Below are 71,575 nucleotides of genomic sequence, written 5' to 3'. Positions count from 1 at the left end.
CGGAAGACCACAGCCCTGCCCTGATCACTTGCTTCCCTCATCTAGTTAACAGTGGGGATAATTAAATTCTACACCCCAACATAAGCCTACTTTCCTGAGAGCATTTCAGTTCCACCCCTGCCTGGATATGAGATGATTCCTCTCCTCAAAGCCAGAGGCAAGGATGCGAAAACTGGTGATGGAAACTAATTGTCAGTTCTGATGACTCACCATTGAGTTAATAAAAAATAAAATAAAAACTATTCCCCCTCCAACGAATAAAAATAATTGACACTCTGTTATTTCTTCATTTCTGCTCTATTTAAAGGAACAAGGCTGGGTCCACAGAGCTGGGCAACCTCCTGACCACGGACAGCAGAAGAGGAGGGGGAAGGAGGTTACAAGTTCAGTGCCATCACCTTCCCTGCGCTGACCCCGCCCTCTAGTGAATTTGGCCCATCAGTGTCCCGCCTCTGAGCAATCAGATCCATGCGGCGACTTCCCTTGGGGAGTGTGCGGGGGTCTCAGAAGGACACCAGAAGTGGATCTGCCATGGGGTGAAAGTCACAAATTTTCTCCTAAACGATAATAATGAATCAGCCCATGAGAGTTGCTGTCGTAGTAGTTTAAACAAAGCACCCTGGAAACACAGAGGAGAGAATGTTCATTTCATTTAGGAATCAAAGGAAGTTTCATGGAAGCCCTACCTTTGACCTTGGCCTCAATCGGCAGCCAGGATTTCAATGGGCAGAGATGGGGCTCAGTATGGAGACAGGACAAGGAGGAGTCAAGTTGAGGGTATAGTACAGGGGGCAACTCGGGAATACTAAGGGGCCTGATGTGTCTGGGAGAAGGGTGCAATAGATTAAGGCAAATGGGACCCCAGAGGAACAGCAAGGGCTGGTGAGAGCAAAGACAGGGCATGTGAACAGGCCAGAAGGACAGAAATCAATGTTCCAGGCTCGTTATACAACCCAGACTAAAACCAGCACTCATGTCGGGGAGAGAAAGGGGTGAGGATGGGGTTCCAAATTATGTGAAGCACATAGCCTCAGATTACTAATAAGCTTGAGATAGTAGAATTAAAAAACGATAACTTCCTTTAAATTGAAGCACAATTAACAAATAACACTATATTAGCGTCAGGCGTATGAGACTGATGTGACATGTGGATATATTGTAAGATGATCACCGCAATAAGTCTAGTTAACTCCCATCGCTATACACAGCTATAGAATATTTTTTCTTGTGATGAGAACTTTTAAAATCTACTCTCAGCCACTTCCAAATACGCAATACAATATTATTAACTGTATCACCACGCTGTGCATTACTTACTTATTTTGTAATTGGAAGTTTGTACCTTTTGACTCCATTCATGCACTTCGCTCACCCCCCATCCCTCGCCTCTGGCAACCACATATCTATTGTCTGTATCTATGAGTTCATGTGTGTTTTGTTTTGACTTTTTTAGATTTAATATATCAGAGATCATACAGTATCTGTCCTTCTCTGTCTGACTTATTTCACGTAGCGTCATGCCTTCAAGGTCTATCCATGTTGTTACAAATGGCAAAATTTCCTTCCTTCGTAATGGCTGAATAATATTCCATTATGTTATCTGATTACATATATTATTCATTAATTGTATATAAAATTGTATTTTATATTATCTTTATAGTATAGATCATATATAATATATGATTGATTTAATTTTCTTTATCAGTTGATCCATCAAAGAACACAGGTTTTTTACATATTTTGGCTATTATAAATAATGCTATAATGAACATGGGGTGCATGTACCTTTTCAAGATAGTGTTTTCCTTTTATTTAGATAAAGACCCAGAAGTAGAATTGCTGGATCATAGTGTAGTTCTATTTTTTATTTTTTGAGGAACCGCCGTACTGTCTTTTCCATAGTGGCTGCACCAGTTTATAAACCAGCAGCAGTGCACATGGGCTCCCTTTTCCCCACATCCTCACCAACACTTGTGTTTTGTCTTTTTGATAGTAGACATTCTGACAGGTATGAGATGTTATCTCATTGGTTTGATTTGCATTTCCCTGGTGATTAGTGATGCTGAGCATCTTTTCATCTGTCTGTGGGCTATCTACGTATCCTTTTTGGAAAAATGTCTATTTAGATCCTCTGCCCATTTTTAAATTGAATCGTTTGTTCTTTTGCTATTGAATTGTATGGTTTTTTTCTATATTCGGGATATTAACCCCTTATCAGATATATGATTTGCAAATGTTTCCTCCCATTCCAAAAGTTGCCTTTTCATTTTGTTGATGGTTTCCTTCGCTACACAGAAGTTTTGTAATTTGATGTACTATCCCATGCTTTTATGGTCTTTGTTTTCATCACAAGTCATCACCAAGACTGATGCCAAGGGGCTTACCAATTATGCTTTCTTCTAGGAGTTTTATGGATTCTGGCCCTACATCCAAGGCTTTTTAACTGATTTTGAATTAAATTTTGTGTATGAGGTAAGACAGTGGTTGAGATTCACTCTTGTCCATGTGGCTGTCCAATCAAAACCATATCCTTTTCCACGGCTTTACTGAGGTATAACTGATATTATCAATTGCACGTGTGTATAGCACACAATTTGACATATGTCTACACTCTAGAAACTATCACTAAACTCAAGATAATATCCATTATCTCCAAAGTTTTTCTGTATCCATTCTTCCCATTCCCAGAATCCCCCGGTCCCTAGCAATCATTGATCTGCTTTCTGTCACTGTAGATCAGTTTTTATTGTTTTGAGTTTTATACAGTGTAATCACATAGCATGTCTTCTTTTCTTTTTTTTTTTTTTTTTTTTTGCATGTCTTCTTTTCATCTGCCTATTTTCACTTAGCATAAGTGACATTAATCCACGTTGTTGTGTGTAATAGTTTATTCCTTTTTATTGCTGAGCGTTGTCCAATTTTATAGATAGATAAACCACATTTTGTTTATCCATTCACCAAATATATGGATATTTGAAGTTTCTAGTTGCTTGAGCTATTTTTTTAAAAGTTGTTATGAATATTTGCATACATTATGTATGCATACTCTCTTGTCTCTGGGGTAACTACCTAGTACTAGAAGAGATGGATCTTACCATGGATATGTGTGTGTTTAACTTTTCATATACCCCCAAACTCCTCCAAAGTAATTGCCTTATTTCACATTCTTAACAGCAATGGATGAGAGTCCCAGTAGTTTCCCCTCTTCATCAGATCTTGATGTGGTCAGTCTTTTTAATTTTGGCCATTCTAATGGGTATGGAGTGGTAGCAAGTTGCATTTCCCTGAGGACTAATGATGTTGAACATCATTTCAATTATTTATTTGGCATCCATGTCTTGCTTAATGAAACATCCATTCCAAAAAAAAGAAAGAAAGACCCATTCAAATCTTTTGCCTATTTTCTTGAAGATTTTATTTATTTATTTGAGAGAGAAACAGAGGGAGGACACAAGGGACAGGAAGGGGCAGAAGGAGAAGGAGGAGCAGTCAATGTGGGGCTCCAGCCCAGGATGCCACGATCACAACCTGAGCGGAAGGCAGATGCTTAATTGACTGAGCCACCCGGGTGCCCCTCTTTTGCCCATTTTTTATTGAGTTATTTGTTCGCTCGTTGTGGAGTATTGAGAGTTCTTTCTACAGTCTATGTAAAAGTCCTTTATAATTTATATGCTTTGTGAGTATTTTCTTGCAAGTGTGGTTTGTATTTTCATGCACCTAACAGTGTGTTTCAAAGAAAAAAATATTGTAATTTTGATGTAATCAAATATACTAATTTTTTCCTTATGCTCCTGGTATCATATCTAAGAAATCTCTACCACATTCAAGGCCACAAAGATTGTTTTTCCATATCTTCTCTAAGAAAGTTTATAGTTTAAGTTTTGCATTTAGGACTGTGATACATGTTGAGTTAGTTTTTGCATAGAGTGAAAAGTATGGATCAGAGTTTGTTGTTGTTGTTGTATACTTGTTTGTTGCGTATGCATATCCATTTCTTCTAGCATGTTTGTCGAAAACTATCCTTTCTCCACTGAATTACTTTGCACTTTTGTTAAAAAAACATTTGCCCACATACATATGGATCTATTTCAGGAATTTCTATTTCTTCCATTGACCTATGCATCTCCTTTGATGCCAATACTACATTTTTTTAAATTGCTATAGTTTTAAAAGTAATGAAATAAGGTACAGTTGGCCCTTCAACTTTGATTCTTTTTTTCAAAGTTGTGTTTGATATTTTAGCTCTTTGTATTTCTACTTGAATCTTAGAATCAGTTTATCAGTTTTGACTAAAAGTCCTCCTGGAATGTTGGTTGAGATGGCATCGAATCTACGGATATCCTGGGGACAATAGACATCTTAACAATACTGAGTCTTCTAAACCATGATGGCATTCACTTAGGTCTTGATCTTTAACTTCTGTCAGCAATGTTTTGTAGTTGTTAGAGTATAAGACTTGCACATGTTTTGTCAGATTTATCTCAACAATTCCTTAACTTTGGCACAATTGCAAATGGTATTTTCTTTTAAGTTCCAATCATTCATCTTTAGTATATAAAAATAAAATTGATTTTTATATATTGTATTTTTGTATATTGATCTTATAGCCTTGCCAAACTCATTTATTTCTGTTGCTTTTGTTTGTTCATTTGCTAGATTCCACTTGATTTTCTACTTAAACATTCATGCCATTTGAGGATAAAGAAAGCTTTACATCTTCTTTTCCAATATGGATGCCTTCTAGACTTTTGTTAATTTTCTATACCTGTTGCACTGTCTAGAACCTCCAGTATAATGGTGAATAGAAACAATGAGATCCAACATTTTTTTCTTTTTCCTGATATTAAATGGAAAGAATTCTGTTTTTTATCAATATGTTTCATGCTAGGTTTAGGCTTTTTCATAAATGTTCTTTATTAGATTGAGGATGTGCTCATTATTCCAACTTTGGTAGAGTTTTTAATGAAGGATGGATGTTGGGTTTTATCAAATTTTTTCTAACTATATGATTTTTTTCCTTTTTTATTAATATAGTAAATAGCATTCCTTTATTGTCAAATGTTAAAACAATCTTGCATTCCTGGGATAAACCCTACTTGGTCATGATATATTTTCTCCTTTTATATTAGATTTATAATTATATATGGATTCAACTGTTAAGATTTTGTTTAGAATTCTTGCATTTATGTTCATGAGGGATAGTGACATGTAGTTTTGTTTTGTTTTATTTTTTCTCATAACGTCATGCCTGGTTTTGGTATCGAGATAACACTGGCTTCATAGAATGAATTGGAAAGCATTTCCCCTCTTCAATTCTCTGAAAGATTTTGTGTAGAATTGGTATTATTTCATTGTTAAACACTGTGTAGAATTCTCCAGTGAGGGCATTTGGCCCTGGAAATTTCTTTGTTGGAAGATGTTTAACTATTAATTCAATTCTTTAATTGATAAAAGGCTATTAAGGTTTGTTTTCTTGAGTCCATTTTGGTATACGTATCTATTAAATTGTCTTTTTCATCTAAGTTTAGTTTATTGACATAAAGTTGCTCATGATATTCCTTTAAGATCAATCTAATGCTTATAGAATCTATAGTGATATCACCTCTCTCACTCTCGACACTGGCCATTTATTTCTTTCTTTTTCTCATGTTTGGTTGGGCTAGATGCTTATCAATTTAATTTATTTTTTCCAAATATGAGCCTTTGGTTTCATTGAATTTCTCTCTCTATTCTATTTTACTGATTTTCTTTTTTCTTTTTTTTTTTTTAATTTTTATTTATTTATGATAGTCACAGAGAGAGAGAGAGAGAGAGGCAGAGACACAGGCAGAGGGAGAAGCAGAGGGAGAAGCAGGCTCCATGCACTGGGAGCCCGATGTGGGATTCGATCCCGGGTCTCCAGGATCGCGCCCTGGGCCAAAGGCAGGCGCCAAACCGCTGCGCCACCTAGGGATCCCTCTTTTTTCTTTTATTCTTGCTTTAGGTTTGAATTTTCTCCTCTCCCTAGGTATGTTTCTTTTCTTTTTTTTTTTTTTTTTTTTGATAGAGAGAGAATGCGTGTGTGTAGGGGGAGGGGCAGAGGGAATGGGAGAGAATGAGAGAGAATCCTCAAGCAGACTCCCCACCGAGCACAGAGCCCAACATGGAGCCCGATCTTAGGACCCTGGGACCTGAGCCAAAATCAAGAGCCAGCAGCCAAACCAAATGAGCCACGCAGATACCCCTCCTTTTCCTAGTATTCTTTAAGGTGAAAACTAAAGTCATTCATTTGTGACCTATCTCATTAAATTTCACTGTGGATAGAATATGCACAGTGCATGGCTTGAATGCATTCAAATTTTTCAGACTTGTCTTATGGCCCAGGATATGTGTTAGTATATAAATGTTCCACATATACATAAAAAGAATGTGTATTCTGCTGTTTTGGAGTGGAGTATTTTATAACCATCATTTATGTAAAGTTGAATGGTGCTGTTCACAGCTTTAGTAGCCTTACTATTAATCTACGTTTTCCATCAGTTATCAAGAGAGGGTATTAAATATCTGACTGGTTGATCACCTATTTCTCTTTGAAGCTTTATCAGTTTTATGCTTTGTGTATTTTTAAGATTTTTTGTTAGGTGTTTAAACATGTAGGATTATTATGTCCACTGGAAGAACTGAACCCTTTTTCATTATGAAAGACCTTTCTTTATCTTTGGTGATACTCCTTGCTCTGAAATTTACATTGTCTAATATTAACATAAACCCTTTTGTTTCCTTTTAGTTACTTTGCATGATACATTTTCCATCTTTTTAAACCTACCTATGTCTTTACATTTTTTTTTAAGATTTGTTTATTTATTTGAGAGAGAGACAGATCATGTGAGTGGGGATAGAGCCTGGAGCAGACTCCCCACTGAGCACAGAGTCCCATGCAGGGCTCAGTCACATGACCCTGAGATCATGACCTGAGCCAAAATCACAAATTGGATGCTTAACCAACCAAGCCACCCAGGTGCCACCCATGTTTTACATTTAAAGTATGTTTGTTGTAGGAAACATGTAATCATTATAAGGTTTTTAAAAATCCATTCTGACAATCTTTGCATTTTATTTGGTGGGGAACAGACCACTTATATTTAATATAATCACTACTATGGTGATGTGTAAGTCAGCCACTTTTCCACTTATTTTCTATGTATCCCATCTCATCTCTGTTCCCTATTCCTCTTTTCCTGCCTTTTTTTGAATAGTTTTCATTATCCCATTTTATCTCCTCTGTGGGCTTATTATCTATAGATAACTTTTCATGTTATTCTTGACTGCCTTGGGTTTTCAATGGTATGCCTTTATCCTCAAGATATATCTTCAGAGGTGCCTGAGTGGCTCAGTTGGTTGAGTGTCTGCCTTCAGCTCAGGTCATGATTCCAGGGTCCTGGGATCAAGCCCTACATCGGGCTCCCTGCTCCAGGGCCAGCCTGTTTCTCCCTCTCTACTGCTTGTACTCTCTCGCATTTGCTCTCTCTCTCTCTCTCTTTCTCTCTCTCTCTCTCTCACACACACACAAATAAATAAATAAAATATTCTTTAAAAAAAGATACATCTTCAAGTGAAATGATCCCATTTCACATATAAGAACTTTACAACAGTACCCTTCCAATTCTCCCCTCCCAACCCTGATCCTGTTGTTATATGCTTTACTAATTCACAGGTTATAAATCCATGTACATTGTGATTATATAAATATATTGCTAAAATTACATAAGCAATAGATTTTCTTTTGAAAATATTTCAATAATAAGAAAAAATAAGCTATATTTACCAATGTGGTTACTGTGTTTTGTGCTCTTTATTTGGGGTGGATACATATTTTCGTATGGTCTCATTTTCCTTCCTCCTGAAGGACTTTATATATCATTTTTTGTATTGTGATGTGATTAATTCTGTCAGCTTTTGTATGTCCGAAAACATTTTATTTCTCCTTCATTTTTTAGGAAAACATTTTTGCTAGGTAAGGAAACCTATGCTGATAGGTTTTTTTTTTTTCTTTCACTATGTTAAAGATGTTGCTCCACTGTGCTCAAATCCACATGGTCTATGCAGAATAGAAATCAGCTGTCACCACAAATCTTTTTTCTTCCTCTGTCTGTATTATGTCTTCATTCTCGGGCTGCTTGTGTGATACCCTCATTATCACTGGATTTAAGCAACTGGGTTATGCTGTATCTTGGTGTGGTGTCCTTCACATTTTTTGCAGCTGGATCTGTGGATTTGTAATTTTCAGAAAATTTGAGGAAGAAAAAAAGGTTTAACTGCTGTTGCTTCAAACAATTTTTCTGTCTCCTTTTCTCTCCTTTGGGAACTCCAATTGTATGAATAGTAGGTCTTTTGAAGTTGCCCCCATATCATTAACAGCCTTCATTCTTTTTCCATTCTTTTTTCTCTGTGTATTTCATTTTGGATAGTTTCTATCCCTATGTTTTCATATTCAGGAATTTTTTTCTCTTCTGCAACAGCTAGCCTGCTGTTAATTTTATCTGGTGTTTTTGACACTGAGACATTGTGCTTTTCATCACTAGAATTCAATTTGGGACATTTATAATGTATTCTGTGCCTCCGTGTAACTTTTTGAACATCTGGAGGACAGTTTAATTAATATTTTAATGTCATTGTCTTCCAGTTCGAATATTGATGTCAGTACTAGATCAGTCTCAATTGATTGATTATCCTCCTCATTATGCGTGGTGTCTTCCTGCCTCATTTTATGCCTGATAAACTTTGGGTGCCAGACATTGTGAGTTCTACACTGATGCCTATTGGGTGTTTTTGAATCCTATAAATATTCTCAAGCTTTGCTCTGGTACATATAGTTACATTACTTGGAAACAATTTGATCCTTCTGGGTGTCGCTTTTCACTTGTGGTAAGTTGATAGTGTAACCCCCAAAATTCACTTCCACCAGCAAACTCAGAATGTAACCCTATTTGGAAATAGGGCATCTATAGATGTAATTAAGATGAGATCATGCCAGATTAAGGTGAGTCCTAAATCTAATGACTGGTGTCCTTCTAATGCTATATGAAGACACCCGGAGGAGAATGTCATGTGAGGAGGGAGGCAGAGATGGGAATACCACATCTACAGGCTAAGGAACGTCAGGGACTGCCAAGCAGCCGCCAGAGGCCAGGAGAAAGGCATGGGAGACATTCTCCCTCTCAGCCTCCAGTAGAAACCAGCCCTGTTGACACCTTGACTTTGGATTTTTGCCTTCCTGAACTATAAGAGAATAGATGGTTTTAAGCTACCTTGGTTGGGGTCATTTGTTATGGTAGCCCTGGGAAACAAGTGCACATGTGTGAGACAGAACCAGGACACTAGTGAGTCCAGGACTAATTAGTGCCTACAGCGGAGGCAAGACCCTTCTGAGTACTCCACCCGGTGCCCCGTGAATTCTGATGCTCCTCAGTCTCGGTGGTGGGTACAAGCATTGTTCCTGGCCCTGTGCTTGGGCTGCCGCTGATCACCCCAGTACCCTCAAACGACTCTTTCCTTGGAGTGCTCTCACACACCTGCACTGATGGGTAACTCAGCCCATACTCAGAGGGGCCCTCTGTGCAGCTCTGACTTCCCTCTCTGAGTCCAGCTCCCTACTCCCTGGTGCTCTGTCCTCCTCTCCTCAGCCCAGCTTCCCCACCCTCCCCACCCCCGGGGCTCCCCATCCCTGTCTGACTGAAAATGCTCCTGAGCCAGTCAGCTGGAGCTGCTACAGGCCTCACCTCTTCTGCTCCCTTTCTCCTCAAGGCCTGCCATTCTTCACTGCCTGACATTCAGTGTCTTAAAAACCACTGTTCCACACGTTTCTTCTTTCTCTTGGTGGTTCGAGTGGGAGGATAAATTCATTCCCTGTCAGCCCATCTTGGACATGAGCCACGAGTCACAAAACCATAATATCTTAAAGCCTTAAAATCTAAAGGGGTCTTTTAATCTTGGGATAATTGCATCAGAATCTCAGAGTCTTGGGGTTTTTATACTACAGCAATTTGGAATCTGGGCATGCTCCAGGGAGGGGATACCTCTGGATCATGATTATCTCCATCATTTATCAAGCACAAAGTGTGCCAGGCCCTGCACTCGGTGCTCTGCACACATTATGTCCTTTTGTCTCTGTGACAACAACCCTGGGGAGTGGGAACTATCGTTTTGCCTGATTTTCCAGATGTAGAAACCGAGGGTCAGGTGAGTGTGAGTTATTGCTGAAGGTGGGACGCCTTGTCATCCGCATGGCTGGGACATGGTCAGGACTCAGCCTAGAGCTCTCCACCTCCGAAGTCCACGTTCTCAGCCTCTCTGCCAGCTTACCTCCTGTGAGGTCCCTCTGCTGTGCCCTTTCCATCAAGGTTAAATTCCTGTTTTTCACTAATATCTCTTTCAGAATACCCAGTCCCCAGGTTCCAATGTGGGGTGCAAAGTCCTCATCAGATGGAAAGTCTCTGTTAGCCTCCTTTACCTGTTAAAAATAAGTTTTTGAGGACTATATTAGAGCTTCACGGTATCAGGACATATTAAGGTCTGTGGATCTGGAAATTCCAAGGTTATTTCTCCTGAGGAAAAATGTATGTGGCTTCTAATTTAGAAAGTAGCCCTCTTCCCCGGAGATGTACAGGTACAATGTCACATAAAAGAAAGGCATGGTTTTCAGAGAAGGAGCCAAGGGTAGCAGTTTATGGGCTCTGATAAAGGAACTCCTTGAACTTGATGGACACTGTCACCACCAAAACATTTCTAGGGCTCCAAGGAAGGTCTTGATGTATCACAGCTGGTTTGAAAGTAGAACGAGCCACTCTGGTGTCTACTAGCCAGCGCAAATTTCTCCATTTATTCCAAGTTTTATTCCATCTTGATGATGTATAGGGATTACTGGCAGTAGCATACCAGTTTATCAGAGTTCCATCAGTGCTGATAATTGTCTTGAGGGACCTGATGGTTGAGTGTTCCCTCTTGTTGGAGAGTTAGGTTGTTTGAGGGGACGGTCCCTTTTCCAATGACTCTTGTGTTTATAATATTGACAAGTAGCCTCATCAATGGGGCAAAATTAGTTCTAAAGTTTGGTCAAGGCCCCAGTTGCCATAATCATAGAACCATGAGTTCATCTGTTTGATGGCTCCTTTTTCTGTTCTAAACTCCTTTGAAATTCTCAGCGAGATGTCGGAGTTCAGAAAGGGGACTGATCTCCCACTGTAATGTATGCTTCTTTAATAAATCACAAGCTCAGGGCAAAGCCCATTAATAAAATGAGCAGACAAGGCAATATTAGATTCAGAGTCCCTGAGACCAGAATGCTGTCTAAATATTTCTTTTAAGTGAATTTGAAAGTCTGCAACTGATTCATCTCTTTTTTGTTTACAGGATTGTATTATGGCCCAATTAATTCTCATAGGAAAAACCCTGGGTAGAGCTTCAAGGAGTGATTGACCTACTTTTCTTGCTCTTTTTATTCCATCCTTTGATGCATGCTTGGTGGGGTCCTCCAAGTCTTAGAAGAGTCTATTCCATCTGCTGTATGAAGCCACCTTTGGGTGTCTCCTAGAATTATCCCCATGTGAACAAATTGGTATAAATCAGGGAGCCCAGAGTCATAAGCTTGAAGAAGGATCGTAAATTCTTCTATAATTTTAGTTTGATCCTTTTTGGGTCTGGAAAATCATCCTTTATAATGGCTTGGCATTCAGCTCTAGACCAGAGTTTAAATTCTGCTGCAGCTGGGACCCCTGGTTCATGGGAAAATCTTAGTTTCAAGGGCACCAGGAATTTAGGCAGTTTGGAGGAGAAGGGTGAAAGAGCAAATGAATTGTTAGAATCAGACTAGGCGGGTGCAGAGAATAATAAGGACTGAAGGGTTAGGTGGAGGGTCTGTCAAGCCCTTAGTCTTATATGGTTTTTGTCCTTTTTTGAGAGAGGAAGAGAGAGTGCAGATGAGCAGGGGGTGGGGAGCAGAGGGAGAGAGAGACAGAGAATCTCAAGTAAACTCCAGACTCAGTGCAGAGCCCAACACAGAGCTCCATCTCATGACCCTGAGATCATGACCTGAGCCGAAACCAAGAGTCAGACACCTGACTGACTGAGCCACCCAGGTGCCCTATGCTATGGGGTTGTGTCTTAAGCTTGTCATGGGCTCATAGTAATTAATCTTTAAAAAGGCTATGTCAGTCATTCCGTCTTCCAGAGGCCTCTGTAAACCAATCAAAGAATGCATTCCATTTTTTCCAAGAGATTTGGGATGATCTTGTTTCAAGGACACCCCTCAGACGGATTATCTTTTCTAAATTACAGCTTCCCCAAAGTGGCCACTATAATTCCAAACAATCCTTTGTAAAGTTCACCCATTTTTCCAGAAAGGTAGAAGATCCTCATCCACCTTTACACATATGAGTTTACACATACGAGGCAGGAGTCTGAGTGAGGAGGAGGAGGTTTAGAACAAGTGGAGCCTTTAGATTCCCTGAAACAAAGAATCTCTGGGGATCCCAGTAGCCCTACCCCATCCATTACCCAGGGGAATCATGGCTTTCTCTCTTTACAGACGGAAGGGTGATGTACCAAGAAGCTTTAACACGCAAAGGGAAGCCAGTTACATGGTGAAGCTGAGGAGCTCGGAGCAAAGAGGGCAGAGCTCAGGCCCCAGAGAGATCAGCAATGACTCTGCAGCTCCAGGAGAAAGCAGCGAGCACAGCAGTGAGTGCAGCATCCCGCGGGGACCGGCACCTGCTGTGCCCACCAGCCTCCAGGTTGCAGAGATGTCATTTAGGGATCGCACTCCTGACACATTTAACGGTCCAAAGTTTATAAAACAGAAGCAAAACTGACAAACCACTGAAGTACTAATTAGTACATGCTCATGGCACATGCACCAAAAAGCCAGTTTGCAGACAGTGCGTTCAAACCGAGACATGAACCGAGGCCCAGGGAGTATGGTCAGAAAGCAGCTTACAGAGTGTGTGGGCAGCGAGTTTCTACTCTTTGCAGTGACTGATGACCATATTAGAGTTTTCTTAAACAAGAGGAAATTAGTTAGTGGTTACCTCTGATCAAAATTTGAGGAAGAATTTAAGTTTTCCAGAGGCATATGCAAGAAGCAAGAGGTGACCCAGGTCAAGATAACCTCACTTGTCTTGCAAACAAGCTAAATTAAGCTTTGCCTATGACGATTAAAACGGGGGATTTTCAGATCTGGTCTCGGTTTATGTTTGATTTTAACAGTACTGTCCCTTTAATTTCCTCGCTCTTCTCCCTGAAAACTTATTCTGCAAAATGTGCCTGTGCCATCCATCCTCCCAGATGGCTTTTTAAGTGAAGCTGTTTGTTAAGTGGGGAAGAAAAGGGAGGGGCGGGGAGGAGCCCGTGGAGCCTCTGCAGGCCCCAGGAGGAGGCCAAGTGGGAACCAGGAGTGGGGATGGGAAGGAGGGGCAGGGAGGGCCCCTGCGGTCTGGGAAAGGCGCAGGGCACGGCCTCCCAGTGCGGGAGCTCGGGCACAGCCCAGTGACCAGAGCCCCAGTGACAGTGGCCGACAGTGCCTGGCCCCACTGTGTGCCCACAGTCCAGTTTGGACTCATTGTCTGATCGTCCTCACACAATCTGTGCGGCAGGTCCCATGAACACGCTCATTCCACCGAGGAGGAGCTCAGAGAGGTGCAGGCACTTGCCCAGGGTCACAAGCTGATGAGAGGCAGACTCGGGATTTAGGGCTCGGACTGTGGGAGTCCTGAACCCCGGCTCCTAACCAGGATGTCACACAGCCCCTCCCAGACTCTTAGCTGGAAGGACCCTGGAGAGCAGACCCACTGTCCCACCCAGGCCCCTGGGTCCTCCATCTGTACAGTGAGACAGTGGTTGGTATAGCTCTGTGGTTCTCAAGCCTGAGTCCAAATCAGAATCTTCTAGGGCTTTTCAGCAATGCTGAGGTCTGGGCCCCACCTCAGAACCTAGATGGCTTTAAAGCCCCACCCTAGCCCAGGACATCTTCTCAATACCCCTGCACAGGGTCACACTACAGTGAGAGGGTCCAGAACCTGCATCCACTCCCCAGTGAATGTTCAGGGTCTGCGGTACTGCTCACTGGAAAGGGCCAGAATTGGCTGGTACCCCCATCAGTGGCAGCAGCCCCGTGACGGATTTAGTTTCCACCTGGGCATTTCCAGGCATCTTTGCCTCCTCCTCCTTCCTCAGTATCACCCACCTCCCTCTAAGCCCAGCCTGCAGAGACCTTGAGGACACCTCTGTCCCTGCCACACCTGGCTGCCCTGTGCCAGCTGCCCCAGCCTGGTGTGGCCACGGCTCTGGGAATGATGAGGAATGGAAAGAAGCAGGAAGGGCCTGGAAGGGTGCTCCGAGATGGGAATGCTGCAGCAGAAATGCACACTGGCTGCCTCTCGTGTCTCTTTGACAGGCCTGGCACCACGTTTTCCCAACTATCAAATGAAACGCATGCGTGCGCGCACACCCACCCACCCACCCACACACACACGTGCCTTTGTTGACTTTTTCCCTAAGGACAACGTGGATTTGTAAGGTTCCTTAGCCATCCCCAAATAAAGGAGAGAAGGCAGGACTGGCTTGAAAAGTGCATCATAGAGGTGCATCAGCTCACACTAAGAGCCAGGGCTTTGCTTCTGCGCAGCAAGGGGTGCCGGCCCATCCCCCAGAGGGGAAGCGCAAGGCAAGGGATGAGGCCACAGCCAGAGGCTCTCAGGGTGGAGGGAGAAGGGGAGGCTGCCCTGCCTATCTGGCCCAGGGATCCCAGAGTCACTTCTGAGCCCAAGCCCACTCCTCTCTGGGGTTTCCTGACCCAGAAAGGCCCTGAGAAGCCCTGAGAAGCCCCCTGCTTCATCACAACCCCCCTCAAAGTCGCATTAAGTCATTCCTGCCCTCAATTATCACTAAAGGTACCAAGTACCTGCTGTGTGACTGTCCTATACCAGGGACACAGCTGTGACCAAGGCAGCCACGACCCTGCCCTGTCACTGTGGAGCTCACTCTCTAACAGGGGAGACAGGAACAGGTACTACGCACACAGGTAAGGACACGCAGCGTCCGAAGGCTGCATGGCCCCTGGGGGCAGGGACAGGATGCAAAGGCCCAAGGTGGGGAAAACTGGGCAGAGTTGGAGGGGGTTGTGCACAGAGGGAGGCCACAGCCTCCCGCCCCTGACTTGCTAAGTCTCTGGGGACAGAGATGTCCCACTGCTTCCCAGTGAGCCTGGGTCCTCCCAGGTGGACGCTTACCTGTCTAGAGGCTGTGACCCCATTTCCAGTCCCTCAAACAGTTCCTTTCGCTGGCCCCGCCCACATGCTGGGATGGCCCCGCCCACAACTGGTGGCAGCCCCGCCCCACGTGGTGCTGGCCTCACCCACAGCCCCAGGGCTTGGGGCAGCCAGTGTGCTTCCTCCCAGACCGCTGCCCACTGACCTCTCCGTCCTCCCCTGCGGCCTGAGATCCCCTCAGGGCCCCCCACACTCCTTTGGGTCCCTGGGGACAGGCTTGTTTCCCACACTGTGTCCGAGAGTCCACTGGCTCTTCCCAGGCCCCTTGGGAGCAGTGTCCTGGTCTGGAAGAGCCTCCTGTGACAGGGCTGCCAGAGACTGGGGGGTGGGAAGCCCCGGACACTGCCTCCTGCCAAGCAGGCCCGGGAATGGAAGGAGCTTCACCCGTGAACCCACACGGTGGGTTCTGGACCCAGATTCTGAGGAGCAAATGTCCTGTCCTGAGCCTCCCAGTCCTCAGGTGAATGGCCCCTGCCCACCGTTCCTCTGGTCCCCATGGGGGACCTGGACAGGGACTGTGTAACTGGACTGTGGCCAGAGCACAGAAGCATGTTCTAGAAGCCCTGGTGGCCTGCAAATCACTGGGGGGGGCTGGGGACAGACACACCCAGGGAGTGTGGACCTCAGTCAAATGCATTCCCTCCCCCATCGTAGTCCTGATTCTGCCTCTGGTCCTGAGGGTGGACAGGCCAGCGGCCCTGAGGAAGCTTCGGAGGATGGGGGAATCTGATGCTGCTGCTGCAGACGTGCCCAGCACGGCAGTGACAATCAGTGTGCCAGGCCCTGTGCGTGCACCCCCACATTCTTGTCTCCTGGCACCCACACAACAGCCTCCGAGGCAGGGCTTCCACTTCAGATGAGGAAATCGAGACTCAGACAGGAGCTGTCTCTCGCCCGTCCCCAGTGTGGGTCCCTCTTGGCTCTGACGTTGCCTGAAACCTCCCAACTTCCCAGTTGGCACCACTTTATCTGTAAGATGTAAACTCTGCCCAAGCTCTGAGGGGGGGCATGGAAATGGCAACTGTCCCTTTTAGAGAAAGTGTGGGGAAGCAGGTGTCAGAGACGATGGAGTGCCGAGTCCTCCAAGGCCAACCTTGTCCGAGGTGCCCATTAGTGAACAGATGAGGCCCAGCTCACACGGGCTCAGGATACACTGAAAAAATTGCTACAGGGACAAGGGACTGAAGGGAGAATCCATCAGCCTGGAGCCGGGCAGGGCTGCCCACGATCTAGCAGCCGGGTTGGAGGGGCAAGGGGGCAGTGGGGAGAAGGGGGCGGGGGTGGAGGCGACAAGGCCTCCCGGCGCTCTTCCTAAGACAACACCTGCTGGGTTCAGAAGGTTTCCTGACTCGAGTTTGTCCCGAGGGATCCAATTCCAGGAATTCTTTCAAACTGCTGGCAATAAAAAATATCTCTCTTGTGAACTCGAAATGGTAAGAAGGTCAGTCTGGAGCTGTGGGGGCCTCCAGGCAGAGAGGAACTGCCCTAGGTTCAGGCCTAAGTGGATCTAAGGCACCTCAAATCCACTTTGGTATGATAATAATCATAGTAATAAATAGTAACAGCAAGCACTTACATAGTGGGCATATGTACGTGCCTGGAGCTGTTAAGTACTCTACACACCCGTTCACTTCTTTATTCATCGGCACAACCCGATGAAGCAGTCATCATTGCTCCAATTTCACAGAATGAGAAATTGAGGCACAGAGAGGTTGAGTAAGAGGCCACTGGTCACACACCTACTGAGTCCCAGAACCACATCCAGGCTTCAAAGCCTGGGTCCTTGACCACCTGAAACACAATGTACCTGCATGAAACAGTGAAGAGGACAAAGTGAGTGAATATAAATGACAGAGGGCTCGAGCAAAAGACGTAAGCAAGAGAATTATACAGCTAACTGGTCTTTTTATTTTTTTAAAGATTTTATTTATTTATTCATGAGAGACACAGAGAGAGGCAGAGACACAGGCAGAGGGAGAAGCAGGCTTCCTATGGGAAGCCCGATGTGGGACTCGATCCCAGGACCCCAGGATCACACTCTGAGCCGAAAGTGGACACTCAACCACTGAGCCACCCAGGCATCCCTAACTTGTCTTTTTAAAAAGCATTTCATAGTTCAGACATCAACAAATATTCGCTGAACATCCGCACAGTGTCAGGCCCTTTGCTGGGCACTGGATGCGCTGGAGGGACAGGGGACCAGATGGGAAGCTACCGCAACAAGCAAGCAAAGGGAGACCCAAGAAGGAGAACGGACGCACCAAGGCACACGGCAGGTGAGGGTAGGTGGGACAGTGCCACCTCCGCTCATTCCCTGCACAGAGCTGCCCGCTCCAGGCTGCTGGTCTCTGGCCAATCCAAACCAGTAAAAAACAAGCAAACAAAAATCCAGGAATACTCAATGCTGGTGAATGTGTGGTGAGACAGGCAGGTCATTTCATGTCTCTGAGCTTTGACTTGCTCGTCCATGAACTAGACATGACCACGTGGCCCTTCGTGTCTATTGGAGATGGAAATGAGGTGACAAAGGCGAAGCCCATGTACACAGCAGAGTCTCATCAATGGTGGTGATCACATTGCTATTGAAGTGCCAATGGTTATGATCCATCCATCTCCTCGGGTGCAGCAAGGCCCTAAGGGCAGGGACCAAGCTGGATTCAACATTGTATCCCCAGGGCACCATGGGACCTCGAGAAAGATCCTCATCATGCCGCCAGTGTATTCCACTAAATATGTGTCAACAGGCACGGTTCTAGATGTTGGAAATGCAGTGATAAACCAGACAGGCACAAATCCTTGCCCTTGAGGATCGAGACTGCTCTGGGCCTGGAACCTGGAGTTGAGTGGAAAATCTGAAAAGACGTGAGGATCCAGAATGTTGGAGCAGCGGGAGTTTGGAAGATGGAGCAGCGCTCTTCAGGTCCCATCCCGGAGGCCCGGGAGCCCTGCCTGAGTTCACTGGCAGCCAGCCATCGTGGACAGTTCCAGAGAACCCTCCCACTCCCCGCTGCAACAATGGTATTTCTCTTGGCTGCTGCAGCTTTCTCTGACCCACGGGAGCCTGCTGAGCCCGGGTACAGGGCCAGCCGGAGGGGAGGAATGTTTCATGCTTGCAGAGATGACCCTCAACCAATAAGGGGCAGATGAGGGCAGAGGCACGCCCCACACGGTTCCTCGGAGGGTCCCAGGAGTGGGGAGCACCATCGCCCACAGCAGCATCCGTGCCCCATGCACCTTTATCTGACCTTCCTCTCTCCCTGGCCCTGGGTTTCTCACCCTCACTAATGTGTCCTGAGGTCAACTCCCAAATAAACAACGAGCAACTCAAAATCTTGCTTCCAGGACTGTTTTGGAGGAGCCCAACTAAGACAGAGGCCATCTAAGTCCAACCCCGTCTTCGTGCTGCTGAGCAAGCAGGTCCAGAGAGGGCCAATGACCCGCCCACTTCACACCACCCACCCTGTGGACACCTGCTGTGGCCACCACCAGCACAGAGTCTGCAAAGCCAAACTGGACTCTGCCTTCCTGTCCCTGGACCACAAGAGAGGCATTTAAAAATTCTTCGGTTTCACAGTTAAAAGCTGCAGAGAACAGGTAGTGTGATGACTTTTACATAAGCGCGCTCAGCCACAAGCTCTCCAGCCCCATCACCCCCGCCGCCATGTGCCCTTAAACACAGCCTGCATTTGCTTCCAAATAGGGCGGCTCCTCGGCATATCAGCGTGGGCCGCTATGCTGCTCTGGAGAGCTGGAGAAAGACCATCGCTGCCTCCTCATCCTGCCCTCCTTTTCAGGGAATCTGGGGCATTTCACACATGCCTGGGCTTGGAGGGAACTCCAGGCTTTGTCAGGCCCCACGCCTGGGTCTAGGAGCAGAGGTATGACTTCCTGTGTCCTACAGGGTGCATGGGTGGTCAGGAGGTACAGTGATTCACCGAAGGTGCACAGTGAGGCCAGAGCAGAGGAAGGAGTTGAGTCACAGTCTCCTCCAGCTTCTGGCTTCACTGCTCGTACTGCTCCACCACACATTCAGAAGCCAGCACAAACACAAGTGCATGCCCACCTCAGGACCTTTGCACTTGCTGTTCTTTCTGTTCTTTTCGGCTAAAAACTTTTCTCTTTTTTTTAATGATGCAATCCTGGGATGCCTGGGTGACTCAGCCACTGAGCGTCTGCCTTCGGCTCAGAGTGTGATCCTGGGGTCCCGGGATCGAGTCCCACATTGGGCTCCCTGCATGGAGCCTGCTTTTCCCTCTGCCCATGTCTCTGCCTCTCTCTCTGTGTCTCTCATAAATAAACAAAATATTTTTAAAAATAAAATAATAAAATAAATGATGTGATCCTTTTCTCAGGTCCTGCCCAAAGGTCTTCTCATTAGGATAATGGAGGGTCAAGCAGGGCTGCCCTGAGAAGATGGCCCTGGGGTGGATCAAAAGCCTGGGAGTCACCTGTTGGAACACAGTGGGGGCAGCATGAGTGCTGATCAATGGTCTGGCCAAGATAATAATTAAATCCTAAAATCCTGTGATTCCGACTTGAAATCTTGTGATTTTAAGATTATATGAAGTGACAATCCTAAGCTTGAGGGGTCTGAGACTCCAGGATGTTAGGGCTGTTGAGTTGCTGAGGTGCTGGGATCCTCACACGTGAGCCTTTGCTGCTGGAGAAAGGGCTGTCCTCTCCGGCTGAGAGTGGGTTCCCCGCTTCCTGCCCACCTCCACCGGTGCTGTGTGCGCGGCCCTTTGTGGCGTGGAGAATGCCAACTTATTCTGCAGTTCCAGAGTCAGGCGCTTGCCTCATCTACATGTTCCAGTTTCCAGAATAAATATTAGAAGACAAGTCTGTGGAGATTTTCTGTGTGTACATGAGTTAATTCCTCCAGCCAGAGGCTGATCCAGACAAGGATTTTAACACGGGGATGCCAATCCCTCGCTCACCGCAAGGCAGGCTGGTGATGGGGCTGCCGCGAGCCCAGCAGAGGCAGAAGGGATGTGAGGGGCCTTTGTGTGCAGAGGCTTCGGGCAGGGGAGGCAGGGGGCGGGAGGGAGAGCATCCCCCAGCGGGTCTCGGCCACGTGGGCGCAGGTGGGGCCGCCCTCGCCGAGCACCTGGGCTCGCCCCTGGCCCCCTGGTCTGGGCTCTCGGGCCGGCGCAGTGGGAGCCTCCCCAGGGGGCTGGGAGGGGCAGGGCCGCGCCCCGGGTCGGACACTGCGCTGGGCACGAGGTGGGCTCCTGAGACGGACAGGGCTCCGGGGGCAGCTGTGTGACCTCCTGGCATTCAGTCTGCCCGCTGGGACCCAGGGTCCTGGCCACCTGCCGCCTGGTGGTGCCCGGGGCTGGAGGAAGCCCCCGGGCGGGGGGCACGGAAGGAGCATGGGTCCCAGCAAACACCCTCGTACCGCCCGCTGGGCACTTCACACAGGTGCGTCCTCGCCCCAACCCGGGAGGGGAACTGGCAAGACCCCTTCACAGATGAGGAGACTGAGGCACGGAGAGGCTGAGTATCTTGCCCAACAGCAGGTAGTCGCTCTAAAAGCCTGCAATCCGGTTTGAAAACCTTTACATCTTCCCCACAAGCCTCCTCGCCGGTGCCAGGAATGGGCCACACGCCGCACTGGCACCCTAGGATCCGGCCCTCGCTCCTCTGTCCGGACCGATGCTCGGGCTACAGGCAGGAAGCGGGACATGCAGGTGATGCCTCCAGCCGCGGCTCACCTGCGCTCTCCCTGGGACACCCTGCCCCTGCCGGTCGGTCCCGGGAACCCTACTCACACCTCAAGGCCCAGGCTCCGTGTTCGCTGTGCACAGCCCCACTCCACCCACCCCTGCACCCCCTGCTCCCCCTCTCGCTGTGCATGGGGGCTGCGGTGCAGGATCCGACCTCGGGACCTGCCGCCTCTCTGTGTGCTCCTCCCTCCTTCCAGCAACATCCACCGAGTTTGGCGCCTGCCAAGTGAGTCTTAACTTGGGAACTTGGGACGTTGGGACCTTGGTATTATTACCCCGTCTTAGGAAAACTCACAAAGGTCTTGTAATCTCCCAAGACCACAGGCCCTGCTAGCAGGTAGCGGTCTGGGGCCTCTGACCCCAGCAATCTGGAACCTCTGACCCCGCTCTGGGTCACCGGGCTCACCTGGCAGGTTAACAGAGCCGCTGGTCCATTCGGAGGCTGTAAGGTGCCCCCCACCCCCACCCGTGTCAGTCCCTGCTTCCCACAGCCCTGAGGGCGGGAGTCACACCTGTTCAGTCGCCCCCCGCCACTACCAGTTAGGGGTTCACTAACTCCCAGCAGATCCTAAGAGCGTTACTTGGGATTCACAAGAGATGCTCAGGCACCAGGTAATTAACTCAAAACAATAGGCGATAAACACGGACCCACTTTAATGTACTCCCCTGGCATCGTTCCAGTTCTCAAATCCTTCACGTTGAGACTCACCTGTGCTGGCGCCCAATTCGTATGGATTAGCAAACTGTTAAAAATTGGTAACAAGTTGAAAGTAATTGGCCACAGTGAGGGGTGAGTTTGACCCAGGCCAAGGCTCTGTGGCCCGAGCTTCATGAGCCCTGAATGGGGAGGACTCTGTAAAGGAAGCACCAGCCGCACAGACGCCTGGGTCACTGTCCTTCGAACGCTCTGACAGGGTCTGTTCAGGCCCCGTCCTGGTGCACCTGCATCGTGGCCACAGCCTCCCATCTTGCTGGCTCCAACCCGCCGGAAACCTGCCAGGGCTCCGACTCCCAAGACGGCCTCAGCCTGGCACCCACCCTCGTATCAGGCCGTACTGGCTGGGCCAGCCAGAGCAAACACCTGGCCTATTTGCAGAGCTGTCAGGTCCTGGAACTATGCCCCAGGCCCAGGGAGAGGCGCCTGGGGCACCTGGACCCTCCATATTAGCTATAGTCTCACTGCTCATAAGTTGGGGTCCCCTTCTCTCTTCATGCCCCTGGTGCCCTTTCCTTTGCCCCAAGGGGGGTAGAGTCTGGATGGTGCCTCTCTCCTGGTGCCAAGGGTGTCCCAATTTCAGTGCCAGGCATATCTGGGCTCATGGAGATAGAGGCTGTCTGTACAGCCACCAGAGACTTGCATCAGTCCGGGGAGCCAGTGTGGACCACTTGGGCCTGAAAATCACTCCTTTCCCTTCCCTGTCCCTCGATGTGACCCTCATTCCCCACATCAACATGGTCCGTGTATCATTTGCAAACCCCAAGATGCTAGGTGAGGGCAGGTCTGGACCGCACAGGCAGAGGCAGCAGAAAGGATGCTGGCCCGGGAGTCAAGGGCTGGGGAGCTAGTCCTGCTCTACCACAGGCCTCGGCAAGCCCTATCCTGGGCCTGGGCCTCGGCTCTTTCACAGGTGAGTGCGGGGCATGTAACCAGATGCCATCTTGGAACCTTACAATCTGGAGCATCTCCGAGGCAGGTGGGAGATGGTAATGAGCTCACTGGCACTACCGGTACCTCGGGGCCACTGCCGAGCGCTGGTGGAACTCACGGCTTACTGGCTCTGCGCTGGGCGCCTGTCATAGGGCCTGTGCAGAAGTATTCTTGGTCCCATGTTCCAGAGGCACAGAGAGGTCAAGTGTCCTGCAAGTTTGCACAGCCCCAACCATGAGGACAGCACAGCCCGTGCCTGTCCCACTCGGGGATTGTTCTGACACATTACGGGACACCAGCCCCTGAGCCCACTTCCCCTAAACTACTTAACTACTTTCCCCTTGTAGTTGAGCAGAGAAAAAAGGCTCACTGCTGATTTTCCCTGAAACTACAATTTGGCTGCTGGTTGCTCAGGACCCATCTTTATCTCAGTCTCAAATGCCTTTCATGTCATGTTGTTCTCCTTAGCAAGATCCGTCATGTGAACTTACACAAGGGAATACCCGAAACTAAATGGTCTGATTAAAATCAGGGCAGAGGGCCTGAGTAGACAATTTTCCAAAGAAGAAATCCAGACGGCCCACACACACATGCAGAGGTCCTCAACATCCCTCATCATCGGGGAAATGCAAATCAAAACCACAATGAGCTATCACCTCACCCCGTCAGAAACTCTAGAAACAACAAGTGTCCGCAAGGATGTGGTGAAAAAGGAATCTCGTACACTGTTGGTGGAGATGCAAACTGGTGCAGCCGCTGTGGGAAACCATATGGGGGGGGTCCCTCCAAAAATTAAAAATAGGACTACCCTACAATCCAGTAATTCCACTACTGAGAATTTATGCAAAGACTACAAAAACGCGAATTTGAAAAGACATATGCACCCCTCTGTTCATTGGGACATTATTTACAATTGCCAACACAGGAAAGCAACCCAAGTGTCCACCAACAGATGAATGGATAAAGAAGATGTGGTAAAAAAAAAAAAAAAAAAAAAGGAAGATGTGGTATATATCTACACTGGACTCTCACTCGGTCATGAAAAAGGATGAGATCTTGCCATTTGCAATGACATGGATGCATCTAGAGGGTGTTATGCTAAGTGAAATAAGTCAGGCAGAGAGAGACGAATACCATATGACTTCACTTGGTTGTAGAGTTTAAGAAACAAAACAATGAACAAACAAAAAAAGACACAGAGAAACAGACTCTCAGACACAGAGAATAAGTGGTGGTTCCCAGAAGGGAGACGGATGGGTGAAACAGGTAAAGGGATTAAGAGCTCACTTATTATAATGAGGGCTGAGAAATGTATATAATTACTGAATTATTATGTTGTACACCTGACGCTGATGTAATCCTCTATGTCAGTTATGCTTCAATTAAATAAAAGGTTTGAGAAGCGGCGAAGAATAAAGCAAAGTTTTTTTCCTTGAAAAAATAAAAGATTCACACTGTTAAGCATCCAGACTGTGGGGCCAGACAGGTAGCTCCCTGGGCTGAAGGCAGGCGCTCCACCACTGAGCCACCCAGGTGTCCCATAAATATACACATTTTTAAGAGGAATAAGAATGAGTGAATCCGGGATCCCTGGGTGGCGCAGCGGTTTAGCGCCTGCCTTTGGCCCAGGGCGCGATCCTGGAGACCCGGGATCGAATCCCACGTCGAGCTCCCGGTGCATGGAGCCTGCTTCTCCCTCTGCCTGTGTCTCTGCCTCTCTCTCTCTCACTGTGTGCCTATCATAAATAAATAAATAAAAAAGAATGAGTGAATCCTTCTATTAAAATGAAGTTAAGGGATGTCTGGGTGGCTCCACGGTTGAGCGTCTGCCTTTGGCTCAGGTCGTGATCCTGGGGTCCCAGGATCGAGTCCCACATCGGGCTCCCTGCTTGGAGCCTGCTTCTCCCTCTGACTGTGTCTCTGCTTCTCTCCCTCTGTGTGTCTCATGAATAAATAAATAAAATCTTTATAAAAAAAAAACAACAACAACGAAGTGAACAGTAATAGGAAAGAAAAGAATCCTTTCAAAGACAAGCTCCCGTCCTCTAAATGGACAACTCCAGAGTCCCTGCCTGCTGCAGCATTTCCCTGAGCGGACACAAAGACACCTTCAACTGCAATGTTGCTAAACAAAACTCTTCGTTTTCTCCCTTTTACTGGCTCCTCTTCCAGCTTCCCCAGCCCAGGACTCGGCCCCACCCCGCCCCCACGGACCCCAGCCCCTGGCAGGGCGACCCCTTGGCTACTCTCATCCTTTGCTCCCACATCCAGCCCATCAGCCAATGCGGAGCTTCTCCCTCCAAAATGCATGCCACTCTGACCTCGTCTCTGCCTCCTGCCCTCTGCCCTGCTCCAGCCCTGTCACCTGCTCTAGCCCCCCGGCCACCTGGCCCCCTGCCACCACCCCTGCCATTCCTCCCTCAGCCACTCCTCCCACGAATGGACAGGTAGGACCACACCACTCCTCTGCCTAAAACTCACCCACTGCCTCCCCCTAAACTTAAAACGACCCTCCAGCTCCTCAGTGCAGGGCCTGCACACCTGGCCCCCACGGGTCTCTCCATCCCCTCACCCCTGCTGTTCCTCCACCAGGGACTCCCTTCCCCTGCCTGGTCCCTTCTTATTCCCAGATGCCAACTTCAATGTCCCCTCCTCCAAGTCCTCTTGTCCCCCCAGGCCTGCACGGTGGGTCCCTTGTGTCCCCTTCCAGATCCTCGGTCCACGCCTGTCCCCTGGCTATGTGCTCTCGAGGGGCTGGCCAGAGGGACTGCATCAAGGGGGCCCTGCTCATCTCTGACTTGCAGGCATGTTTGGTCGACCGAGAGCCCCAGGAGATCAGCCGGGGTGTATACTTCCCGGTCCCCCCTCCCTCCATGCCTCCACTGCTGGCTCTGCCCCACACTGGAAGTTTCCGCTGCTGTCACAGGGCCCAGCTCCTCCAGCCAGCTCTGTCTCGGGTTCCAGTCACCACTCTTCCGCTGGCCCCATCAAGCCTAAGAGGACAGATGTGGCCTCTCTTCTGGGTTTTCTTCCTGTCTACACCCCCTTTATAAACAGGCTCCTTGGAACACTCTCCTCAAATAGCTGATTGTCTCCCGCTGGGCCCCTGGATGGTACACCACCATCCTCACCACCCTGTCCTATCTCCCCGCAGAACGTCTCACTGTCTGAAGGTATCACCTGTTCATTACCTGTGTCCCCTCACCAGAACAGAAGCCCCGTCGGACGCAGGGGCCTGTATCACGTCATGTGTCAGAGGAGTAGGGCAGGCAAGCTCGCACCTTCTAACACTGGGCTCAGACTCTCAGGAAAACCCAGCCAGTTCTGTGGCAGTTCCTTGTTAAATCACGCTGACTTTTAAGTGTCTTCACACGGCATTTCCCAAGCTGGGATCAGGTGACACTCACTTGGGAGGTGTTAGCAGTTGGCAACCTTACACCACGTGCCTGATTTTTCTCATTTCACCATGAGCCTGGGACCATCTCATCCCAGGATGTCCTGCCATCACATTCAAGCCTGTCCATGGGTCCCAGTCAGGACTGGGGAAACCCTCCTTCGCTGTCCCTTCCAGAGCCCGAGGGACCCCAGCGTGAGGCATTTACTCCATGGGCCTAATTTCACCCCCCTTCCCGCAAGCCCTCACCTCTGCCCCAAACTCCCCCTCCGTCATCTGCTCCAGGCTTGGGATTGCGGCCCAGCCAGCCCCAGGCATGGGATCCATGAGGCTCAGGCAGACAGAGCATCAGCCCTGGGTCAGGAGTTCAAATCCTGACCTCTGTTTGGTCACCCACTCACCACGTGACCTTGACCAGGCAGTCTTCCCACTCTGTGCCTCAGTTTCCCCAACTGCTCCTGTGGTTCCTTCTACGTGGGATTCCCTTCCCCATGAGCAGGTTGGACCGTCTGCCCTCCCGGCATGCTCCCCACCCGCTCTGGCCACGAGGTCCTGCCCGGGGTGGCACGGGTCCCTTTGGTGGTCAGCTCCCTCTGGGAGGTGAGAGGAGAGAGACACGTCAGCCCGGCCATGAGACATAATTACTCTGATCAGAAAGCAAAAGTCAGAGCGCCATGCTGGCCACCGCTGGCCTGACTGACTGCGGGATATTTTAGATCCCACAAGGACTTAACTGCCATAATGGGCAAGACGGAGCCCAGAGACCATATAGGCTTCGCCCCTCCTCCAAGATGCGGGTCTTAGGGCTAACTAAGCGCATGAGAAGGAGTGAAACCCTTCCTTGATGGTATCTTTAGGGATGTGACGTGATGACAGGAGAGAGGGTGCGGGAACGGGTATCGAGCATCACCGCCACCAGCATCATCATCGTCATGGCAATCGACACCCACAGCAGCTTGCCTCTGTCCTGAGGCCTGACCGGGGAACGATGCGCTTGACCTCCTAACAGCCTGTGAGGAAGGCGAGGTTATCACCACCTCCGCTTTCGGGGTGAGAACAAAGCTTCAGGAGGTTACATTACTCACCGAAAGCCACCAAGCTTATGAGTGACTCTAAAAAGACTATGACAGGACTGACCCCCCGCCTGAGCTTGTCCTGCTTGTTCTGGTGACGTGCTGACCCCAGCACAGCCTTCATTGTCTTCTTTAGATCACACAACCAAGGACAAGGGGCCAGCGGCCAATAGAGTCAGGGTCGAGGTGGGGGTCGTTGGCGTCACACCTGTCGCGTCTGGCACATCCGGGCAGCTGACCCAGATCAGGAGGGACAGTGCTTGAGGACTAGAGGTGGGGTCAGGGGAGGTCAGAGGTGAGCTACTGTCCCTTGCCCTGTACCCAGTCACAGAGGCAGGCCTGGACTCTGGATGATGTAACAAAGACCAAAAAGGTGGGCAGTGGGGCAGCCCGGGCGGCCCAGCGGTTTAGCGCTGCCTTCAGCCCAGGGTGTGATCCTGGAGACCCAAGATCGAGTCCCGTGTCGGGCTCCCTGCATGGAGCCTGCTTCTCCCTCTGCCTGTGTCTCTGTCTGTCTGTCTCTCTCTCTCTCTCGTTCATAAGTAAATAAAATCTTAAAAAAAAAAAAAAAAAAAAGGTGGGCAGTGGATGACTGGCTGGTCCTAGAACTGAAGAAAGGACCCAAGGAGGAGCAGCCAGGGCAGCTCCCGGGGGTAGGAGGAACGCGTGCCCAGTGTTCGGGCCATCCGGGCTGGGACGAGCCGCTCCCCACCACTGCCTGCCCTCCCATCCCTCCAGGGCAAGGGGAGCCTCTGGGCAAGATTCCGGGCCAGTCCCTGGCCGGGGGACAGGTGGGGCCACCTCCCTCATCACCCCCTTCAAGAGCTCCTGCCATGAGTCAGTCAGTTCGGCCAATGGAAAACCAGGACACCAGCTAGAAAAGAACATGGAACAGATGCCGAGTGGACAGAAGCACCTTCCACCGCCACCTTCCCTGGCTGGGCTGCAGCCGGCTCGGGGCAAGTGCTGTGCTGTCTAGGTGAGCGGGTTGGTCTGCCCCGGGATTAAGGGGCCACCTCCGTGGAGGACACCAGGCTCGGCAAATGGGGAAGGATCTGTGAGGGAGCTCCCAGGGACGAGCCTGGTGACAGTCCCTCCCCCGATCCCACCTCTAGTCCCCAAGCACTGGCCCTCCCGATGTGGGCCCTGCTGCCAGGAAGTGCCAGGTGACAGGTGTGATGCCAACAACCCCCACCTCAACCCCGATGCCTTTGGCAGCTGGGTCCTTGTCCTTGGTTGTTTGATCTAAAGGGGTCAGTGAGGGCTGAAGCTGGCCACACAGGTGGCCACAGGCAAAAACAATAATAATAATAATAATTAACCCATCGTCTTAACCACTGAGCACCAAATTCTGATGATGAAGAAAGAGGAGGGAGAGCGAGAGGTCTGTGTACGGGTTAAAGAAGGTAAAACGTGCCAAGTGCTCACACCAACCCCCCCCCCGGAGGCGCAGCATTCAGTGAGGGATCCATCAGCGTGGCACGGCCATGCCACTCGCACTGGTGCACGTCTAGATCACTTCCAGTCTGGAGTTTCTGCAAACAGAGCTGCTCTGAGCAGTCACGTTGGAGTCTGTGTAGCCATCCGCTTTCATTTGTCTTGAGGAAACTCCTAGGATGGGATCTGCTGCACCAGACAATAGGTGTGTTTTTAAGAAGCTGCCCAACAGTTTTCACAAGTGGTGGTACCACCGCACACTCTCCCCGGTAACAGCGGGAGCTCCATTTCCTCGGCGTCATTGCTGCCAGGGGGTGTGTTCAGTCTTTGGGGTCTTAGCCACTCTCATAGGTGTGCAATGGTATCTCCTTGTGGTTTTAATTTATATTTCTCTAATGACTAAGAAGATTGAGCATCTTTTATTTGCCATCTGTCGCAGCCAGCGAGTCCTAATCTCGCTCTCTGTGTTATCACCGGGGAAAACACGGTGCCCGGTACATGCAGGAGCCGGGTAAACATCTGGGAACAATAAAATAAATGGACCCAGGAAGCTCTCCCTCCTGATCCCCGCAGCTTTCTCCCCCTCCCCGGGAGCCCCTGAGCTAACTGGACCCGTGGGTGGAAGACCTACCCAGGAAACCTGCCATGTCCCCACAGCAGCACCAGTGTCTCTGCTCCTTTGACCTTTGGAGGAGGATGGCTGGGCTCAAGGAAGTGGCCTGCACTTCTGTGTGGCAGAAATAATAATAAGAATAAGAATAAGAATAGAAGCTGAGATTTTTACTAGTCCTGTGCTGGAGACATGCCCCCCATGAGAATGCTTACAGGGATGTGACCTCCCCCAGGGGGCGTCGAGCTAGGAAGAGCAAGATCTGGGTCCAGGACATGCTGACTCCCTGTTCAGCACTCCACACACTGTGTCTTAGACTCTCGGAAGGAGGGTGACAAGGGACTGCCAGGCATCTCCCAGCAAAGGAGGGATGCAGGGTCTCCCATGTTCAGCCAGGGAGCAGCTGCCTGAACCTAAGTCACTCAGGGGGGCTCCAGGGTGCCCAGAAGGGCTGGAGGCTCTGCAGAGCACACTGAGGGCGGGTCCCAGCAGGGTTGCTGGGTGCAGTGGTCGGATGTCATCCCCCACATTCCCCTTAAACACTGTGCATTCACAATTATGTTTAAATCCATTTATTCATCCATTGACCCAGGGAAGGTAGCAAAGATCAGACTCAAGTCCCCACTGCAAGAGCCTCGTCCTCCCGTGAAGGAGACCCACCTGGAAACAAAGGTGGAACCGCAGGGCTGTGGTCTTTGTAACCACTGCCCTGTTTTACACGGAGAAGAGGGGATCCCCGAGAAGTCTAGGGGTTTGCCCAAGGTCACCCAGCTTGGGGTGACAGACCAGGCCCAAACCCCAGGCTCCTCCCCCCACCCACCCTGCCCCATAGAGCACGGGAGGGGAGTTAGGGGAGGAAGAGGCCAGCGTGGGCTGGAGGCATCAGGGAGGGCTTCCTGGAGGAGGACAGACTCGAGGAGGAAAGCAAGCAGGGAGGACGGAGCAGCCCCTAGGCCTCTGCGTCTGGAACCCTCCGTGAGGAGGCTCAGGGTGTCTCTGGAGCAGGGGCCCCGGGACCCTCTCGAGCCGCTGGAGCTGTGTCTTGCGGGGGTGGGGGGCGGCTCCCAGGCAGGGGGAGGCGGGCAGGGCGGAGCGGGGGCTCCCGGGGACTCCTGGTCTCGGGGTCCTGTCCCAGGCGCCCCTGAATGGGCGAGGATGGCCGTGTCCGCGCCCGTCTGCGGCGAGGGGAGGCGGTCCCCCGGGTCAGCCCCGCGGGGGCGGCCCCCCGCCCCGGAGTGTGTGCTCACCGGGGACCCCCCTGCCCCGGCCCGCGGTTCCCCTGCAGATGCCCCAGGTGATGCCTGGGGTGGCGCATCCCCTGCGGTGAGCCCCCCTTCTGTCCAGGGTCGGGGTGTCAGTCCGTGTCCCTCCCTGCTCTGGGGACGCCCCTTCCCAGGGAGGAGTCTGCAGGGGTGGAGCAGCGCCCCCCACTCTGATAGGAGCAGGAAAACTCCTATCAGCGAGGCTGGGGGGAGGAGGGGGGAGGCTGGAGCTCTGGGGGGGGTGCATCTCCGGTGTGGGGGAGGATGAGGCTCCAGGAAGGGGCAGCTCTGAGGGTGCAGCAGGTGCGGCTAGAGGGGGGTGCGGCTGGGAGGGGTGGTCTCGTGGGCTGAGCGAGAGAAGCCGGGACTATTTTGGGAGCAGAGGCCAGTGTGTGTGGGAGCCGCACCCCCTCGCTGCACAGGCCCTGCGCAGGCTGAGCCTGCAATTCTTTCAATCTCAACTCCTCTCGGGTCCTGCCCACCCTTCCTCTTTCCTTCAAAAGAAGTTTATTGATGCCAGTTAGGTGCAGACCCTGGGGTGCATGCGCCAAGCAGCAGGGATGTCTGAGACCAGCATCCCTGCCTTGGGAGAGAAGTTCACTAACAGAGGGAGACCCTGCAGTGACAACATTCTTTTATTTCTTCAGTACATTTGTTGAGCACCTGCTATATGACAGCCACTGTGTCAGGGGAATTAAAAACTGCCACAGTCCCTGCCCCATTGAGCTCACGGTCTAGAGGGGGACACAAGATTAATCGATCACACAAAGGGTAAAGTCAGAAGTATACTCTGGGTTGCACGGTGCTAGGTCAGCATGCCACAGAGTTCCCCGCAGACCAGAATGGCAGAGCCCAGATATGAAGAGTAAGAGTCATGGTGTGAGTTTGGGGATGAGAGATAGCATTTGGGCAAGGGAGCAGCATGTGCAAAGGCCCTGTGGGTGGGCAGCTGTTGGCAACCATGGAGAACTCCAAGGCCTGTTTGACTGGAGGACAGAGGGTGGGTGAAATGAGTCTGAGGTGGGGAAGGCAAGGGCCAGACTGTGTGAAGCCTCAAATGCCACATAAGGGATTTGGGATTCTGTCCCAAAAATAGCAGGATTCCCCAGAAGTGCAGTAAGTGGAGTCCAGAGGTCAGGGAGAGGAATTGGCAGGACAGTAGTTGTGTTTCCAGAACAATCCCGAGGCCACGTGAGGTGAACTGTGATAGAGGCAGGTGTGGAGACAGGGAAACCTAAGCAGACAGGGAAAAGAATGGCTTCAGAGGGGCAGGAGATAAGAATAAGCATCCACAAGGGCCTGACATCCATGTGGTCATTCAACCCAGATTTACTGAGCACCTACTATGCTCCGGGCCTTGCACTCGGCGCGTGACACCTAAGAACCACTGGGTCTTGTGGAGAACTACATCCTGGTGGGCCAGGAGGAGCAGACACTTCTCTGATGCCTCAGGGAGGTCTGGCCCTATAGGGAACCCCAGGAAGGTGTGAGAATCAGCAGTCTCTCTTATCTGGTGAAAAAGAAAAGACGGACCTCACATCTCAGCCAGGAGGGATCCATGCAAGCTAAAACCCTTCACACAGCCACACGTCTGAGGGGTTTGGTGAAAGGGCATAAGCAGCAGTTGTGGGATCAACGGAGGCAGAACCAGGCCTGATGGGCCCCTGAGAGTCATCGAGCTCTTTCTCCCCCCACACATACTCCCTGAGGGTCCCATGGTCTTTGTTGGAACGGGATCCATCTTAGCCCAAATGGTATCCCGCTAGCTGGGCTGCACCCACCCCATCATGTGGATCCCCTGCCTGCCTCGTGGTCTCAGCTGCGGAAGGAGGCTCCCTGCAACTAGGCAAGGGGGACATCTTCACCCCCATCCTGAAGCTCAGAGAGGTAAAGGGACCTGCCTGAGATCACGCAGCTCCCAAGTGGCAGCACCGCAGTACCCAAGCTGGCGACAGCATGAGGAGGAGTCATTGTGAGCAGAGGGCACAGCCCACCCTTATCTCCACTCTGATGGCAAAGACAAGTACCCCCGAGGGCCAGGCAGCCCCATAGTGGTTCCTATAGTGAACGGCCACTGAGGGTTTCCTGTGTCCATGGTAAAGATATCAAGCACTTTATACCTACTAGTTTATTTCCTCTTTACAAAAACCCCACGAAGACCTATCGGCCGATATAATGCCGTGTAACAAATAGCTACCAAAAAATGGTAGCTAAAATGGTCTCTTTAAAACAATAGGGATTCGGGGATCCCTGGGTGGCGCAGCAGTTTAGTGCCTGCCTTCGGCCCAGGGCGTGGTCCTGGAGTCCCAGGATCAAGTCCCACGTCGGGCTCCCTGCGTGGAGCCTGCTTCTCCCTCTGCCCGTGTCTCTGCCTTTCTCTCTCTGTGTGTGTCTCTCATGAATAAATAAATAAAATCTTTAAAAACCAAAAACAAAACAACAACAATAACAAAAAAATAGGGATCCACTTATCTGTCAAGCCTGGGGGTCCACTGAGCAGTCTGATTCTGAGTTTGGCTGGCTTGGCCCACGCACCTGCAGTCAGCCTGGGAGTCGGCTGTAGGTAGGCTTTGCTGATCTTGGTGGAAACCAATGGGATCTTGTCCTCTGGCTCATTGGCCCAAGCCGGTCCTCCTGGAGGCCACAGAGACCCAAGACGGCCAACAGAAGCTCAAGCCTTTGGAGGCCTGGGCTCTCGTGCCACTTGCACCATAGTCCATTGGCCAGAATAAGCCACAGTCCAGTCCAGATCCTAGGGATGGGCAAGAGACCCCATCTCTTGATAGAAAGAGCTGAAATCAACATGGCGAGGGACATGGACACAAGGAGTAGAGACCCAGGGTCCTTTAGCAACCAGCTTTGCAAGGCACTATTACCATTATGCCCCACTGAGGCTCAGAGATACAGTGACTTGCTCGAGGTCACATCCCTATGAAGGACAGAGGTGAGGTTTGAGCCAGGTCTGTGTCCTTTCCCGGGACTCTGCTGCCCCTCGGAAGCTGTGAGCAAACCCACGGGCAGAGAAACCCAGGCCGTTGGGCTTTCAGTATGGAGAGCCCGGGACAGCCCCAGGATACAGAGAGGCTCCTGTGTATCTGTGTCACGTGGCCCGAAGCCTGGCAGTGGGAAGGTAAGGGACTTTCTCCCCCACGAAGGCAGAGAGGCTGTTGGGACAGAGGAGTGGGCTCACCAGGCTCTTACAGAACCTGGAGGCACCAGACCCAGCTCTGCGCCCAAACAGAGGGTCTGGATTCGACTCATTCATTCATTTACTCAATATATTGGACCTTGGAGGTAAATCTCCTGAACATGACAAAAGTCCCCTGGCATTTGTTAAGACTCAGCTCAGATGTCTTATTCTCCAGGAAGACCTTCCTGATTCTCAGAGCTGGTTGCCCTTCCATTTTACTTCCATATGCCACAGGGAGTGTCCTTGGGTTGTCAGTACCGATTCCTGGGCTGCCCCCCACCCCCTGCCCCGGGCTCTCAGGAGGGAGCCAGGCCCTGGAGGACATGCAGAGTCACCTCTCATTCTCCTTCTGTCATCTTCCCCGAAGACAGGAAGCTCTCGGTGCTTCCCTGAACCCAGAACGTTCTGGAGCTCACAGCAGCAGCTCGGGAATACTGGCTGGGAGGAAGGGGAGGAGAACTAAGGGGCCCGGCTTCAGAGTCACCCATAGAACCGGGCGCAGAGAAGCTGGTCAAGTCAGCAGGTGTCAGAGTCAGGTCATCAGAAACCATTCGGTGTTAAAAATGATCACACGGTGACCTATGGCATTTGCTTAACCAGGAACGAATTAGTCCACGTCCTGGGAAGATCTGAGACTCTCTGGTGCCCAACATTTCTTAAAGTTCTTAACCTTTCATGCCGGGCTGGGCACGTCCCAGATTCCGGGAGCCAGAGAGGAGTCCTGGCATCGGGGCCGCAGGTGCATCGGGACGCCCAGGCAGAGTGAGTGCCCGGGTCCTGCCTGCCCTGGGGGCTGGGGTGATGAGTGTGGAGACCTCAGAGTGCCTGCAAAGCCACCTCCAGAGAAGGACTCACAGAGGCAACATCGGGCTCTGGGAGTTAGAAGGGAGGTACTTGGTGGAAGGGCCTAGAAGACTAGAAAATGATGAGCCTTCGAGAGGACGGCCACATGGGCGCCCTGGGAGACCTTTGCTCGGGTAGGTGCTGGGAGAGGACTGTCACTTCCTGCCAAGGGATGGCAGCGCAGAAGCCCTGGCCTTGGGGTCAGAACCACGGAGCTGAGGCTGACTCACTGTGGGCTCCCTGGGGGCCACCCTGACCCCTCTGATCTCCCCCCCTCTACAAATTGCAGCATGAGCTTTGAAGATGTGAGAACCCCCAGGACCCAAGTCTGGCAGAGAAGAAGCTCCCAATTCCATCCACCTCTCATCTCTCCCTCCAAGTGTCTTGGAGAAAGCCAGAGCTCCTCCCCTAAGCTGTCCTGTGGCCAGTGGGTCACCCCACCATCCACCCAGCACCCCCATCCCATCACGCCCCTTGTTGTCTTCATAGCGTTCATCACAATCTGAACTTGCCTTGATTGTTTTCCGTAATAGTTTCATGTTCGCTCTCTCATGAGAGCGGGGACGGAGTCTATCCTATCCACTGCTGTGTTCACACAGAATACACACACCCGAGCGCAGTGCATAGTGGGTGCTTAATGAACGGGTATTGAGTGGAGCAAAGAATCCTCCCTAGTGACCAGCTTGTCACATGTCACAGATGCAACCTCCCCCTTCCTTGCACATGGCAGACGGGCACGGGCCCTGAGCGCCGCGGCTGCATTTTACCCACACCTGGGTCCCCAGGGCCCAGAACGGGACCCCCGCGCATAATGAGCGCTCCACAAACCTCTGTGGCCTGAGTGCATTGTCAGTGCACTTCTTGTCTCTGAGCCCTGTCTCCAGAGCTGACTTTTCTGTGGGTGGTAACAGTCACATTGGGAAAATGCCCGTGGGGACTCAAAAACAGGCTGCCCCCTCTCCTGGGAGGCAGAAGAGTGAGCACATTACAAGCGGGACAGTGGAGTCAGACGTATGCTGTGTGAGCCCCGGCCAGGCGCTTCCCTCTCTGAACCCCAGATTTCTCATCTGTACAAGCGAATACCATGTGTGCCCGTCGGGGGCTGCTGTGAGGACTCGGAGAAGTAACCCATGTCCGGTTCCGAACAGAGAGCCTGGCACATGGCAACTGCTGGGTATTTGGGAGCTTTTAACATCCACAAAAACAGTGTTGCTCCCTCATACCAGTGCAGCCTTGGAAGGCACCGCCCCCTCTTTTGGTGGATATGGTGTCCACATATCCTGCTCGCAGCCAAATGCGTGCTAACATCAGGGGTCCCGGCTCCTCCGTGGCCACCTCTGGGGTGAAGGAGCTAGGCGGTGCACAGTCCAACCAGCCTCCCTCCCAGCCACACAGGGCAGCTCCACTGGGTGAGGATCTGAGCCAGCTGGCTTCCTGGCTACTCAGGCCCCCTGGACATCAGGGCGTCCCCTCTCGTCTCAGATTGCTGTGAAGATGACCCACCCACCGCGGTGGGTGGAGGGGAGCCCGGTGCTTGCAGCTGCCCAGCCTGAATCAAGATCTGGCTTTGCCCTTCTAGCCAGTTCTGTGACCCTGGGAAAGGCCCTGCCTCACCCATTTTCTGTACCCTGAGCCTTTTTGATCTTCTCCTGGCTCCAGGCCTTCGCAGTGCGGTTCCCTCCACCTGGGACACTCTTCCCACCTCTCTTCACCTGGCTGACAGCTCCGCACTCCCTTTGGAACCTCCCCGGAAGCCTCTAGCCTGGGCTTGGTACAGACACCAATGTTTCCCTCTTGTCATCACCAGCTCCCCGTTTTGGCTTCTAAGTGTGGGGACTGACCACTTCTGGGTCACCGTCACACCCCCCAGGCCAGTACAGTGTCCAGGATGCAGCGAGGCGTAGCAGATGGTGGGCAGATCCAGGGATGAGCGAGTGAGTGGGCCCTCTACACCCCATCTCCTCCCGGGCAGGGTGGCTGGGGCGATGCCAGAGATATTCCAGGAAAGGGCCCAACCGCAGGAGGCTCTCAGCAGGTGCTAGCAGCCTCCCTGCACCCAGCTGCAGACTCAGAAAGGTGGTGCGAGCTGGTTTGTGCGGAATCATTGTGACCTGGAGTGGACAAGGGTCCGGGCCTGTCCTGCAGCCTGCAGGTGGAGAGAGAAGCCCCCTCCCTCCGCTCGGAGCCGCCCCTGGGCGAGCATGAAAATGCTCTCACTGGGCGGCTTCTGCCAGGCATTGGCAGCAGCAGCAGGTGCATCTTTAACATTTGGCCTCTCAGGTTCCCGATAGTTATTTCAATAAATGTAAGTCTGGGCCCTTCTCCCTCCCATTTCCTCTGCTGTAAGCTGCTCAGGGAGTAGCGCCGGAGAGGGAGAGGATTGACACACAGGGAAAATGCGTGTTTAGAGGATGTGAGCAGGTTCCCAGGCCGCACACTGTGGAGGGGACTCAGGCGGAGGGTGAGGGAAGCAGGGCAGGTGGACTTCGTGGGGGCAGGATGCTGAGGGGCAGCTCTGGAGGAGAAGCAGCCTGCATGGGCTTGTTCGTGTCTGCCAGCATAGGGCACGCATTGGCTCCAAGCTTTCCTAATTTACAAAGCCAAACAACCTGTCACAGAAATATTGGTGTCGCCTCCAATTCCTTTTTTTTTTTTTTTAAGATTTTTATTTATTCATGAGAGATACAGGGAGAGAGAGACACACACACACACACAGGCAGAGGGAGAAGCAGGCTCCATGCAGGGAGCCCGATGCAGAACTCAATCCCAGGACCCCAGGATCAAGGCCTGAGCCCAAGGCAGATGCTCAACCCCTGAGCCACCCAGGCGCCCCACCTCCAGTTCCTTTGACATTATTTTAAATGAACTTAGTACCCAAGTGTTTAGAAAAAAAAATAATGATGATATGGCTATTGGCCCCTGTACCTGCAGGATTATGCTCGGTGTGCCCAGCATGTGCTGTAAATGTTTATGTCATAACCAGCAGGGTCTCTGCTATGTGAGGGAGTTGGGATCACGTCCCCGTGGGATAGCTAGACAAACCCTGAGCAGGCCAGGGCCAGGGATCCAGGGAGGCCCAGGGTGTGGTCTGGCAGGAGCATACATCCCAGGGTTAGGGTCACAAACTCTCCATTCGGCCCTTAGGGATCTGAAGCAGCTGATATGGGCCAGAGTCCCGAGGTCCGCAGAGACAGTGAGTGGGAAGCCACACTGCAGGCTAACAAATTACTGGCCAGCATTTGCTGCGCCCTTATAACAAGCTGGGCACTATTCTAAGATTTTGATATTTATTCATTTAATTCTAAGGCATAGATTCTATTACTGTCCACAATTAGCAGAAGAGAAAAAGGGGATGAGTAGCTTTTAGGTGACATGTTCAACGCCGTATAGTGCGGGACAGAGCCGGGATTTGAATCCTAGGCATCTGGGGTGTGAGAAAGTGCTAGATGTATGAGAGGAGGATTTTGCTGAATTTACGATTTTTCCTAACACACTATAGTAAGATTCTTCTAAAACTCAAGAGGAGTTTCTAAATATTGAAATTACATTTTTATATTTTCCTGGGTAATATGGAGAGATTCGTCTTTAAAAGTACAATAAAATCTCATTAATTCAAATTAGTCAGAATTCTGGGCACCTTTGCATTACTTAGGAAAAGTGTTTTTGCTAAACCTCTTAAGAATGTAAACAAGACACGAAGTATGAATATCTACCTGACTTGAGCAAGCAAATAGTTTCCAAGCCTTTTATTCAAAAATTCGCTGGTCTGGAAGGACCTCTGCCATCATCCACCTGGTCTCCACCCTCTGCTCTTGCCCCTGTTACCTGTACCCAGGTGAGCTCTCAGAAATGTAATAAAACCCTTTTTTCAGCACCTACTGTGTGCTAGGAATTAGGCTAAGCACCGAACATGGATCACCGCGTTAGCCATGACTACAAGACTGTGACTCTACTATCAGCCTCATTTTATAGATTAGCAGCCCAAGGCACAGAGAGATCAAGTAACTTGCCCCTAATCACAGGGTCAGCAGCTAAGCTGGGATTCAGTTCCACAATGTTGGGCCCCATGGCACATTCTTTTAGTCTCTGGTGCCACCCCCCATTACAGAGCTAATCAGTTCATTCTCTGGTGTAAAAATCTTTGAAAACCCACCTCTTTGGGGCGCCTGGGTGGCTTAGTGGGTTAACTATCTGCCTTCAGCTCAGGTCATGATCCCAGAGTCCTGGGATGGAGCCCCACATCAGGCTCCCTGCTCAGGAGGGTGTCTGCTTCTCCCTCTCCCTCTTCCTCTTCCCCTTCCCCTGCTGTGCTCTCTTTCTCAAATAAATAATTAAAATATTTAAAAAAACAAAAAACAAAAAAGCTCCTTCGGGGGTACCTGTGTGGCTAGTCAATTGAGCATCAACTGAGGAAAAGATTCCTGCCTCAAGATCATACACTGAACTGGAGACAGACCCAGAACAAGAGCCCAGCTCTCTTGCCTCCTTCACAGCCATCCCTGAAGCACGCAGAAGATGCCCTCATGATCTGCTCATGGGCACATAGATCAGCACAACTTCTCTTGAAGGTGTTCTAATTACAACAATAATAACAATTTTAAAAATAATAATGGTGAATGCTTTAAATCCTCAGGACAGCCCTGGAAAGGTGAGTACTATTAATATCCCCCATTTTATAGAAGAGGAAACTGAGGACCAGGGAGGTGAAGTATTTGGCCTGTGGTCAAATAGTTTACAGATGGCAAAGCTGAGATTTTTTTTTAAAGATTTTATTTATTTATTCATGAGAGCCACAGAGAGAGGGAGGGAGAGAGGCAGGGACACAGGCAGAGGCAGAAGCAGGCTCCATGCAGGGAGCCCGACGTGGGACTCGATCCCGGGTCTCCAGGATCAGGTCCTGGGCTAAAGGCGGTGCTAAACTGCTGAGCAACCGGGGCTGCCCAAAGCTGAGATTTGAACCCGGACAGTCAGGCAATATGCTCTGAAAGCATTTGACTTGATGCATGTGCTTCTCGGAAATGCTCCTAACAGAAGGACTGTGATGCCTTTAAAGTGAGTGATGCTGTGTTTCTAAGAACACAGGCCAGGCATGGTCTCTTTCCACCAACCAGCAGATACCTGCTCCTGGTCCACCGATGCAGGCGTCACCCACATGGTTTGCCTCTTGTTCTGAGGCAGAGCATCTAAAGACGCTGGGAATCTTGTTTCTCTTGGGGTCAGTCCCAAGACCGTTCTCCTGGATCCCAGGGCAGGCAGCTCCCCAGTGTTCAGCCCGGGTGATGTGGCATCTCTGCACTTGCTCCGCAGCCAGCTCAGCCACCGACCCTGCCTCGCTCATGTACAACACACCTCTCACTCTTTCTGGGGAACTGCTATACAGATGCGAAGGAAGGGGTGGCAGGAGCCACAGTTCTTTTTTTTTTTTTTAAGATTTTATTTATTTATTTGAGAGAGAGCAAGCATGGGAGAGGGAGAAGCAGACTCCCCACTGAGCAGGGACCCCCCCCGCCCAAACACAAGACTTGATCCCAGGACCCTGAGATTGTGACCTGAGCTGCAGGCAGATGCTTAACTGATGGAGCCACTCAAGACACCCCAGGAGCCACAGTTCTGCAGCCAAAGAATGATCCATTTTGCAGACAGGTGAGGATAACAGAAGGATGAGGTTCACAGGGTCAACATGGCAAAAAAAAAAAAAATCTTATTAGGGGACGTGGCAACCTCAGTGCTAACAGGGGATCCCAGGTGTGAGGACCGAGGGCAGAACTGTTGGCTTCTTGCTAGAGCAGGTCTACATGTCAGGCACCCTGACAACATGTCCCAGAAGGAAGGTCCCTGGCTGGGCTCACTTTCTCTCCATCCAGTTTTTTCTGGAAACATTAAGGAGGCTCCTAATGGGAGTTCCCTGAAATGTCTCCATTCTATGGTTTCCACTGAATATTATGTATCTCTCAGACTGGTACTTTTTTTTCCCTTTTCCTACAACCTTAAATGTCAAGTATCTCTTCTCTAGAAGCACTGAACTGAGATAAAGAGGATTAGGGAGTATTTTTATTCCATTTAAAGATAACCCAGAGCAAAGGGGAGTAAACAGACCTGCTTGGAAGCTTCACTTCATCTCCCTTCTCCTTCCTGATCCTCCCTCTCACCCCCTTGAAGGTTGGCCTGGCAGCTCCCGCCACAGGGGGGATTAATGCCTCCTCCAGGGCCTGCCTTCTGAAACTCTAGTTCCCACATTAACTGTGATCGGAAGCGAGTTATCATGAAAGACTCTGATTTCCTGGGAACTTGGAGGGAGGAGCTGGTAGGAAGATTCGGGAAGCCCTTCATGCCTTGGAATGGGAGTCTAGAGACAGCTCCTTTGTAGCAACACCTTGGAATTCCCACAGGCCCCTTAGAGCCACCTGAGAAGATACCACACTTTGAATGGGTCAGTGCCAAGATATGAAAATTAGCTGACAGGAGCTCAATAGAAACTTATTAACTTTTAATGTAGAGCAGCCAAGCCTTGCTTAAATATTTAAAAGTACAATCCATCACTGAGCAGTCAGGGCTGCAGAGAGATGCTGGTCTTCTGGGAGCCTCATCACCAGGATTTAGCTATTGTGACATCTTGCAGAAGCCTGGGGACCATTCTTACACACAATAATGCTTTTCATCTACTGAACACCTACCTACTATGCACCAGACACGTGCTGCCCTTTACACACATTATGTCATTTCAGCCCTCCAATAATACTGAGAGGCAGAGGCTATTTAACATAGGAGAAAATTCATGTTGAGAGGCCAAGTGACATGCTTAAGGTCACACAGCAAGTAAGTGGCAGAGCCAGAATCTAAACTCAAGGGACACCTGGGTGGCTCAGTGATTGAGCATCTGCCTTCAGTTCAGGGCATGATCCCAGGGTCCTGGGATCGAGTCCTGCATTGGACTCCCTGCAGGGAGCCTGCTTCTCCCTCTGCCCATGTCTCTGCATCTATCTTTCTTTCTTTCTTTCTTTCTTTCTTTCTTTCTTTCTTTCTTTCTTTCATGAATAAATAAGCAAAACCTTAAACTCAAATATGTTCGATGCTAAAAACCTACACTTTTCACTTTTGCTTTGGTCATCCCTAAAAGTAAATGAAGAAGTGGACACATGAAGCAGCTATGCCAGATGTTGAACAACAAGCAGTGAAGAACTGTGATCTCTAAGAGAAGGGAACCAAATGAGATGAGTCCTAAAACCACGCCAGCTTCCAGCCTGGAGGCACTTTTTCAGGCCACAGCCTAAGGAGGAGTAAGGGAGCTAGACAAGACTAGTTTCGCTGAGTTGAAGAGGCAGATCTGAGTTTGGGGAGACAGAGATGGCTAGAATCTGCAGGGACAGGAGCAGAGAACAGGGAACTACACAGAGAAAGAATTCCAGAAACCTGCACAGGTGGCCTCCTGAGTCTATTCCTGACCACCAAGTTGTGCAAGTACAAGATGAAAGTCCATGCAACCAAGCAGAGAATAACTTCAGAGCACAAATCTCAGTGTTCACAGGGCTGTGCAGCACTTGAATCTGACCATCCAAGGTAAAGAGAGACCTCATTGAATATTTGGGAGAATAAGTAAAGCCTTTTAAGGACAACACCTTAGAAATGAGGCTTGGGATGCTTGGATGGCTCAGTCAGTAGAGATTCCAACTCTTGGTTTAGGCTCAGGTCATGATCTCAGGGTCATGAGATCGAGCCCCATGTCAGGCTCTGTGCTCAGCATGGAGTCTGCTTAGGATTCTCTCGCTCTGCCCCTCCCCTCACTCTCTCTCTCTCTCTTTCTCTCTCTCAAAAAGATCTTTTTTTTTTTAAGTGAGGCTAAAAAGTCCTCACATAAAGGCAACTCTAGTCTATCATTAAAAAGCTACAAAAAGCCCAAAATGATCAAAATGACTTTCAAGTAACTCAACTACTTGCCAAAACAATCTCAATACTCCTTAAAGGAAGACAACAAAAACCAGAAACTCAAAAACAAAACACTCAAAATGTCCAGCATGAAATCATAAGTTACCAGACACATCAAGAAACACGAAAATGTGACTCAAAACCACCAGGAGAAAAAAGAAGATGACAAGAGAAACCAACCAATAAATAGCAAGTGTGATAGAATTGGCAGGCTAGGATTTTAAAATAACTGTCATATACAGTTATGACATCAGAACTACAGAGAAAGAGACTTAGTTCTCCCACCTAAGGGAGGAGGGAAGAAATGAAAAAAACTAAAAGTGGGAGGGAAAAAACTATATATAAATAAGTTCAGGGCAGCCCCGGTGGCTCAGTGGTTTAGCGCTGCCTTCAGCCCAGGGCATGATCCTGGGGTCCCGGGATTGAATCCCATGTCAGGCTCCCTGCATGGAGCCTGCTTCTCCCTCTGCCTGTGTCTGTGCCTCTCTCTCTCTCTCTCTCTCTCTCTCTGTCTCTCATGAATAAATAAATAAAATCTTTTAAATAAGTTCACAGCCCTAAAGTAAAATATGTACAAAATGAAGAGAAAAATGAAGCCTATTAAAAAGAAATCAGGGGAAGCAAAATGAAAATTTCTCTAGATGGGAACAGCAGCAGAAAGGACGCTGCAGAAGAAAAGTTGAGCATACATGAAGCTAGACTAGTAAAAGCTGTGCAAACTAAGGCATCTTGAGAAGACAATTTACAAGAAAAAAAAAAAAGGAATGGAGCATCAGCAAGTGGGACTGTATCAGAGGTCTACCATCTGCAAAACTGGAGTTCCAAAACGGGGAGGAAAGCATAGAAGATGTACTTACAGATTGAATTTTGTCCAGTAAAATATGATTTTATGAACATTATAAATGTACACACCCACAGATCTCAAAAACCCCAAACAGTGTAAATACAAAGAAAACAACACTAGCACACATTAGAAATTGCTGAAAATAACAGTGACAGAGAAAATTTTTAAGCAAGGCAGTAAGATACCTTATATGCAGGGAACTAATATAAGAATTACCACAGATTTTGTGTCAGAAACAACACAAGCCAAAAAGAACTAAGCAACTGCAGAATGACATCTTTGCCATGCCAAAAAAATTAATAACCTAGGAACTTAGAATTCCATCTTCAGAGAAAATATCCTCCATACATGGAGGCAAAATAAAACCTTTTTCAGACAAACAAGAGCCAAAGAATGTTTTGCAACCAGAGCTGCCCTACAGGAAATGTTAACAAGAGTTCTTTCAGTTAGGGGCACCTGGGCGGCTCAGACAGTTAAGCATCTGCCTTCAGCTCAGGTCATGATCCCAGGGTCCCAGTGTCAAGCGACCTGCTCAACAGGGAGTCTGCTTCTCCTTCTCCTTCTGCCTCTCCCCCTCCCCACTCATGCTCACTCTCTATTTCTCTCCTCAAATAAATAAATAAAATCTTTAAAAACAAAAAGATTTCTTTAGGTTGAAGGAAAAGTTGGGACTTCTGGCTCCATATGTAAGAAGACTGGATGTCGATACTCCATCCCAAAGAAGAAAAAGCTGAGCAGACTGAAAAATCAACAACTTTTCTTAGACATCCTCAGATGAGGACATAAAGCAAACCACTGCCCCCAAGACTGGAGGGACAGACAGGCATTATAGGTCATCACAGCTACCCTGGGCAGAAACTCATGGGTGGACACCAGTATGGAAACCAGTGCCTGAGTAGGAAAACCTGAACTGTCTTGAATTGCTGGAAGCTCACGGTGGACAACCCTGGGAATTAAAGCTACAAGGGAACTCTGCCGTGGGAGAGCACCCGCAGTTTTGTGAGTTCTCAGTAAATAGTAGAGAAAGGTCCCCTCATGGCTCTGGCAGGGGAGGGGGAAAGGGAACATGTTGAAATTGAAAGGCCCTGGGGAACTCTGTTAGCAAAGCCTGGCCTCCCAAAAAAAACAGAGCTTCGCCTGCCCCAGCAGGTACTATCAGAGCCTGGTACAGAGGAATGGAGATACCCACCTCCCTCCATTCTATCTCTAGCCATCTTGTCCCACCTGTGAGGGGAAGAAAAACTAAGAAACATATAGGAAGTTTATGGTCCAGAGGTACAGTCTCACTAACAGACTGAGCCCTAACCATATGGAATTACAGAACCTTCCCCTTGCCCCACACCTCACCACCACTTCACTAAAGGCCTATTTAGTTCCTTTTACCAAGGATATGAGGTAGGTAGGCTATCAAGAACAAAAACGTAAGGTATGTACGCAAGAAAAACAAAAGCGACAATTTAAAGAGACAGAACATGCATCAGAACAAGACATGGCAGGGATGTTGGAATTATCTGACCTGGAATTGAAAACAACCCTGAATCTATGCTAAGGGCTCTAACAGGTAGAGTAGATAGCACGCAAGAGCAGGTAAGCAGTATAAGCAGAGAGAAAAATCCCAAGAAAGGACCAAAAGAAAATGCTACAAGATGAAAAACACCGAAATGAGATGCCTCTGATGGGCTTGTCAGTTGACTGGACAGCGAAGAGGAGGGAAGATGCCAACAAATGAAACCTGAGATTTCTCCCAAATGAATGAAGAGTACCGGAAGTGGTAAATAGGTGAATAAATAGAAAAGATTTTTCAGGAAATTCTCCTGAAAAGGTCATCCTTTAAAGCCAAAAGTGTTAACAATGTACTGAAGAATCTAGAATGTGGCAAAGTTAAGGCAGGAACACAATGGGTGAGAGGAAGGGGGGCAGACGTGAAGGCATACTGCGGTCAGGCTCTTCCATGACCCGTGACGTGGTGCGATAGTATTTGCAGACAGATAATACGATGTTAAAGTCATATGTTGTAAACCAGAGAGGAACCTCCAAAATCTACATCCAAAAAATGAATAAGCCAATAGAAAAATCCCTCACTAAAGGCTTGCTGAAAGATGGTGGGTCTGGTGATATGGTCACAGATGATTGTGAGCAGCATGTGAGGTCACAATTTCATGAATTTGGGAGGGACCCACAATTTTGTGTGGGTGCTTTGTCAGATTACTGCCTAGTACCCCCCTCGTGGCCATCCAGGTCTTTAAGTACTATGGGTCCAACTGTGTGACTAGAGATGGTGTTTGGAGTAAGTGTCATTGCTCCCAAGAAATGAAGAAAAGCCACCACCTCCCTCCTCGATGTAGGACTCTTGTTAGCATGACTCAGAGAAAACAGGGTCCCATCTACCTGTTTATGAAAAGCAGCATTTTAAGATTAGCACATGGGGATGTACTTCAATTCTTTCATGTGCTAAAGTATAGTAGCTAATGAATCCAGCACTCTTGTTGGATGGGACGATGGCATGAGTCTACCATTTGCCTTTATAAGGGCCTTCGCGGGAGTGGTGGGATCTGTCTTCGTTCAGGTCATGATCTCAGGGTCCTGGGGTCAAGCCCCACATTAAGCCCCATGTCGGACTCCACACTCAGCGGGGAGTGTGCTTGAGTTTCTCTCCCCACACCCCATTTTCTCACACCCCATTTCCTCTTTCAAATAAGTAAATTTCAAAAAAATTCCCTTACAAGGAATTTTACTCATTATGCTTGGATTTGGGGTACATCCCAATCCATCACTACTCTGACACATGGCAATTACTCTATACAAAGTCAAATGTAATGTTAAATCCAAAACCACACAGGAAAAGAGTTCAGTTCCCAAGGAAACAGCGAAAGCTTAGTAATGTAAAACTTTACAGCATCAAATTAGCACGAACTTCCAGTAGCAACTGGAGAGGCTCCTTCCAACACTCATAAAAAGAATCACAGAAGCTTTCATATTACCAAATGGTTTTAATGGCCTTACAGATTTGGTGAATCAAAATGAAACATCTCCACCTCTCATCCCCCCCTTATTTTTTTTCTAGATCAAGGTGAAATTGATTGTCATAGCCGAGTTTTAAGAGTCCATATTCCTGAAGCCCCCGTGAGCAAGATGGTTCGCTAATCTTGGCTGTCAGCTCTCCTTTCAGTCTTGTACACAAAGCTCCACAGATGCCATAGGGAGTCAACGTCGTCAGTAGGTCTTCGAACCAACTTTGACATTCGCCACACGGTCTGCCACAGTAAAGTACACCGAGAAATTAGTAGAGTTCACCAGGGCCTGGTGTTTTTCTTACCACGCTAGATATACAGGAGCTGTTGGGGTTGGGTTTTAGAAGAGGAGTTGGAGGAGTGAAGATGTTTCTCGGCCTCAGTTTTTTCTCAACAGTGAAGACGTAGAAGGAGGAAGAGGGAAACCATGACCACATGGACAGTCGACTGGAGGACGCGGACGGCAGACCCGGTGGGAGCGGCTGTGGTGGCAGCAGCGAGCGTGGTAGCAGCCTGTAAATAGCTCTCCTGGGGCAGGAGCAGCGCCAGAAGCAGCAGCCCCAGCTGAAGCCTGATCAACACCGCTCTTCCCATGGCCCCCTGTCGCCTTGAGCTCTGTGCTCGGTCCTGAGCTCCCGGTGGCTGCAGGCGAAATGGCCAGGCCAGTAGCGGCAGGGCCTTAGATACCCTCCCCCGCCAGGAGCATCACAATGCCACCTGCATCGTGGGCGGGGGTGGGGTGGGTGGGGCCTTAGCATCAGCCAGGGAGTGTCATAATGCCAATGCCAACCCCTGCTGGTTGGCAAAGGGGCCTTTGGTGACCCTCCCCTCCACCCTGCAGGTGCCCCCACACACACCTGTACACCACACCCTGCCTCCACAGCCTCAATTGCCTGTTACTTTGCCTTTGAAACCAAACATCTAGAACTTATTGGGAGCCCCTGAGCCTCATTACTTAGAAATATAAGATTCCCACTGTCCGTCTTCCGAAGGGCATTATTTTTCTCCGGATCCTTAACAGCAGCGCATGTTTGTTGTTGAAGGTCAGTAGTACTGAGTACCGCACGCGAGGTTTGTACCCCGAGATCATCGCTCTTGGTATTTGGTATGTTTGTAGACAGTCTGTATGCATGCCTTCCCGCAGGACAGGTTTCCTACCCAGAATGTTGGCTCAACATTTATAATGGCCAATTTTCCTGTCATTTATAATCTTTTTAAAAAAAATGATTTATTTCATTTCTTTAAAAGATTGTTAAAAAGACTCCACACATTGGGGACACCTGAGTGGCTCAGTGATTGAGCATCTGCCTTTGGCTCAGGTAGTGGTCCTGAGGTCCTGGGATCGAGTTACAGGGAGCCTGCTTTTCCCTCTGCCTGTGTCTCTGCCTGTGTCTCTGCCTCTCTCTCTCTCTCTCTCTCTCTCTCTCTCTCTCTCATAAATAAAATCTTTTAAAAAATAAAAATTCCACATTGAACTGCGTGCATGTTTGGAGTTTTACCCTCATCGTGTTTGGCTTTTATTCTTCTGGATTTCGAGAGAGGAAAACACATCATGGTATTAGTCTTGGTTGTTTCTAGGTGATAAGAGTCTTGTATCTTCCCATTTTTCTATATTGAGTTTACCTATGGAGGTTGAACTAGTAATTTGCAGCCAGAGGGATGGGTATTGTTTTCTTTTCTTGAGGAGTGGGGTTGGTGGAACTCAAGCCAGAATAAACCAAAGTGGAAATTACTTAAAAAAAAAAAAAAAAAAAGACTATAGACAATTGATGGTAAAAATTTTAAAAGTAATCAACAGAAGTCCATGGTTCATGAAGGGCACTTAGAGTCTGAATGGGAAATGATCCCCCCTGCAGGACTGGGGTGGGGAAAAATAATCCATACACTGGTGTTTGAAATTTGGGGTATGACTTGTAATAAGAAATTTAACAGAAGTTTGTTTGTTTTTTAACTTTTGGCTTGGAGTCTCTCAATAGCTTCTGGGAGCCTCAGTCCCTCCCAGGGAAACGGGGTGAATCTAAGAGCCTGCTTGATAGGAGTCATGGGAGGATTAAGTGAGGGAACTTGGAGAACAGGCTTAGCATGTGCCTGACTGCCCTCGTGGACAGAGCCGGGACAAGGGGAGAGACACGCAGACCATGAGAACAGAGTCAGAACCAGGCCTCCTGACCCCTCTTCCTCAGCTACCACAGTGATGAAGTGATGACGAAGGACCTACTATGTGCTGGGCCTGTCTTAGGTTCACTTCAAAGGACCAGCGAATGTGACCTCAAAGATATCTGGACTCTACTTATTTTGGCCAAAAGAGAGAGCATAGTGGGCTCCGTGCATATCAGGTTGAGTTTTACAAAACCAGCTTGTGCAGAGGCGGGAAGCAGCATCCTGTGTCCTGTGCTGCTCAGCCGGCCTTTGGCTAGGAATGAATCCTGCTCCACACTGAGTGTGAGGACAGTCCTCCAGCGGCCCCACCGCTGCTGTGAAGCCTGGCCCAGGGGCAGCCAGCCCATTCGCTCTAGCTATTTCCTCGAAGAGCAATGTGATGAAGATCAAACGAGGGGGGTTGGTCTCAGGTGGCCAAAGAAGACCTCTCGGGAGAAGCAACATTTGAGCTGAGACAATGACAGAATGTCAGGGCTGATTCTCCAGCCCAAGGTCAGGGGGTGACATTTTCAGGTGATAGGAGCACACCAGGGTGGACGCTGTGCTGCACTCAGCCACAGAACCGAGGGGGTATCGGGAGGGGTGCCGTCTAAGCAGAGAGCCCAAGTGAGGTCCGACTGGAGGCAGAAGCTGCCGAGCTGCAGCCCACTGCCCCCCACCATCCGGGGTGGTCAGACATCCTGATTTTTAGGAGAAAGGGAAATCTGATTTTTAGGGGTGAGATCTCAATTTGTAAACATTGGGCCTCCACCTCCACCCCTCCTTTCTTTCCCACCTTCCTTTCTTCTCCACTGCACAGTGTTTATTTCCAGAAATCTTCCCAAGCGTCTGCCATTTACACTTTGGAATTAGAATGTTCTCTATTTCTCTTTCCCAGAGGGAGGCTGCTGGGTGAGACTTCACTGGGGTTGGTGTCTGCCCTTCTGGAGGTGAAGCGCCATGGCAGCACTGGCTTTTGTGAGCCAATTGCAACCTCTGATATTTACTGAGCAGTCCAGGACTTCTCATGAATGACCAATTTGGTCCATCTCCGGACGCTGTGAGGTAGGTGCTACCATCTGCACTAGCCTGATGAATAAATCAAGTCTGAGAAGCTCAGAAATAAGTCTGTGGCTACGCAGCAAGTAAAGGGTGGAACAGGGACAAAGATTCTATCTCAGCCCCAAAGTCTATTTTTCCCCTATACCAGTGGATCTCAACCAAGGGGAATTCTGCTCCCCCACCCCTCAGAGGATATCTGGCAAATTCTGGAGATATTTTCAATCATTGTGACTCAGGGATGCTCTTAGCATGTAGGAAACAGAGACCAGGAATGCTGCAGAGCATCCTCTAATACATAGGACAGCCCACCCCTAAAAAAGAAGGATCTAGCCCAAATGTTAATAGAGCTGAGTCTTGAGAAACCCTGACCTACAGGTCAAGGTCTGTGAGCTTCCTGGGGTCCTGAAGGATGTGCAGCATTTGGGCAGAACAAGAATTTGGACGGAGAATTCCAGAGAGAGGCGGCTTCGAGGGAAAGAAGGCATAAGGTTAGGAACAGTGCATGTTCGAGGGACCAGTCAGTGGGGCTGCGGTGGAAAGTTCAGGACCAGGAGCAGGAAGGGACCAGCTCAGCCGCAGGGGCGGACCTGCCCGGTGCAGGTCAGAGCTCTTTGGCTGAACCCCACTTGCTCCTTGTGGCTGAGCTTAAACGGAAAGGCACTGGCTCGCCTGACTGGGCGGTCTGAAGATGGATAGTCGGGGATGGGAGCAGAGCCTGATTCCAAAGAAAAAAAAAGAAAATGCCAACCAGACAAAAAGAAAAATATATTCATGAGTCAGCACATGCCTCAAGCTTGCAGGCATCAGACACTCTTCTAAGCATTCTATGTGTCTGATCTCATTTATCTTCACAGCCACCCTTTAGGTGGATATTATTATTTCCAGTTTGTAGATGAGGGAAATAAGGCTCAGAGACATTCAGTAACATGCCCAGGGTCACACAGCTAGTAGCGGGTGGCAGACACTAGATTTGGACTACAGTTCCTGATCATGCCCACGATGCTGAGTGGCTTCCCCAAGTAGGAAATGAGGATCCCACAGGACACAGGCATGACACCATCAGAGCTGGGCTTTAGAAACACTCCAGGGCACTGTGGGGGCAGATCTAGGGGGAGGGGGAGGACTGGGCAGGGTCCAGGCAGGAGCCAGGGAGCGCAGGACTCTGCAGGACAGTGGGGGTTTGGGAGGGACCCAAGTGTGATGCTCAGCACAGTCCCCTGGGCCCTGGGGCCCTCCTGCACTGGGGGAACAAGGGATGGGTGCAGGGCAGGGGCTTGCAGTGACTGACGACCCAGCTCCGAAGGCATCTCTGGGTTTGCTCCATTTTCCAGCTCATCCCCTCACTTTGGGCAGATGGAAACAAGCCCTATAAGTCATCCTTCTCCAGCTGCATCGAGGGAGGGAGAGGGGCCAGAGCCAGGTCACAAGAATGGCAGTGGCGGTCCTTTTCCCTGGAGGGTTTGGGGAGCAGGAGGTTGTCATTCTTTCTCATTACTGTGCACCAGGAGCTCTTAGAATCTCACATCCCCAGGGCCACTTGCCATCATGTCCCTTTCCTTCATCTTAGAAGGACTCAGCCTCACTGCCAGGCTTGGTTACCCCATCTCATCAGATCCAAAGCCTCCCCTGGCTCCCATCTGCCACCACCTCTGCCTTCACATCCCCAGGGCTGGAGTCACAGATTCCACAGACGCTCAGCTCCATCGCTGACCTGTGCCATGGACCTGCACTGCCCTGCACCCTCTGGCCCTGCCCAGCTGCTGACACCAGGGAGTGGCCCTGTTAAGGATGAGGTGCTACTCTGTGAGCCTTCCTTCCTTCCTTCCTTCCTTCCTTCCTTCCTTCCTTCCTTCCTTCCTCCAGCAAACACTGAGCGAGCCCCACATGGCGCTGCTCCCTGAGGAACACATGAACAGAGCTGAGTCTTGAGACAGGGGACAGACCAAGGCAGTCTCATGGGGCTCGTGGTCCAGCTGCACCCACAAAGGGCGTGGTGAGCCTGTCAGGGCCCCCCTTCCCTCCTGAACCTGCTCCTTCTCTGGTCCCCATTTTGATGATGGCTCCACCACCCACCACCCACCCAGACCTCCCAGATCCGAAACCTGGGGTCACCTTCAGTCCTCCCCTGCTTTGGAATCAATCGTGAAGCCCTGTTAAGCATGAAGCCTGAGTTCCCCTCAAGACCACCTTCCCCTCTGCCCTGCCTGTGTCCCCCACCATCTCCTGGTGAGCTGGGCCTGGCTCCTCCCGGACTCCTGGCCCCAGCCTCTCCCTCTCAGGGCCCAGAGAACTTATCCTAATTCAAATCTGACCATATGGGTAGGGCCCTTTACCAGACACCAGTGTGCTAGGATAATTCACAAGCCCCCCTCTCTGGCACAGGGGTCACTACCTTCCGGCTTCCACTCTCTCCCCCAAACCCAGCTCTTGGCCTCTGTCCTGTGAGAGGAACCACTTTCTCCATTGAACCCCTGAGGTTCCTGAGCAAATCAGGCCCTTGGCCTGGTGCATCTCCTCCTCCTCTTCCTGCTAACCTCCTAGTGTCTCCGTCAACACTCAGCTCAGCCATCAACCCCACTGGGACACCCTTGTGGGTGCCCAGGTGGGTTGGACCCCCATAGAGCACTCACACGCTGGCCCAGTACTCAGCTCTGACACTGTGCAGCAGGCAGCCTCCCACCAGGCAGTGACCTGGGGACCAGGGTGGCCCCTTCCCGCCTCTCAGGGGCTGATGATCCCTACACAGGACAACAGGCAAGTCTGTGGGGTTGTTCGATGGTAAAGTGAGGGAGGGTGTGGGGCAGGAGACTCCCAGTTCTGCAGGGGTCACCCTGTCATTTCTGCACGTGGGCGGCTCATCTATCCCTCCCAGCAAACCCACGCTGTCCCCACTTTGCAGATGAGGACACTGAGGCTGGGGAGGGCAAGGGATGTGCCCAAGTCACACAGCAGGAGGATGAGGATGCAGGGCTCCATCTCACACCTCCTGGCTGCAGAGTCGGCACCTGGTTCAGCCCAGCCCTGAGCTCCTGAAGAGCCGGCGACTCCCCTCTAGGCTGTTTGCCCCCTGAGAGCAGCAGCTCTGCTTCATTCACTCTGTGTTCCTGTCCTGCTGCTTCCCACGCTCCAGACCCAGGACCCCCTGCAACAGCTGCTTGCTTACCATCAGGAAGCAGCCTGGCTCAAATATAACCTACAAGAGCAAATGAGAGCTCAGGGGCTGTGACATATAGCAGTGCCACGATTGAAGCGGGTGAGCCCCGGGGTCCCCGAGGAAGTCACCATTTTGTCAGAAACAATGAGTCTGTGTCTGCCAGTTAATCCCAACACTGCATGGGTCATGGCAGGGGAGGTGGCAGCGTTTTGATGGGGCAGCAAGTCTGGTTTCCTGGGCAGATATCTCCCAGGAGGCAAGGGGGACTCATTGGACAGCCTGTGATCAAAATGCCGCTACAGGACACCATCTCGATTTGCTCAAATCCATGGGATCTGTGCTTTGGCTCCCTGAGTGAGCCAGGCCGTCAGGGAGGAAGAGTGTTGGTCCAATAACCATTTTTCCTCGCCAACTCCTGGGCTGGTACAGGCTGGCTGGCTGACCCAGAACCATCTAGCACCCCAAGAGCCATAGGACAGAGGCCATAAAGGGAGGGCAAGGAAGAGGAGGGCAGCACCAACTGCTGGTTATGGGTCAGTCGCTCAAATGCTACGTGACGGTGGGAAACGCCTTTGCCTCTGTGAACCTCACTTTCCTCGTGTGCACAATTGGATAACAGCCTCTACCTCTCAAGTTGTTAAGAAGCTTAGTGAGATGACCCCTGAATCCCTTTGTGTGGCACCTGCTAGGCAGTGAGCACCCAGTAAACACTGACTTTTATTATGTGGCCGATGTTGGCATGGTCCACGTCTAAATGCTTTTGATGATTCCTCTGGTCCCTGAATTCCCTGATTCTACCGACTCCAGGAGTTTCAGGACTCATTATCAGAGATGGAGAAAACTCCATCAGTGTGGGTATGGCACCCTCAGGATCGAAGCTGTCTAAACTTGCAGGCTGGTTTCACTAGCTTGGGGCATCCCAGAGCTAATGTTTATAAGCGAAGAGCCAAATTAAAGCAAGAAAGAATCATATCAATGTCGAGGCTGAGAAAGTTCACAGGAGCAGGAAGGAGGCCCTGGAGAAGGAGGCAAGGAAAGCAAGATGAAAGGGATCCACCTTCTTCTCCTTCCCACTACCAACCCCAACCTCGAGTCCCAGAAACACTATGCAGAGCCCACCTTGTACCCCTCAATGTATGTTCATCTTCTTTGATAATAGAACCTCAAACGTCAGCTGGCTACACGGCTTCAAACAACAAAAAACTACATTTCCCAGCTTTCCCTGCAGCAAGGTAAGGTCATGTGACCATGTTCTGCCAATGGCCTGTGAGCAGAAGTCATTGGCACGCATGCTTGTTTGTGTGCCCGTGTGCATGTGCACATGAAACTTCCAGGTTATATCCTTGAAGTTATGTCCTGTCCTTCCCCATTTCCACTGGCTGAAATGTGGACCCGGAGGTGAGGCATATCTCATCAATGGATGGGATTAACACCTTTGAAAGGGCAAAGCAACAAAATGCAAGGATCTTGGTCCCCAGCATGGTGGAGCCATCACATGAGCCCCTGATAGTTCACTCCAGGAGTTTATAAGAAAGAATACACTTTTTTTAAGACTTTATTTATTTATTCATGAGAGACACAGAGAGAGAGGCAGAGACACAGGCAGAAGGAAAAGCAGGCTCCCTGCAGGGAAGCTGATGAGGGATTTAATCCCAGGACCCCAGGATCACCACCTGACCCAAATGCAGGTGCTCAACCACTGAGCCACCCAGGTGCCCCAAGAATACACTTCTTTCTTAACTACTGATGCATTGAGCTTTATAAACCATATCATAACATGTTGATCGTGGCACTGGGCAGCCTTGCACCGTGGCTGAGTTCTCTCAGGAAAACCTATGCCAAGGTCCGGGGTCTCAGTGTCCTCCCCCTGCAACATAAACTACCCCAAAACGTCGTGATTTAACAACAGTCTTTGATCTAGTTGACAGTTCTGAGAGTCAGCGAATCTCTAGGCTCGGCGGGGCAGTTGTCTCCTGCGGGCTGGCCGGGTCTGGCCGGCTGCACGAGGGGACAGCAGGGCACCACGGCTCCTCATCCTCAGTGGGTTAGTCCCGGCTCGCTCAGACTGGAGACAGGGTTCTGACCACGTGAACAGGCACAAGGGCACATGGGCACTGACCTCATGTTTTCCTATTGGCTGTAGCAAGTCTAGGGGTGGGGAAGAGAGACCCCACTCCCCTCAGGGTGGCCTCCTTGCAGTCATCCAGTCCCCTTGCCACTACCATCCTGACTTTTCCAGTGTTCTATCTTTCCTGCTTGTCTCTGAGCTCCATGAAGACAGAATTATTGTTTTCTTCACCTCGGTCTCACCAGTATCTCACCCAGAGCCAGACTTACAATGGGTGCTCGGTATAGACTTGCAAGTGAATGAATGCATGAAGGAATGCATGAATAAATGCATGAATGAACACATGCATGAATGAATGAATGAACCATCGAAACAGGAATGAAACAGGGGCTGCCTCTTACCCGTGCCTCCCCCACTGTGGACGCAGACAATGGGCTGTGTGGACTAATGCTCAGGAACTTCCCTTCATGCATTTGTTCTTCCCCTCTCCTGCAAAGTTTGCGGGGTCCTCTGCCTAAGCTGGAGCTCTGGCCACTTCCTGTCTCTGTGCCCTTGGGCAAGGTGCTCCCCTCACTGTGTCTTGGTACTTTGCTGGTAAAGTGTGGCTGTCATGAGGAGTGGGGGAGGTAACTTGGGTGAAGCATGTGACAGCCAGCCTGGGAAAAAGGGAGCACCAACCATGTTAGTTATCATTAGTATTTTTTTTAAGATTTTATTTATTCATTCATGACAGAGAGAGAGAGAGAGAGAGAGAGGCAGAGACACAGGCAGAGGGAGAAGCAGGCCCCATGCACCGGGAGCCCGACATGGGACTCGATCCCAGGTCTCCAGGATCCCGCCCTGGGCCAAAGGCAGGTGCCAAACCACCAAGCCACCCAGGGATCCCTAGTTATCATTAGTATTAAGAAAGACTCAGAGCCCCAGCATGTCCTCCTCAGTCAGGACTCGGACTCTCACTGGGCAGATGTGAGATTTCACCCCAAAAGAATTTGGGGTCTCCTTTGGAGATGCCCCCTCCCACACACACCCCAAAGATTCCCCACCTCAGCCCATTCATAGCTGCCTCATAGTTGGACTCAGCCATCCACAGAGTAAGGGAAGGAAAGAGAATTCGTGGCACCACTGCCTTAGTGGTGGGATGACGGTTATGAATGGCTGGTTGGCCTGCCACCACAGGTCACATCCATAGGGAGGACCCTGGGGCGGGCATGGCTCAGGATGGAGTCTTCCTTCCTGCAGGGCATGCTCGGCCCGCAGCACCAGCCTAGTGGAGCCATCAAATAAATCCAACATTTAGGAAAAGGGGGAGGGATGGGGGACTTCAGCAGACACACTCCTGAAATGTAATGGTAATAAAAGAGAAAAATGGACCAGCTTGCTCCAGATAACCAGCGCCAGGGAAGTAATTTCTCTGCCCTGAGTCACGATGCTGGTGGCAGAGACACCTGCCCAGGTAATTCATCAGCCTCAAATTAATGGACTCCTCATGAGTTGCCTGCACATGTCTCCATCCAAGGTTCTCAGAACACCCCTATTTAGATTTTATCAAGACTGTTTTTCTTTCTCAGCCCTGATCAGGGAAGAAGGCACCATACCAGGGGGCACAATTGAATACTGATTTACCAACAATGACCCAGAGTAAAAAACAATGTTCAAATGAACCAATTGTTTCCAACTGCCAGAGACCTCCCGGGGCCTCAGTTTCCCCATGAGTCACTGAGCTGCTCGTGCTAAACCAGGCACATGAGAGCCCAGTCTTGCATTCATGGGGGAATAAAGCATTGTGTAGAAAATGCCTCAGTTTCCTCAGCTGCTAAATGGAATAAGGGTATGGGATGACAAGGACTCTCACTTTGTTGCTTGAAATCTTTTTAAACAAGCATATATTGTCATTGTGCTAGGATTGACAAAATAAAGCACCATGAAAATATAAATTGAAAGTGGGAGTCCGCACCTCATCAGTCTGCAGGAGAGTTGAACTAGGTGGGACTTAGGATGCCCACAGCACATGGCCAGTACACAATGAGCACTCAATGTCTGTAGCTGTCAGGCTGCTCCTATTACTGTGGTCGATGATGGCTGTTGCTGTTGGAAATCAGGGTTCTTGGCAGAATGTTGACTGCCTGACAGTGAATATGGAGAAGGACCTCTCTGATTCATCTATAAAATGAAACACTGCTTTCCTGCCTAGAGGCAAAGGGATGGACTGAAAGACCACCAAAAGCACACAAAAAGACCATCTCCAAAAAATGATACAAAAAAAACCCTAAGGCTACAGGCTGAACAGACTTTGTGCGGGCAAACCAACCCCACACAAGGTGTTGCTACGAGACTGTAAAGCCTAAGAATCGCTGAGGGCAACCATAGCAATAAGCCAATTCCACCCTGAACCTCTTCACGATAAAAAACACTTAACAAACTAGGAATCGAGAAAAAAAGTACCTTAACATAATAAAATCCATATGCGAAAAGCCCACAGGAAACATCATACTCAAAGATAAAAGACTGAAAGCTTGTCCTCTAAGATCAGGAAAAAGGCAAGGATGCCCTCTCTTGCCATTCATATTCAACATCGTACTAGAAGTCCTAGCCAGAGCAATTAGGCAAGAAAAGGAAATAACATTTGCACATGGACGTTTGTAGCAACTTTGTTCATAATTTCCAAAACTCAGACGCAACCAAGACATCCTTCAGTAGATAAGTGGATAAATAAATTGTGGTGCATCCAGACAGCAGAATAGCACTCACTCAGCACTAAGAAGAAATGGGCTATGGGACCATCAAAAGACATGGAGGAACTTTAAATGCATAACACGAAGTGAAAGAAGCCACTCTTCAAAAAGAAAAAAAAATAGAACAAAGGGAAAAACAACTATACCTCTCCCAGGAATTCTCACACACACACACACACACACACACACACACACACACACACACCACATCAGAAGCATAAGCAGGTTTAAAATAGGGTGGATGACCCAAGACATGGGATTCATTGCAGGGAAAGTGCCTGATCACAGGGAGACAAAATCCTGCAGGTGCCATTACCTGTCACCTGCCTTCCAGGGTGAACCTGGGACTTGTCACTAGTTTTTGAGAATTTTATTTTTTGTGGTAGCTTCAAAAGCCATTGTGTCAACATTTTCCCCCTTTATCAAAAAACTGCCACTTTTGTGAAGTGTGCGCAGTAGTAGGGGAAGAGAGCAGAGGAAGTGAGTGTGGTTTCTCTCCTCCCTCTCTTGCAAACCCTGATGCCCCTACCCCCCCATCAACCCCACTTCCCATCCCTTAGCCCCCCCCCAGGGACACCACAAGCTCCTCTCTGGCCTCAACTGCTGGTGACATTTGCAGACAATGCTCAGGATTGTGCAGAGTCTCTCTGATGCCAACTTCCCAGGCATCCTGTTCTTTAAGAGCCACCTCTGTGAAAGCATTTAGGGCCCATTTCCCTTCTAATATGGGTCTTATCTATCTCCTTCCCCCATTAGTGCCGAGCACAGTGTCCAGTACTTAAGAGCTTGAGAAAACACTGTTTGGATTGAAAAGAACATTAAACAGAAATTTAACATGCTTTTAAGGTTGCATTGGAGCATGAAAAGAAAATGTTTGAAAATCAAAGTCCTTTTCTGTTGCTCCCTGGAGAGCACAGCACTTCAAGAAAGCCTTTGGCAAATGCTTTTGTAATGTGCAAAAGTATGGGATCCTTTTGTACTATAAAAACCCCTCACTCATGACACGGTGAATATGTATATATATATTCATATATATTCATATATATACATGTGTGCATTCATTTTAAATGTATAGTATTAATATATAAATATTATTAAACAAATATTACATAAGTATCTAGTGGATACTTATACAGATCATCTCTCTAGTCCCGCCCCTCCAGGATACCCACTATTAAATTGAGGGTTTTGTTTAGCAATTGCTCAGATCAGAAATATTTCAACTTCTCAGGATCAGACAAAGTTTGATGACTTTTTTATTATGAGACAGAAAATTTGAGAAACCAAGACACACAATCTGGCCCACAGAGTTTCTTTCTCTCTGTTCCCTAGGAAGAGCAGTGCCCACGATATGCAACGATTACCCACTGTCACCTCCTTCAGTCTGAGGAGTTGCCATCTCTCTGATGGCCCAAAGCCCAGAATCACTCCCACCAGCGGGGGTGGAGGGGTGGGGGGGCAACTGCTCCCAAAGCAGGGGTTCTGACTGCAGAACAGAAATGAAGCCCAGGGTTCACAAGTGCTCACAGCTCTCTTAGCTCATCCAGGACACTCAAGATTTTTCTATCCTTGATAGGAATATTAAGAAGCAGGAAGACACCCAAAACTCTACAGGACTTTGCATGAGAATGATATCTGTAGTCCATGGCAGTTTTAAAACAGGTTTGCAGATTTGCTGACACTCCTTCCACTGAAAGGCAGGTCCCACGTTCCTCCCCCTGGATCTGGGCTGAGCTTTGGTGACTCATCAGCCAGTGGACACAGAATATTCTCACCCTGTCCCTAGGAACCCTCCCTCAAAGGCTCACCACGGATGTCGTCAGGTTCAAGGCCCGGGGTCTCACCACTAAAGCAGGTCCAGGTGCAGAGGAGCTCCTCAGGTACAGCTCAACAAGCACAGGTGCCCAGTGGGGGAGAAGGGAGAACGAGCATAGAATACCCTGTCAAGGGGGATCCCTGGGTGGCTCAGTGGTTTAGTGCTTGCCTTGGGCCCAGGGCATGATCCGGGAGTCCTGGGATCGAGTCCCACATCGGGCTCCCGGCATGCAGCCTGCTTCTCCCTCTGCCTGTGTCTCTGTCTCTGTCTCTCTCTCTCCTTCCCTCTCTCTCTCTCTCTCTCTCTCTCTCTCTCTCTGTCATGAATAAATAAATAAGTAAAATCTTTAAAAAAAAAAAAGAAAGAAAGAAAAAAAGAAAACCCTGTCAAGCAAACTAACAGTAAAACAAAGTCATGCGATGGGTTTGTAGCAGGAATGAGTGATGGGAGACATAATGGCATGTTTTGCCCTGATGAGGATGAACCCATGGAGGGAGGAACATTGACAACTCAAGAAGGACAGTGCTGCCAGAGCCATGTCCTTGACAGGTGGGAGGGGTGGAACCTCTTGCACAGGTGACCTTGATGGGGCATGGAGAGCACCATTCAGAGAGTGCCAGACCCATCACAGATCCTCCCCAGGTTCTCTCAACACCAGAGCAGGAGGCTGATTCTAGCTGGGAAAACCATGGCCAGTTGTGGGGACCAGGATAACATCAATCACGCAGGGCCATTTAGAGCTGAGACTCGAGCTGACAGGGGATGTGAAGGTCATCTGGCTAAAGCCTCTCATCCTGCAGATGCAAAGTCCAGGGCCCAAGCCCACAGGGACCTAGAAGCCACCAGACAGACCCAGAGGCAGAGTTTGGCCTGGAACCCCAACTCCCGACTCTGAATCCAGTTGTCCTTCCCCCAGGATTAGATCTGTTTCCAGCCCAGATCCCCAGCCTTCCCCCTTCCATGTAGATTCTTCTTCTTTTTGAGGTTTTGTGTTTTGTTTTGTTTTGCTTTTCAGTTTTATTGAGATATAATTGCTACCCACCATCATATCCCTACAGAGTCTGATTCTCTCTAGAGCAAGTCCAAGTAGTTCTCTGCCCCGATACGGCTTGCAATCTCTGAGTCTATGCCACCCTGACCGCCTGCAGGTACCTGGAGTCAGTCCTGCAGAGTGAATGTTTGAGATCATCTCTGGCACCACCGGCCAGGACCCGGTGGCCAGCAGACATGTGTCAAAGCCCAGCCCCGCTCCCAAGAGGTCCCCATAACTGACGGTCACTGTATGCTGCATCTACAGGAGACAGTCCCACTTCAGACTTCCCAACCATCATGGGAGAACTTGTGATTAAAACTGATTTGTGGAGGTTGGAAGGCTTCGCATGAAAATCTCAGTAGTGAGACTGCTGGACTCGGGCAAAAATGCAAGGCCATCATTTAACTGTTTGGGTAAAACACAACGACAGCTATGAAATTTTAATTAAATTCTTATTTGTGTTAAATAATTCAGCACTGACTGCCCAGGCCTGTCTCTGGAAGGGAAGCCAGGGCTTGCCCACTCCAGTGGAAAACCATAAATGTCAGAGGTGCTCCATATGGGGTGAATATGGACCTTCCCCATTGCCAGCCCTGGTGATAACCTTCCTTCCCGGGGAAGTCAGCTTCTCTGTCACCTGGCAGAGTGAGCAGGCTGGAGGAGCAGCTGGGGCCAACCCACAGAAGAACTCTGGGGCTGGCAATTGTAGAAAGACCGTGGAGTTCAGGGTCCAGCAGAACAAAGCATGAATCCTGAGTCTACAACTCACCTGCTGCAAGATCTCAGCACATCACTCCATCTATTTGAGTCCCATTTCCGCACCTGCAAAGCAGGACTACCACTCCCATCTATGCAGAAATGCCAATTATTTTTTTCCTGCACATATCTTCTTACCAGCCCAAAGCCTGTCAAGAATCTTCTCCAATCCCCTCCAATGTTCTCCACTCCCCAATCTTTAGCAGGCCTGGAATGGACACCTCATGCAAGCTGGAAAAATCAGATCCTCCGTCCTGGGAATTTCAGTGTGGAACAGGGAGGCAGAGTTAAACATCTGGAGAGAATCAAATCAATCAGCCCCCCAGTAGAGGCCGTTATTATCTTGGGTCACCAGCAGAGAAGTAAGTCTACTAGGAAATTTAGAAGATAGGCAAAGGGAACAGAGATGAGTCATCCTGCGGACCCAGTGAGTGGGAAGGCACAGAGAAGTCAGAGTCAGAGAAAGTCTCTCCCGGGTGACTTGCAGGTCCCAGGATACCTGGTGGGCTCCTACATTGGGATCAAGGCATCCTAACCCTATTTCTACCTGAGTTCCTTTCTATGGGTTTGCTAACTAGTTGGGATTCATTTCTGGGTCCAGCAAAAAGAGGATTAATCCAATGATTGGTGTACTAGGAGCTTGCAAGGTTAGAGTCGAGTTAGGAACAACTTACTGGGGTCTCCAGTGATGGCATCAAGAGCAGAATTCTACTTCTCCTTCCATGTGTTGTCTCCATTGTCAGGCTACACCTGAGATACAGGCAGAGCAGCTGGGGCCAACCCTACTCAACCCTACACCTGAGTAACAACAGCTCTAAATAAACTTCTGGGTTCAAGTACAGTGGAAAGAATCTAGTTCAAGTTTAGTGGGAAGAGCAAGAATATATTTTTCGGAAGCCCCAGTAAAAGGCTCATGGTAAAACAGTGGCTCTGGTTGGGTCACATGCCTATCTCTGAGCCAATTATTGGAGCCAGAGGAATGGTCTGAATGGATTGGTTTGAGCCTGAGGCTCACCTCTGAGCTGTGGGTGCATCCCCACCCATGAACTGAACGTGAAGAAGGAGATAAGGACCCACATGAAAGTGGCGCTGCTGATAAATGGGTAAGGAATGCAAGCAAACAACCCTGATGAAGACATGACTTCATGGGTAGATAGCGAGGGCCAAATGAAGTTCCTTATGTGCCTTAACAGGCTGGTACTTAATAAATGCTGATTTCTCCACTTTCTTGCCCTCGAGTTTGTACCTTTCCTGTCTAACTCAGGCTAGAAACTCAGGCCACTCCCCTCCCCATCCAATAGTTTGGTCCTGTGAGACTAGCGACCAATCTCTCCACCTTTTTCACCTTCTCATGTGACATCCACAAGACTGTCTGGTCAATGCTTGAACTCAAGGACAGAATTCATTCTCACCTCCTCCCTGAAACCTTTCCAGAACCTTCTGGTGACACATTTTGCTAGGTGAGGATGCGATCTCTCAGAAGAGGGATGTGTTTTTACAAAGCTCTTGGCCTGCAATTCTAGTAGCTGCCATTAGGAGGTGGTATATGTCAGCAGTCTCAGAAACCCGTGAATCTCTAATTCCTTTTTCTTTGCAAAGCTGTATAGTCAGTGGAACTCTATCAAAAGGTCATGATTTTATTGGCAGGTCCAGTATATCAGAAAGATCTGGGTTTTAATTCTGACTCCGACATTTAATAGTTAGAAAATTTGCGCAAATGACTTAGCCTCTCTCAGCATCAATCACTTCTCTTTTAAACCAGGATTAATGCCATCAATATCATTGGGTTGCTGCAAAAATTAAGTCCAATAACATATGCAGTGTACTTAGCACAATACCTATCACACAATAGGTACATGGTGGATATTAGTTTTTCTCTGCAACAACTTAGAACTGTGTTCCATACGTTATTTGAAACTCCACATATATTGTTTCATAAAACTCTACTATAGACTATGATTAGTCAAGATAAAAGCCATAATGGCTTCTACTACTAACATCCATGAATAACAATGTTTCTTTGGGAAAATAAACTTCAAACTCCAGAACTACACAGCACATCCTCCCTCCCCAAGGCAGCTCCCTAAAAAGACAATGTATTTAGGGTAGTACCTAGAGCAGAGGGGGTGAAGCAGAATGAGACCAGGCTCTCCAGATGTAGGGAGGCTCTTCCATCCATGGTTATTATAATAATAATAATCGCACCAACTGTACATTGCTCGGAGGTTTATTGTGCACCATCATTTTCTTAATTCTCCAGGACACCTTCTAAGGAAAGGACCAGCACTATCCTCATGTTACAGCTGAAGGAACAGAACCCCTGCAAACGTAACAAGTTTACCCAGTCTTCACAGGTCTGCGTGACTAACTCCAGCCCCCTGCCCCTGACCACTGCACTCACTGCCCTTCCACTCTTGGGTGTCCATTGGTATAGCCTTTAGGGCTCACGATCCCCCTCAATCAGGATTCTCCCAATTCCCTGACCCCATAACAGTAGACAGCAAAGACAAGACAGTCTAGGCCTCCCTGCAGGCTCCCTCCAGGTAGTGCCCGGGGGCACAGTGGGTGTGTTTGCAGGCTGAGGGGTCTTGCTGCTAGGTGTGCATCCTGCTCTGATGCTTACCGTCTGTCTGTGTCACTCAGGCAAGTTGCTATCCTCTCTGAATTCCAGCTTCCTCATCTCAAAGTAGGAAAAACACCTCCTTTTCCCTCTATAGACTTCAGTTCACCTCCCCTCCAACTGCAAAATAAAGCCCATGTCCATTGGCTCGTCCATGACTGTGTTCCCAGCCTAGTATGTGAGCTCCACAGGGCAGGGCCGAGCCCATCCTGCTCTTTGCCATGTCCCAGTGCCCAGCACATGGTAGGCCCTCAGTAAACACTTGTAACATGAACGCATGAGCAAGATGACCTCTGACCGCCCTGGGTCATCAACAAGCACTCCGTGGACCAGCAGCAGGAGCGTCACCCAGGGGCTTGCCAGAAAAGCAGCAGCTCAGGGCTCCCCCAGGCCCCTGGGTTTAGAGCTGCATCCGCAGGACCTCAGGGTAGGTGCATCCAAGTCCCAGAAGCCCCGGAACCTTAGAGCCTCCTCTGCCTCCCTCCATGATGCACGTTCATCAGGTCACCTCCCTGAGCTTCTGTCTTGCCCTCTGAAAACCTCTTACCCACTTTCCCTGAAGACCGTCAAGAAGATTGAGTGGATCCTGGACTTAAAATGCCAGCTTCCAGGAGATGCTCCATAAATGGTGCTCAGTCTCCTTGGCTCTCGGGTCCAGGCTCAGGCCACTGCAGTAAGGACAGGAGCAGCTCATCGTGCCCTGCCCTTGGCCGGCTCTGGAATTCACTCTGCAGTGCTGGAGACACACCTGTCATCAGGAGCCCTGGGCTCTGGTCACCAGCTGGAACCAGCCACCCTTCTCTGGCAGGATGGGGAGACCCAGTCCCCACTACACACCTGTGGCCCACCCACCTGGCCTGCCTGGCACTGTGGCCCCTTCTGGAGCCCCTGCACTGTGCATCCCTGTGGGCCTCCCTCTGGCTGTCCCTCTTCATGGAGGAAGTGTCCCTTTCCTTGATCCCAGGCTGGCCCACCTGACTCTATGTCCCAGCTGCCACCTGCACTCTTGGTATATGGCCCCTATCCCCCACCTCCCTGGCTGGTCATATGTCCCCTTTGGGACAGTCCCAAAGGAGACTGACAGGGCCCCTTCCAAGTTCTCACTGACCAATCTGATTCCAGGACCCCCAAGGGGCTGAAGCAGCCAGGAAAAGTCACCTAATGGGAGGGGAGGCTGAAGAGAATCGAGGTATGAAGAGGGTGAGCTTAGTACACCTCAGAGCAGGCCAGGTTGTGTGCACTTGGGTGTGGGGAGCATCCTGGGGGATTCTCACTTGGCCTCAGTTTTCCAGGGCTAGACAACAGCTTCCCCATGGGACACCAGGCTGAGCCCTGGGTGGTTATCTGAGGAGTTAAGGGTCTGAATGGCCAGTGGGAACCATGGGAGACTGTCACACTCAGCTCCTTGGTCACCCCTGGGACTGGGGACCCTCCAAGGATAGAGAGAATGTTGCATGTTTCCTCTCCTGTGACATCGGGGGGCAGGAGGCCTGAATCACCCCCCAAGTCTCTCCCAGCTCCAGAATGCTTAGTCTCATCATGCATCCAGCCAGGCGCCTCTGCCTTCACAGAGGCCATAGGGTCAGCAGGTGGAGGGGGCACACTGTCCCAGCAGAGTCAGGGCAGGTGCCCAAACCAAGGCCTCCTGCCTCCCTCTGCAGTGCTAAGGGCCCCCACAGTCCAGGTGGTATCCACCCCCATGGGCTGAGCATCACGAACACACTGAATCCAACCCCCACGGCAGCCCTGCAAGGTTGGGACTGTCACCTCCAAACTAAGACTGGCCCCTGCTTCAGAGCCCATGAACTTCCTCACTGCCTTTGGCTCAGGTTGTGACCCCGGGGTCCTGGGATCAAGTCCCACATCGAGCTCCCTATAGGGAGCCTGCTTCTCCCCCGTCTGTGTCTTGCCTCTCTCTCTGTCTCTCATGAATAAACTTTAAAAAAAGGGGGGGGGGAATCCCTGGGTGGCTCAGCAGTTTAGCACCTGCCTTCCGCCCAGGGAGTGATCCTGGAGTCCAGGGATCAAGTCCTGCATTGGGCTCTCTGCATAGAACCTGCTTTTCTCTCTCTTTCTCTCTCTCTCTCTTTCTCTCCCTCTGTGTGTGTGTGTCTCATGAATAAATAAAATCTTAAAAAAAAAAAAAGATGAGAACCCAGTGAAGACTCTGAGCAGAAGATGGACACGAACAGTTATAAATTATAGTCATCATCATAACAGCAATCACCTTACATGCTAACAATGCCCAGGCCCCTCCTGTAAGCTCGTTAAATATGTATTCGTGTAATCCTCACAGCAACCCTGTGATGCAGGCACTATTATCTCCACCCATTACAGAGGAGAAATTAAGGCTTCGCGAGGTTACATAAACTGGTTCAAGGTTACATGGTTAGTAAGTGACAGAACCAGGATCAGAACCCGGGCAATCCGGCTGCAGAGCCCTGGCTCTTTATTGCTGCTCTATTTAAAAATCAAAAAGATTGATTATAGGGACACCTGGGTGACTCAGTCTATTGAGCGTCTGACTCTTTGTGTCAATTCCGGTAGTGATCTCAGGGTCTGAGATGGAGTCTGCTTGGGATTCTCTCTCCCTCTACCCCCAATCTCTCTCTCTCTCTCTCTCTCTCTCTCTCTCTCTCTCAGGAGAGCTGAGCCTGGATCCCGGCTAGAACCTTGCTGCCTTCACCCACCCTGGTGGGACCCACGCAAAGAGCAAGGGGCCGGTGACCAAGGTGTCGCCCAGAAGCCCCAGCTGAGACCTCTCTCCACCCCCGGGGTGGGCTGGGGCTGAGGCTGGCGGTGGCCGTGCAGACCCACGTGGCCTGGCCGCCGTGCAAGGGCACGTTTGTCTCTGGCAGGGGCCGCAGTGACATTGGTCAGGGAGGGTGGAGTTTGCTGGTCCTGAGCCCTGGAGGCCCCATGCCCTGGACGCTCTTAGCAACTGTTGTACAGGTTCCCAGGGGCCCTGCCCGTGTCTGCCGGAGTGCTCCCCCTCACCCACAGGGACACCGGCGGCTCCCCGTGCCTCCCGTCCCCTCCGTTAGCGCACGTCCAAGGACGTTCACCGAACAGGGCACCTACCACGTGCCAGGAGCCGCAGGGGACGCAGCTCTGGGGGGGAGCTGACGTTTAGTGGGGTGACGGACAGTAACAGACACGGCTGTATCTAGAGTCAGGTGGTGACACGGGCTAAGGGGAGCTGAGCAGGGTTAGGGGACAGAGGTGACAGGAGACAGAGGCTGACGTGCCCCCACTGCGTGCAGAGCGAGGGTGGGCGCCGGGGCTCGTCCTGCCCGAACCTCCAGCCCCAGCACCGAGCCGGCCCAGGCTGGCCCTCGGCGACACCTGCTGCCTGAGCATCTAAGTGCACAGAGCCCCCCTGGGGCCTTTGTGGGGGCAGGGCCAGGGTGCTGATCTCAAGTCTCCCATCTCGGGTGAGATGTCTCCAGAGGACCACATTCCTGAGGATTAGGGTCCCTGCACCCTTTTGCCCAGGGTCTCCAGGGTTCATTCCCAGCAGATGGGAAGGGGGGGACTTAGGAGAGGCCAGGACCCCACCTCCCTTCTCCAGGCAAAGCTGGTACCCCCAGAGGGGAGGGGAGTGACTCCGACACCCCTCTCCCTGTGGGGGCAGAGCCCGTGGGCACAGGAGCAGGAAATGCCACCTCACACGACACAGGAAGTGACCCGGGACGTCAGGCCCCCCCTGGGAACAGCCGCACACACGCCCCCTCCCTCACCTCCCAGCCGGGGAGCCCCCCGGCCCCCGTTTCCCTGTAGTGCGGGTTTCAAGCACACTTTTTTCCCCTCTTGATAAAGTGTAATTCGTTTAAGGCTCCTGATGGATATTTCATGTCTCCAAAGCATACTTTTCACGGGCAGATCAATTCTGAGAACACCTAGAGCCCGTGAACGTTAGAGCCATTAACAGGTGCTAAGTGGCCAGTCACTCACACAGGCAGACTTTGACTAAGACCAAGAAATGATAAAAAAAAAAAAAAAAGAGGGCGCTGTGCCCGGAGCCCTGGAGCACCATCCACAACAAGGCTTTACAAGTCTTAATTATCTTTCCTCCAGCTGAAATTAAACTTCTTTTCTGAGTCTGGAGAGGATGATTAAGGAAGACTCAGAGCAAATCAGCCACATGTGGCGGAAGGAGGGGCCATCACGGGTCACCCTCAGAGGGGTTTCTGTTCCTCATCAGGGAACAGCCTCCAGTTCCCACAGCTCCCTGAGGTTTGGACATCAGGCATCCTCACGTGAGCAGGGCACTGGCAAGTGAGGAGACCCGAAATGCCACCCCGGTGCCACAGCTCATCAGGAAAGCAGGGCCAGGCAGGGACTCTGGACCAGCAGAGACCATTTCTGGAGGCCAAGAGAGCACCAGGGACAGCCTCTCAATTCTAATACATCAATGGAGACGTGGCTTCCGAAGACTCTGACTTCTGGGAGTGGACGAGTGTCCAGGGACTCAATGTCAGAATGTGTTCAATAAGAAAATACAACACAGACCATAGTACCGCCATGACTCTCAGCCACTGGAAGCTTCTGTGTGTCTGGCGCTATGCTATCGCTCTGCGCGAACTATCTCATTAAACTTCCCAATTAGCCAGTGCCGTAATAATATCGTTACACCCACTTCACAGGTGAGGAAACTGTGGCTCATGGAGTCTAAGTGACTTGCCCTCAAACACCCAAGCTGCAAACCCCAGCCAGGTCTGTCTAAGGCCAAAGTCAAAGCACTTCACTTCAGTATCACGACCCCGCCTGATTCCCATTTGCAGACCCTCCATGTTCGTACCCTTTGCAACATAATCTTGCAGCTCTTCCCACCAAGAGGAAAACTCTGTTTCCCCACCTCTTACTCTGAGTTGGCTTCATAACTTGCTTTGGCCAAAACGATGCTGTGGAAGTGACATTGCGCCATTTCTGAGCGTGAACACCAAGAGGCCCTGGGGACTCCTGCTCTCTTTTTTGTTGCCTGCCCACACCATGAGAACTACTCTCCCATCCCTGCAGGATGGGAGCACACAAGGAGCAGAGATAAGCCATCCCAGTAGAGGCCAGCCCAGCCCACCCAGCCTCCAGCCAACACACCAGCAGTCCTGAGAAGCCCAGCCCAGCTCAGCCCAGCCCACAGCTGCAGAACCATCCAGCAGACCTAGGATTCCTAAGCTAAATTAATGCTTGTTATTTAAAGCCACTAAGTTTTGCAGCATTGTTATGCAAGAATAGCTAAGTGTGACACCATGCCTCTGATTCCAAAGCAGTTATACTCACGTCTTTCAACACTGCTAGGACCTTGCCTCTTCCAAATTCTCCCTCAGCCACCGTCTTTACTTCTGAAGACCAAAGGAATTCCTCCCATGTCTAGAAAGATCGTGAATAGATAGTTACCAGAATGCACGTCTCCCTCCAGCCATTCCTTCACCGGGTCATTCACACCTACTGATTAGGTGCTTACCCTCTGTGTAAGGTGCATGGTCCCTGCCATCCTGGGACACACAGGGAATAGCAGCAGTAAAGAAGGGATTGCAGACACGTAACATTGGAAAGAAAGAGCATTTTAGAGTTTGCATGAAGTACCCCAGCCTGAAATAAGGTTGCCACCTCAGTGCTGAGAGCGCACTTTATGAAAAAGCAGGTGCTCATGGGGTGGGGGGAAAGGGCTGGCTTGCCCTGCATTGGGGGCACATCAGTTCTGTACCACAGGAGTGGCTCACGGGCCTTACTAAGGTCCTCAGGGCCATGCTGACTCACAGGGGCTTCTGCAGGCAGGACGAGAAGGGCTCCGTGAGTCCTTGTGTCTCCCCAGTGGAACATGTCCTGACTGGGAGCCCATCCAGGGAGGACCAGGGAGTCCGTGGGAGAATGAACACAGTCCAACGGGACCTGCTGCAGGGACACCAGGGTTGTCAGAGCCAGTCGTGGGGGCGTAAGCCAAGGCTCTGCCACCTGTGAGAGTGGGTATGATCCTAGTGCACCTGCTGGACGCCTGCGAGCCCCATCCCTCACCAGACACTTGTAGGTAACCTCCGCCAACTCTCGGGGCTGGTGTTTCCATACGAGTATCACATGAGATCATAATGTAAAGGAGCTCACCTGGGTCCTGATACAGGCTGCACAGACGTTCACTCCCTCATGAATAAATTTGTAGAAGACAGAGCCTGTAGGCACCGAGGGAGGATGGGATGTCGAGACTGCAGATCTTAATGTCGGGGTTTTTATCTCTTCCCTCAGCCTCAGGCCAGGCCTCTAGCTGCCAATCCCCTCCATCTGTGCCCTTCCCCCTGATATTCCCCTCCTGGCCAGATGCTTCCCTCTCTTCCCAGCCCCACCCTCAGCCTGGAGCATTTCTGTGTTCCCCCTCACCCCCCAGACCTCAGGGAGTGTGGACCATGGGGCTTGGGGCTGGATGTCGGGAGGGCAGCTCTGCAGCCCCGCAGTCACCTCCGGGGGCCCTTTACCAGGAGCCAGATCCTGACTGGGTAGACCAGAAACCCCTGCTCAGAGTAGGAGGGACCAGTGCTCCCCTGGTACCTGCTGGGCATCAGGGGCTTTTCTTTATTAGCTTGTTTACTGTGGGATGGGAATAATTCAAAATCCCAGCTCATTGATAAGGAAAATGGTCCAGAGAGTGAGCTGGCCATGGGCTGGTAGCTGGGGAGTTCCTGAGTCAGACAGGCTCCTAGGCTAGGCATGTGTCATTTCCTGCAAACACTGTTGCTGCTTGTGTGGTCACATAGAGCCTCCACCACACAGGGCGAATGGTGGCCTACAGACCCCAGGAGAACAGGATCCGGGGGGCCTTCCAAACAACCCACCCAGGAGAGGGGGTCAGTGCGGGCTGCAAGGGGGTCTCTCCACCCCAAGTCATGCTGACCTGGGTTCAAATCCCAGCTGTCTCACATAAAACTGGATGACCTTGGGTACATCACTTAGTGCTTTTGAGTTGCTTTGTGTGCAATACCAGGCAGAAACACCCGACTGGGTGTCCGTGAGGCTTCCCTGTGTATGTTGTTCTATATGTGCGCTCCATATGTATGCATGTTCCTCAACATATGTAAAAGCAGGTTGTTTGGCTCAATAAAGATGGGCCGAATTTAGGACTGGATGCCTGAGCCCTGAACCCCGAAGCTGTCTTTCTTTTTATTTTTTTAAAGATTTTTTTTTTCATTTGAGAGACAGAGCACACACACTAGAGAGAGCATGAGCAGAGGGGAGGGGCAGAGGGAGAGGGAGAAGCTGGCTCCCCACCGAGCAGGGGGCCTGACATTTCTCAGGACCCTGAGATCATGACCTGAGCCAAAGGCAATGCTTAACCAACTGAGCCACCCAGGTGCCCCCGAAGCTTCCTTCTTGTCTAGAGGCTAAAACCAGCTTCTCTCATCTTAGAAATAACATCACATGAGAATCCTCCCTTACTCTCATGCCCTTCTCAAGTGGCCCAAACTTGCCTGAATTAACCAGGCAACGTCATCCACAGGGCCGGCCAAGGCAGCAGGAGCATCCCCCGCTCCCTCTGCCTCCCTCCATCCTCCCCTCCTCACCCGCCCCATCTCCCTCTCCCCCTGGAGGACTCCATCCCTAGTGGAGTAGCTGAGCGAGTCTGCAGAGAGCTCCACTCCCAGGGGCCGGTGGGGGGGGGGGGGGGGCTCTGCAGACTAGGGTGCATTTCTGTAATGGCATTCATTAGTCTGGCCGACACCAACACTGTTCTCAAGTCCATATGTTTAACTTAATGAGGCATTATTTTCAGTTTGAAAACTATTGAAGAAGCATGTTTTCTCCCCGAGAGCTAAACTGATGAATAGATTAATCCCAGACTAAGAAAATGAAAATGCTGGCTCATTTTCACTCTTCAGTGTGGGCTGGCCTTGAATGAATTTGAGTTAACCTGATTTTTTCTTCTGGGAATGAACAGGAAGACATTCC

At 50.0% G+C, this 71,575-nt stretch overlaps 2 long non-coding RNA genes across 2 annotated transcripts; one reads left to right on the top strand and one right to left on the bottom strand.

Annotated features, from left to right (window-relative positions):
* Positions 1–26,904: 26,904 nt before the first annotated feature.
* Positions 26,905–27,471, bottom strand: LOC144314541 (uncharacterized). Its single transcript, XR_013380428.1, has 2 exons — positions 27,153–27,471; positions 26,905–27,077 (listed from the first exon to the last, which is right to left on the bottom strand). It is a non-coding gene; the product is annotated as an uncharacterized LOC144314541 (long non-coding RNA).
* An 18,614-nt stretch (positions 27,472–46,085) lies between these two features.
* On the top strand, positions 46,086–53,791 carry LOC144314540 (uncharacterized). The gene is made up of 4 exons (XR_013380427.1): positions 46,086–47,303; positions 49,298–49,464; positions 51,129–52,215; positions 52,361–53,791. It is a non-coding gene; the product is annotated as an uncharacterized LOC144314540 (long non-coding RNA).
* The last annotated feature ends 17,784 nt before the right edge of the window (positions 53,792–71,575 follow it).

This window comes from Canis aureus, chromosome 5 (assembly GCF_053574225.1).
Source record: "Canis aureus isolate CA01 chromosome 5, VMU_Caureus_v.1.0, whole genome shotgun sequence".
In the NCBI taxonomy this organism is placed as follows: Eukaryota; Metazoa; Chordata; class Mammalia; order Carnivora; family Canidae; genus Canis; species Canis aureus.
The sequence above is the reverse complement of the archived record's forward strand: the minus strand, read 5'-3'. Positions and strand labels throughout refer to the sequence as shown.